We start from the raw sequence: 70,564 nt of genomic DNA on the forward strand, positions 1-70,564 counted from the left end.
CCCCCAAAAATGTTAGTCTCTATGAGCATTGTTGTTTTATAAATTCTGAAAATATACTTACATAGTGTCTTTTTCTTACATGAAAATTATAGTTATTATTGAATCAAATTTGATAAAAATTAATTTTCAATGACTAAATTTAAAATTTATCTAATGTACCGGGATTGAATTTAAGTTTTACTAAAAGTATAAAGGCTAAAATTGGACAATTACAAGTATAAGGACTAAAACTGAACAAAATTCAAAGTATAGGAACCAAGATGGTATTGTGCTAGCTCTTATATATCTTGTTAATATTTATGGTCACATTAATTAGGATTAATAGATTATATACTGTATTTTATTTTATTAATATTTATAACAATTATATTAAACTTCACTATCACTGTCAAATTTCGTGAACTACATATATATCGATAGATATATTTCGAGATATCAATTGATAGTCTATATGATATTACAAAAGTGAGCTTTGTTCGGTGGTAATTAGTATGACTTTTATCTTTAGAGGTCATAGGTTCAATCCCCACACCCACAATTGTTATATTAAGAAAAAGTCATGCGATATTATCGACTTATTTCAAGTAGTGAGAGCGACCCATACCTCGTAGGAGACAAGATCACCCATTAGTCTACCAATGATGGTTGAGGCTTCAAGAATTTTTGGGCACTCAGAAAGCCAATCAAATACCTCTTGAGTTCCAATGTCACCCATGCAAGCAAATGAAATAGTTGTAAGTAGCCCATAACCTGAGCTAACTAGAGCCACTTCCATGTATTCTTCAAATTTTGGTTTATACTTTTTGTTCAGCCATTCAGCTTCTTTGAAATAGGATTCAGCTTGCCTTTTCATCTATTCACACATAAATAAAGTTGAAACTTCTTATACATGCAAAGAAAGATAGCAAGATTAATGGTATTAATAGGAAATTATGAGAAGGATTATATTTAATTACTGCTTCCTTTGCAAAGTGGGCACGATACGATGTTCCATCCTTCGCCATCTCGTTATCAACCTCTTTGAAAAGATCGAGCATAGTTGTATAATAAACTTTCATATACTTCGGGAGTAGATTAATCATGCTTATGTCCCATCTAAAAGATTAAAGACATTGTATAATTGATTAAAGCATACTCAATTCTGTTTCAAGTATATATGGACTATGCATATAAAATTGAAAAAGAATTTTGAAGAAACTCATAGGGTAAAGAAAGTAACCTGTTGATTGCTAAAGTGAAGACTTGGAGTTCTTCAAATGTTCCATAAGCATCATAAATATCATCCATAATTGAGATCATGGCGATTACTTTAGTGAATATTTTCCTTCCCACATTGAAATGAGGTTCGAAATATACACTCAATGCCCAAAAGTAATCCTCCACAATTCTATCTCTCACAAATGGAAAGTTAGTTGGGACGTTCAATTCTTTCCACCACCTATAGTAATTTATTATTTGCATTAAGATTATTTCAAATTTTCCAATGTTGTCAACAAAGATCAACGCTAAATGTGTAAATAATTTCTTTATAGAAAAAAAAAGGAATTAACTCTGATAAATAAGTATATCGACTCTGATATTAAGTAAAATTGTATGAACATTTTCATCTCATTTTTCTTTATATTTAGTTTTCCTTAAAACAAGGATGGGTCAATCTAAAAATCAAAATTTTAATAACATGCATTTATCCTTTCTACTTTTTCATATTTCATTTGGATGACAATGAATCATTGTCATAATCTGTTGAGTTATATGTCCGAAAACTCACAGTTTGTAAGATTATATATAATATATTTGCAATAAAAATGTTATTGAATTTTTGTTCAATAAAATTGTTATAGAATATGTAACAAGCATCAAATCCAATAAACTACAAATTCAATAAAATTATTATAGAATATGTAACTAGCATCAAATCCAATAAACTAGGATTCATGGTTATTACATAAGTACTTGGACTTTATGTGGAGACATAAGAGTGGATCAAGTTCGACTAGAGAGCCAAAATGGTCTATAGTATATGGATAAGGCTGGGTACATTATTCTGGAAACAATATTAGATGTGGTGCACTTTGTATTTAGTACAAACGATGTAATCCTAAATCATTCATGTGGAGATATGCAAGTGGGCATCCTATACAAAGAGTTTGTATAATACCGGACCAAGAAATAAGTGACTCTTACTTTTTAACGTTGTTTACTATTTAAGACTGACTATTTCAAAGCAATGACCTAAGTAACTTGAATTTAATCATGAGCTAACTATCATTAGATTTGTATAAGTGAGAGTTGGCCCTATAGCACCGGCTCAATAAGGCTCCCATTTCATGGATAAGATTGGATAGATAGCTGAGGACATAGGGTGAAAGACGAAATTCTCTCCTACCTACTTTTAGCGATTGTAGAGAGGTTGTTCCCTTAAGTAATTACTGTGATTCTTGAACAAAGGGTCCCACCCTCTCATTGGCCCGAGAGAGACTCGGTTTAGTGATTTGATCACAAACCAATTGTTCATTAAAGGATCGGTGGTACTTAAAGAGCAAGATGTAATCTCGGGGGTAAAAAAACTTTTGACCCGACCGTTATTATGAACAACCTTTGAAGGGTCGACTTACTGATTATGATTAAATAAGATGGACAGAAATATATCAAAAGTGAGGGGAGTGCAACTACTGAGCTTTAGTGGAGTGACCTAGTATTTAACGAATGTTGGTTAATTAGGTTAAAGAGTTTAGCTGGTTAATCTCAGATCGTTGGAGCCCATGATCTGTAAGTCCATTAAATTTTCCTAGTAGCACATAAACGGACTAAACCTTAGAATCGTGTGATGAGTAAAATTGAAGTGCTCAAATACAAATTAAGGAAATTAGTAATTATACACGATATAATTATATATTTAATTATAAAATTAAATGAAATTGAAAAATTAAAAAATACTTATGATTTAAATATTATTTACATGAATAGGGATTCATGTTGGAAAAATGGTGTTTAATTAATTTAATATTAAATTACTTTAATTAATTAAAGTTGTTTAATTAATCATTTGAAATTAATTGTTAGAATTAATTATTAATTATTAATTATTGAATTAATATTATTATTTTTACATTTTATCTTTTTGAAGTTTGATTTCAAAATAAAAATTCAATCTTAAATTTAAAATTATAAAGTTCAATTGAAAATGGGAAAACACCCTAAGTAAGATTTTCCCACTTTAAACACTCATTTTACCATTCAAATTTAGTGGGATTTGTGTCAAACTCTTAGGAAATGAAATTGCATGTTAAAGGAGAATAGGAAAAAAAAAACAATTGAAGGTTGGAAGAGACAATGTTCTCTCTAGACTATTGACACAAAATCTGGAAAATTTCTCCAAAATTCCTTCATGATTCAACTTCATTTTGGGTTCCACCACCCAATCTAAATTCCTAGAGAATAGTATGGAAGATAAAGTGGTGGTCTACAAGGTTTTGGTGTGAATATTTAAGTTTGATTTAAGTAATTGAAGAGTTCAACAAAGGTATAATTTATGAAACCCTATTTTTTTCATATGAACATGCTTGCTAGATTGCTAAAATTGATGGAATTAGAGTGCTTAAGATCGTAATTGCTTCCGCTTCTTGCATGTTTACTCTAATGTAATCATCATACGATCAACATTGATTATTAGATGCAAGTAAGAAAAAATATTAATAATAGATTAATAATTCCTTTCAGTCAAATCATATATGAACTTAGTTGCGGTTAAGTAGCTATTTGAGTTTTAATTTTTTTGTTTTTGAAAATCAGACCTATAAACATCCAATTTCTTCCGTCTCCTTTTTTTTTTTTGTCTACTTTTTTACCAATGTTTAATTTTAAAAAACCAAATCAAGTTTTGAATACGAATACCAACCTTGACATAGATGTTTGATTTCCTCATCCCACATATTATCGAAATAAAAAAAATATATATTACCTAACAATACGAAATCAATGTTTTGAAAAATCATCCGAATAAGTATTGTACTTTTGAAGAATTTTCATGTCTAATGTTAGGTTCATGTTTTCATATCCACGTGTACTAAAAAAACCTAAATAGAAGAAAAAAACAAAAAAGAAAACTAAAATGAAATGGATTCTTGATTAACTTTTGAATGAATATTTTGTTCCTTTCATTTTTGTTTTAGAGAAGAAATCATGTACATGGTTAAACATAGACACTAATAACTATTGATGTCTTTTTTTCTTGATATTTCTATAAATAATTTGATATTTTTTCTATTTCTGAGAATTTTTCTTTAAAATAATTATTGTGTACAATGTTTTTTTTTTTTTTTAGAAAAATCAACAGTAAAAAGAAGTAAAATAATATTTGATAAATTATAATTTTAAATTAAAAAACTAGTTAAGGCTTTCAATAAATTAGTATTAAATTTGTGTTGTTTAGTTATATGTATCAAAATAGGCTCATTATTTTACTTGTTTCCATTTGGATAGTTAATTTATAACTTGTTACAATATATTTTTCTAAATTCATATGATTTGAATTTTAACTAATTTAGTTTAATCAAAATTATTTGATAAAAGTTAAGCACAACTATTATTAACAATTATATCAATTAAAATTTGAAAATAGATATGACAAAATATATTAATGTGGATGGATGTTGTTATAACATATTTATTAAAATCGTTAACAAATTAACAAAGTTTTAGAAAACCTTAAATCTAAAAGTTTTGCCAGCAAAGTTAAAATTTAGACGTGATTCTCTTATATTAATTAGTAATTTGATTTACCAAAAAAGGTAAGTGGCTAAGATTTTTCCTCAATCACTTTTTAGGATTGCAAATGCAAATCCCAAACGAGCATTAAACTATGATTGTTACCAAAACCTTTCTTCCTAATAGTTGGAATTTAGATACCATTTGCACCCGTCATGATACTTAAATAATAATAATAATAATAATAATAAATGGAAACATATTATAACGGTTCTCATCTATAAATAATACCAATAAAGTCGGTTAGAGTTATCTTGATTGATACAAAAATGGAAGCATATTATAATGGTAGGAGTACCTCAAGATTTCAATTAGCTCCTTTTGGTGAAGATTTTGTAATATGTTGAAGTCTAGTTTTGAGAATGTAAGCAAAGTGTCATTATGGGAAGGATCTTGTTGGTATATTCCCAAATACTCTCTTGCCTTGATTCTCGTAACACCTTTTCTAATAGGTAATTTCAAGGCATTGCTAACTTCAGATGCAAAATGAGGATTATTAGAGCATTCAATATATGTTTTAAGATGCGTGGTAGTAAATTCAAGAGCTTCCTCAAGCACAACTTCTTCATGTCCCTTCATATGTGATGCTTCATATAGGCTCAAAATTCCTCTTTCATCATTACCCAATGATTCTTTAAATTTTCCACTGTTGTCCATGAATTTTGAGAATATATCTGTTTAAGTTAAGACTTAAAAAAATTAATAAATAGTTCTTAAACAAATTATAATTAAAATTAAAATTTTCGAAGTCCAAATTCTTTGTAACTTTTAATTTGTCTCAAGACTCTCTTTGATACTCGTTTAAGTCTCATTTGGTAACAATTTCGTTTTTGGTTTTTTGTTTTTAAAAATTAAGTCAATAGACACTACTTTTATTTCCAAATATCTTCATTTGTTATGCATCTTTTATTAATGGTTTAAAAAACCAAGCAAAAATTTGAAAAACTAAAAAAATAGTTTTTAAAAATGTGTGTGTGTGTGTGTTTTTTTTTTTTTTTTTTTTTTTGAAATTTGACTAATTCAACGATTGTATTAGGAAAGATACAAATCATTATAAAAAATGGGAAGGAAATAAGTTTAACCTTCAAAGACAAAAAATCAAACACAATTTGGTAACCATTTATTTATTATTATTTATTTATTTATTTGTTTTTTATTTTTTCAAATCCAGACTATTTCCTTGCCATTTCTTATAATAAGTTGCGTCTTTCTTAAATAGAATGGTTGAATTCTTAGAAAAAATCTTAAAACACTCCAATAAAGCAGGCAACATAACACCGAAAATAATAATGAAAAATAGTATGCTTAAGCTTGTAGTTTAAATAAAACATAAATTTTTAAAAGAAAACAATTGTTTGTGTATAACTTACCACATGAAATTCTATAACCTTGTTGCCTGAGAAGTCGAAATAGAAGAGCAATAGTATGGAGATCTTCATCACCATCTTTATTTAATAAAGTGGAATAAGATACATATAAATGTTCTAAGATATGGTCAATCTCATTCTAGAAATGATAAGATACACCTAGTCGTTGGATCGAATCAACCAACTTCAACTTCTGCAATGGGTTTTCCACAGAAACAACCACCATCATCCGTATTTCTTCTTTCAACTTTTCAACTTGTTCTTTCGTTCCATCGTCTACTTTCTGAAATTAGAAGAATAAAAATTTAAAATTATTCAAAATACAAAAATATTGGATAAAAGTTATACACACAAAATAAATGACAACTAATTAAAATAAAATATTCAATAAAAGAAATTTTGAAATTTAGTTTTACCAATGCATCATCAGAGGTAAATGAAAGGAAATGATCAGTCCAAATGCTAGGATGAAAATTTGCAGTAGAACGCTTAGTATCAGGAATGTCATTGGTTTTCATAACTGAAGTAGGAAAATTTGAAATTATAGAAGACATTATTCCTTTTTGAAAGAGGAAAGAAAAAAGAAAAAGATGTATGTTATTCACTCGAGTATTTGAAACTATTGGTGAGACACCTTTTGATTAAAAAGGCATGTCTATTTATAGGCTGCTTTCATATCGTTTGTTGGCCCAAGATTTTTATCACATAAATTCAAAACATTGAATAAATTACCACACAATTTATTGAGGGTTGTTTTTAAATATAACTATTGATGTTGATAGATAATGATAATCTATATCAGTATCTATCATTGGTAGATTCTAAAATTTGCAAATATTTTCAACAATTTTCTCATTTGAAATAACTTTCCTTCTGTTGATGAGTTATATCTTATGTTAATTTTATCTATGAGGATTTAACCTTTGGAAAGAAATTAATATTAGAAACCCTAAAATCTTGTCCGTACCAAATAATATTTATGAAGATTTGACATTTGAAAGGAAATTAATATTTAAAACCCTACCACCTTGACGTAGGAAATAGTTGGAGAAATTGTTAGAAACAATATTCTCACCTTTCGATCCTTTAAGACTAGCACACTTTTTGAAAAGTAGTTAAATTAGTTTTTCTCGGTGGATATTGGGCGAGATCGACCAGCGTCGAGATTTTAATATTTTTTTCCAAATATTAGATAATTTATCCAAATCTTATATCAGATCTTATATATTTTCAAATTTTATCCAAACTAGGTTAGCTTTACCAAATATTATATTGTAATTTTAGGTCAATTTCTGTTTCCATGATTATATGAATTTCTAAATTTCCAAATGAATTCACCAATTATATTGTTTTAGATGGATGATTGCATTTTGATTTTTATTTTGGGAAAGATTAAATTTTGCAAGAAAAGATAAGATATGGAAAATATATAAAATCTTGATATTACTATGCTCGAGAATTTACAATCTTGGTATTAATCTGCTTGAGATTTCATATATTTTTCCATATTTTATCACTTTCTTTTTAATTTTAATCTTTCCAAAAATTTAAAAATAAAAATCAATCACGTAAAATCCACCTAAAAAATACATTTGGATAATTTGTAAATTGATTTAGAAATTAAAAATTTTGCTAAAGATTTAAAAAAATACATAAAATTATGATATAATATTTGATAAGTATTTGGTATACGATTTAAGATCACATCATATTTAGAAAAACTAGTCCCATATGTACCGAGAAAAGCCTAAAAGGGCCAAAACAATCTATAAGTTAGAAAAGTTATTTTTTTTAACTAAATCTCGGTGGTCAGTCTAGCCCGAGATGCACCGAGAAAAGTTATTTGAACAAGTTTTTCAAAAAAGGTGACAATTTCCCAAATAATAGTGATGTGGATGCGGCCAAGGATATAAATGGCATTTTCTTTACATATTTTCTTTGATGTTTTTATAAAATTAATGCATTAGAATTTTGTTGATGTGAACGTTTAAAACATTAGTTAATTTTAAAAGAGTGGTAGATCTAAAACTTAATGTTACCGGCCACAGATTTATATAAAGGGTTAAAAGTCTATCCTATAAATTTATAGATTTGTGTTTATATACATTCGTTGAACGTAACTTGAAAAAAATATCTAATATAGATTCTTGAGTTCGCAATTTGTGTGTCTAATAGATTTTTAAATTATCAAATTTAGCATTCAATAGGTCTCTTAGATATTCACAAATGTTAACAATCGATTTTATATTAGACATTAAATTTAACTTTGTGGCTAATAAATTAATACTACATGAAACTATTTTCTAAAATACATTTTTAAGGGATTTATTATAGTCAAAATTGTAAGGTTTAGGCATTATTTGTTAACTATTTTATTTCTTGTTTTTTGTTTTTAAAAAATGAAGAATATTTTCTCTCAATTTTTTGCTATAGTTTAAATTTTTCTAAAGTAAAAGAGTTGACTACTTAATTAAAATATTTCTAAAAGAAAAACAAGCTTTTTAAAAATTGCTTTTTTAAGATTGTAACATTGCTCGATTTTTTAAAGTAATGGTAAGATGTAGATGACAAAGCATGAACATTAGAGGTGAAAAGAATATTTATAGACTTAATTTTAAAAAACTTAGAAACCAAAAATCAAATAGTTATCAAATGGAGCCTTAGGGATTTATTCATAAAGAAATTCATAACTAATCAAGGGCCTAAACTTGTAATTTAAGAGGGAGGATTGGAGAAATTGCCAAAACAAAATGAGGTTTTTAAAAAATGGCCAAGGAAATGGTCAAACAACTAATTAATTTTCATTGTTTAAATATAATTTAATATGTAAAATAAAAAATAAATAGCATGCATTAAAATATAAAAATAATTAATTAACGTATGCGATATCAAATATACATAAATTTCAATTAAAAATTAATAACGATAATGCAGTTGCTTCAATCATTCATATGTTACTAAAATTTGATTTGCAATATTATTTCTCACTCAAGTCATTTTTCTTAAATGGTATCAACTCAAACTTGACTCAATTATATTATTATGTAAATGTCGACGTTGAATTTGTAAAATAATGTCTTAGTAAGCAAAATTCATATATAATAAAATTCTAATCAATTTCAAATATACTAAAAATGAAAAAAAATAATAAATTCAAAATAATATATAAACATGCATGGTAAAAATTAAAAATTTTAAATTTAAAGTTCAAAATTCAAAAAATATTTAAATATATATTAGAAATTCGAAATATAAACCTAAATATATGGAGAAGTTTAAATTTCAACATTAAAAAAAATAAAATATAATAAATAATAAACAAAAGAAAGAAAGAAATATATATAAAAAAATCATATAGGAAAGAGAGAATGTAAAAACTGGAAAGAAGAAAATGAAATAAAAATGTTTCACTTGGGTATCAAACCAAAGAACATGGAGTAGGAGTATAAAAAAGACCGAAAAATCAAAAAACAAAACCAATCCAAATCAATCCACTGGTTTGGTTTCGTTCTTTAGTATAAAATTGGATATTAATTTGTTTGTGGAGAAAACCAAAAAGTACAGGTTCAAATCGATTTTTAATTGGAAAAACCAATCAAAATCAAACCGAACCGAGAGTATATATACCCTTAAAAATAAACTCTAACATTAAGTTTTTTTTAGTTTTTTAATTATTATAGTACATATATATTTATTGTTTAGAAAAAAATAAAAGATCAGTTATGATGGAGTGTTTATATTTTTTTCTTTAGCAAAGTCCAAAAAAAACAATAAAAAAAAGTCCAATTTCAATCTATAGAAAAAAGAAATGAACACAATTTTAATTTTAAACTAGCAAAAAAGAGGTCATTCAAAACAAACTTATAAATAAAAATTAAAAATTAAAAAAAATATATATGTAAAAAATCGAGAACCGAACCGATATTAAACTGAACCTAATAAAAGTTTATTCATTGGTTTTTGTTTTATTTAATAGACATTCATTTGGATCTCTTCTTTATAAAACGGATTAGTCGGGATTGGTTTTTGGTTGATCCTGAAGTGACAAAACTGAATCAACTATCATCCTTTATTGTTTTAAAATTTCAAACCAAAGACCATGAAGTTGATATTATCCGTTATATATTAAAAATTTTAAATTTGAAAATCGAAATAATATATAAACCTAAATATAGAAAATTTAAAATTCAAAATTAAATTAAAAGATAAATATAATAAATAAAAAATAAAAGAAAGAAAAGAATATAGAAAAAATAATATAGGAAAGAGAGAAATGTAAAAACTGGAAAAATGAAAATGAAATAAAAATGTCTCACTTCATTATCAAATCAAAGACTTTGAAGTTAGAAACGTTTTAAAGCACGCTATCTACCCAACTTACCAACCAACCAATCCCTACCTTTTTAGTTGGTATTAGAAATTGATTACAATACAATAGGAACGAGATAGTGAGAAACTACTTTTCGTAGTTTATCAAATTTCATCTCATTTTTAGAAGTATTTCTCAAATCTTAGAAACAAGAAATGAAAATGGTTATCAAAGAAATCAGATTTTTAAAAAATGAGAAATAGAAACATGAAACATGAAACATAAACGTTATCAAACGAGTCCATAGTTTATGAAATATAGTCCAAATTATATTTAGAAACATTTTTAAAATTTTAGAAACAAAACTTAAATAAAAGAAGTTTCTTTATTTTTAATCAAATAAACAAACAAGTCATCCATCACCATATTATTTTAATTTATTAATATTTAGATATAAATATTCTAATTAAACAATTTATAGAAAATTTCCCAAAAGCTAGCTCATTGAAGGAACATAAAAGTTGAAGGCACGATTTGTTAGGTTTAGTGATAGATAGTGATAGACTTTTATTGGTAACTATCATGATAGACTCTAATAGATTCTTATAGATGTAAATGGAAGTCTATCATTGATTTTTTTTTCTTTTTGTTATTTCAACTTTATCAACTATATGATAGACTTGTGATTCTAGTATGATTTTTTCTTACCAAAATTTCCATATCTCTTGCTCCCTATAGCAACTAGCCCATATGTCCGACCTTTTGTATTTCAGTTAGTTGCATTATGATGGACCTTTCTCGTAAGCAATGGGGACTTCATTTATTTTCTACGGTCAGAGTTTATTTTCTTCCAACATAAGATTCAACGAAATTTTCATACGATAAGGGCAAAGACGTTAACAAAATTAAGACATCATCCTCATCATCTACCTTATTTCTACGCTATGCCATATCTATCAAAATTTTATTTAACTTGTCTAGATGATCTCAGAGGGAACGTATCTTCCTACATGCATAGATGAAAGATGATATACATATTGCTTGAGAAGCAATTTCTTAGTTTAATACTTTGTTATGTAAAGACTTTCCAACTTCAACTAAAGACTATCGACATTTTCTTCATCTATGACCTCTATGATATTTTCATCAGCCAAACACAACATGATAGTCGAATGAGACTTCTCCTGTAGAATCTGCCATTCTGTGTCATATGCGGCTACCTTCTTCGATTTATAAGATAGTAGTACCCACAATCCTTGTTGCTTCAGTAAGGATCACATCTTGATATATCAAAAATCAAAACTCTTCCTCCCAATGAATTTATCGATTTCCATATTGACGACTAACATCTTAATTTGTGTAATAGATGCATAATTTCATGTCTAAACCGTTACAGTCTGATACAAATATATTATGAAATCGACAAATAAAAAACACATAATATATGTACAAGTAAAAAATTGACACACAAATTTTTGTGGTTCACTAACAGTATGTTAGTTAAGTTCACGAGGCATAATTTCATGTTCAAACCGTTGGAGTCTGATTCAAGAGGCCATTCAAGTATCTTATTTGTTACTATGTCCACCATGCTAAGGAATGAAATGCTTATCAGCAAGGTATAACCTGTGGTACTTAAGGCCAATTGTATGTACTCCTTGAAATTTGATTTATACTTTTTGTTTAACCATTTAGCTTCTTCAGAGTACTTAAGGCCAATTCCATGTAGTCCTTGAAATTTGGTTTATACTTTTTGTTCAACCATTTAGCTTCTTCAAAGTAGGAATCAGCTACCTTTTTTTATCTGTTGAAAAACTTAATAATAAATGAGAACTCTTAGATGTATAAATAAATTGAGGCGAAGGAGATAGTGAAGGAAAAAGAAGAAACATTACTCCATCTTTTGCAATTTGAATGTGAAGTGAACTTTTATCCTTTCCTATCTCTTCTCTAAATTCCTCATAAAAATCCAACATTGCCCTATAAAAAGGTTTATGTACCGAGGGAGTATATTAGCCTTGCTTCTATCCCACCTGAAATGAGGGAAATGAGGTTACCATTTTCCTTCTAATACTGAAATGAGGTTCCAAGTATACTCCCAATGCCCAAAAATAACACTCGACAATTCTATCTCTCGCAAAGGGAAAGTCTATTGGGACATCCAGATCCTTCCACCACCTAATAAGCTATCGAATGAAAGACACATAAGGAATGGAATGGTTAGACACTAAACAATAATAACAATAATAATAAAATACAACTTTGGCCCATGTAGTCTGATATTTGTGCAAGCCAGATTTACTGTTTGTACTTCTAGTAAATATTAAATGTAATTCTTCAAAGTTGTTTTTTATCGAATTTGGGTTAATGATAATAATCATTTTCATGCCAGAAAATATAATATGTGAATATGTTTTAAAAATTTAGAGTGAAAGTATCCATGAATAACAAACAAAAGTTGAAAAAAATCAACAATAAACAAAAAGTATGGACTAAATTTAAGATTTTAAGAACGTAAAGGGACTACAATTAGATATTTGAAATTTCAGAGACTCAAGTTGAACAAACATCAAAGTACAAAGACAAAAAAAATATTTTAACCCAAAACATTGGGAAAACTTATATATTACGGAAAAAAATTTTAACCTAAGATATAAAACAAATTTGGTTCTTGTAATAATTTTGTACCATGTTTTTCTAAAAGAAAGGAAATAATCTATAGATACTAGTATATGAATGCAGCTTAATTTACCTTAATGAATTGAAGTAATACTTGTTAAAGTGCTAAGATATTTAAGTGGTTTTGATTTAAGGGCATTTAAATCAATCTTTTAGTTTTCCTTAGGGGTCGTTTCGATTAAGGTTTTATAGAGATCTGGGAATACAGAATTCCAGGGAATAAGATATTTGGGAATCAAAGATGAATGAGTTTGGTTATGTATAAGAATGAGAATACGATATTTGTGAATGTATTATACTTTTTTATGATATTATAAAGTATAAATTAGTAAAAATTAATTTTCATTTGTTAATTTATTTTTATTATGTTAAGTTATTAAATAGATTTTAAGCCATTAAAATATAACTAAATTTACTCACCCACCCTCCGGTTTAATATATTTATTATCAATTAAATTTTTTATATTGCATATTTATATTATCAATTTTTATTAAAAAAATATTTCTATTTAATTTAAATATCAATTTTGTTTCTTTTTTTTTTTTCTTTGTAATTTTGTTAAATGAAGAGTTTATTAACTAATTGTTTAATGTCAATTATAAGTCTTATATATATATAAAAGAAGTTGATATAAACTAATTGATTTTGGATCATCAAACAATGTTTTTAATTCTTAAAAAAGTAACTTTGATTGTAGATTAAATCTAGAAGTACAAGTGTACAAGATTGTTGAATTTAAAAAAATTAACTTTTTTCTTATTAGTTTATTAATTAATATTTTTAAAGGCTAATTAATAATTTTAATAAAAATTTTAAGATGTTAATATATATTATCAATAAAAAGGTATTTAAGAAAATTTAGTTATGGTTATTCATATTTATTTAAAAAAATTATGGTTTTTTATATTAATTCATAATAGTAGAATAAATTATTATATTAGCATTATTGTTAATAAAATTAAATATATATGTAAATTATAAATTTAATTTAAACATATTTATTAAAATTAAACAAAATTAACCAATATCAATAAAGACGAAAAACAAATAAAATTAAAACTTTAAAAGTAAGAGAGAGAAAAAAACTATTGAGAATGGAGAAAACCCATCTATTTGGATGGTATGAAAAATCTCCATAGATGGAAATATGAAATGTCTTGAAATAAGATATTCTCATTCCCAAGGTTAAAAAAAAACTTGTATCAAATATGGTGATAGAATCTCATTTTCCATTCTCACCTCTCATTCCCATTAACCAAATGGGCCAAAGGAGAGGGCTACCCCATATTGGAATAGACATAGAGAGAGAAAGAAATACATAGGCCGTGAGAGAGAGAAAAATAGAAGAATCCGTTCATTAGGTGTCCGTTTGCAACGGTATTTTCTAGTGTTTGGGTCCCGGTTTCAGATTTTTCTTTAGGCATTATGAAATTGAATTTTTATTTATAGAGTTGTTTATGCTTAATATTGTAAGATTTTATGTCATTTACTAGTGCTTTTCAAACTTTGAGCAAAAGAACAAGATTTGACAGTTAACAAAGTGAAAACATATTAACTTTGTCCAATAAAATCAAGACAGGGCTAAAATCTCTAAAGTAGGGAGGAAACAAGACCAATTGCCCAACCAAAACCAATTTGCTACGACAGTTCTCTAACATGAGAGAGGGTTTTAGTCTAGTGTCGTATTGTTGTGGAGTGACGCTGCAATAAAAGAACTTCACATGTCGTGCAGATTCACTATGGGGCTGCGACATCGTACTGTGTAACTGCGGTGCTGTTGCATATTTTCGTAAAAAATGTTTATTTTATGAAATCTTTTTCTACTAAGTTTACAATTTTGAAGCCAGCCAAAGGACCAGATTTTGGGTTTTATAGAGTGTGTTTCGGGATATTGTGTTGACAATATTTATTTAAGGATGTTGATGTTGTAGTTGCTCTATGAGTTATTTGTCATCTATGAAGTATGTTGACAATATAAATATAGGGCATTCATGGGTAAATATGAAATAGCATATTAGTGGCCAGTCCTACCTAAAATATCGATGACCATATTTCAATAAATTCATAAAATGGCCATCTTTTAGAACTGTATCCATATTTTAGCCACCTATTATAATTTCTCTCTCGTGTTTTTATGCAACAAATATGTCCTCTTATCTATTTATGATTTAATGCCACGTTTGCTTTTTGATAAAAATAATCAATTAATTGTAATATGAATGATGAGACCCATTTAAATAAGAATACTGATAAAAGAATTCATTACTATAAGTAATTTTGTTTAAAGAGTAGTGAATATGGCCTAACTATAAATAAAAGTTAATTTAACCAATGGGGTTTAACCAAAGGGGCTGATTGCAACTATAAAAAACCACAATGATGGATCATCTCCACCAAAGAAACAGGGTCAGTATCCTATGGAGTAATATTAATGGTGGGTCATTGTTGAGCTTGTGAATGATAGAAAAAAATAATATTTTGGAAGGTTCAAAAAACCACTAATTGAATCTGGGAAGATATTATCACCCTTGTTGCGTTTTGACACAAAAAAAATCTCTTTGATTTAACAGTTAGGATACATTTACTATAACACTAAATTGGAAAGTTTTCCTCTAGTCTCTTCTTATTTTCCTTGTTTTATGCTTTGATAGCATCTTCACGTACATAACTCTTTTTTATTAATGTACATAGCTTTTAGATCCCGAATGTGATGAGGATGCTATGATTGTGTCAACCTAATTGAGATTCCATTGCATGTACTAATCCCATCTCCTCTCTCGTATTTTGTTCGAGAAAAAAAAAATAAAAACCCATAATTTAAGGGTGGTTTATGCAATTTTTCCATTTCAAAGCTATTATATATTCCTAACAAGTTTTAAAATTAACGATATTAATAATAAAATAAATTCAAGTTTCGAAGGCAAATCTGTGTTAACAATATGGCCAACACACCTGTTTCTATTTCTATTACGACAAAGAAAAATAAATTAATATGTGGTGTGAGGCAAATGGGAATCGGATCTTTTTTTATTTCGCCTTCAAAATTTCCATACAAGATATTGAATCATAACTAGACTAACTATAGTCAACATACTAACTATAGTGCACCAAATATACTAACAAACTAACTACAGTAATGGAATATTGTTAATAGAACCAAAATAAATATTAATAAAGAGAAAAAAGAAATTAATAGAACCAAAATAAATATTAATAAAGAGAAAAAAGAAATTAATAGAACCAAAATAAATATTAATAAAGAGAAAAAAGAAATTAATAGAACCAAAATAAATATTAATAAAGAGAAAAAAGAAATGAATAAAAGGAAAATATAGCACGGTTTGATAATATTCCCATTTCTCATTTCCTATTTCTCGTTTCTTATTTTCTATTTTCTATTTCTTAATTTTTTAACAACTATAAAAAAAAATATGTTTGGTAACTATTTATATTTCATGTTTATCTTGAAAAAAAAAACAGAAACATAAACTTTTGATAATCATTTACTTGTTTTTTGTTTCTTATATTTTTTCTCCTTATATTTTCTCCTTTTTCATAGTTCTGATTTCTTCTTTTTCATAGTTTAAATATAATTTAATTAGGTAAAATAAAAAATAAATAACATGCATTAAAATATAAAAATAATTATTTAACATATACATTATCAAATATACATAAGCTCCGATTCAAAATTCGTAATGATAATGCAATTGCTTCTATTATTCATATATTACTAAAATTTGATTTTTAATATTATTTCTCACTAAAGCATTTGTCTTCAATGATGTCTTCTAAAGCTTAATTCAATTATATTATTATGTAAATGTCGATGTTGTATTTATAAAATATTGTCTTAGTAAACAAAATGCATACATGGGAAAATTCTAACAAATTTCACATGTTCTAAAAATAAAAAAAATAAATTCAAAATAATATATAAACATGCATGGAAAGAATTAAAATTTTAAATCTAAAGTTCAAAATTCAAAAAATATTTAAATATATATCAGAGATTTGAAATATAAATCTAAATATATGGAGAAGTTTAAATTTCAAAATAAAATTTAAATATAGATATAATAAATAATAAATAAAAGGAATAAAAATAAAAGAAAGAAAGAAATATAGAAAAATAATATAGGAAAGAGAGAAATGTAAAAACCGGAAAAAAGAAAACGAAATAAATATGCCTCACTTGAGTATTGAACCAAATACCATGGAGTAGGAGTATAAAAGAAAACCGAAAAATCGAAAAACCAAACCAATACACATCGATCTACTAGTTTTGTTTGGTTTTGTTAATATAAAATTTGACATATTGATTTGTATGTGGAGAAAATAAGACTACTGGTTCACATTGATTTTTTATTGGAAAAACCAATCAAAATCAAACCGAACGAGAGTATATATACCTTAAAAAAAAACTCTAACATTAGATTTCTTTTAGTGTTTTAATTATTATGGTGATGTATATTTATTGTTTAGAAAAAAAAAGGACCAATTATGATGGAGTGTTTATATTTTTTTTATTTAACAAGTTCCAATAAAAAAAAAATCCAATTTCAATCTATGGAAAAAAAGAAATGAAAGCAACATTAATTTTAAATTAGTAAAAAGGAGGTCATTCAAAACAAAGTTGTAAATAAAAATTAAATTTTGAAAGAAAAAAGAATATGTCAAATACCGAGAACTAAATTGAACCAAATAAAAACCGATTTATTGGTTTTTTTTCTTTATTAGGCATTGATTTGGATCTTTTCTTAATAATACCGATTAATTTGGATTGGTCTTTGGTTGACCCCGAAATGACAAAATCGAACAAACTTTCACCCTTTGTTTTTATTCGAATTTCAAATTAAAGACCATGAAGTTGAGATTATCTAATATATATTAAAAATTTAAACTTTGAAAATCAAAATAATATATAAACCTAAATATGGAAAAGTTTAAATTTCAAAACTACATTAAAATATAAATATAAAAAATAAAAAATAAAAGAAAGAAAGAAATATGGAAAAAATAATTTAGGAAAAAGAAAATGTAAAAACTAGAAAAAAATAAAACGAAATAAAAATGTCTCAACTTCATTATCAAACCAAAGACTTTGAAGTTAGAAAAGGTTTGAAGCACGCTACCCACCAACCTACCAACCAACCAATTCGTACATTTTTATTTCATATTAGAAATTGATTACAATAAAATAGAAATGAGGCGTGAGAAACTACTTTTTGCAGATTATCAAGATTTGAGCTAAGCTTGAAGAAGAAAAAGTTGCAATAGAAGATGAAGATCTGGAAGAGCAATTTTTCTTCCCTTTTTTGTATATGAAATCTTTTCTCCACACTTAATACCGGGTAGTGATGTATAGATATATACACTTAGGTTTTAGAATAAGGACAAAAAATAACTAACGAATCTTCTGTACAGCTGGTAGAGAATAATTATATGGCAGAGGTTGTTAGGATAGCATACACATCAACATCAGCGAGAGTATACACACCAGCGACACCAGCGAGAACATATACACCAGCGATACCAACGAGAGCATACACACCAGCGAGAGTATACACACTAGAGACATTAACGATAGCATACACACCAGCGATACCAGCGAGAGCATACACACCAAGGACACCAGCGATAGCATACACACCGGCGATCCCAGCGAGAGCATATACACCAGCGAGAGCATATACACTAGCGAGAGCATTCATATCAGCTTCTACATGGCTTCTTGTCATCTGCTGACGAGGCAATTTGTTCTTCCTTGACATCCCCCCTCAAGCGAAAGGGTAAGTCCTTTAGTCCGAGCTTGCTTCGAAGGTAGACAAATGTATCAAGGGGTAAAGGCTTAGTCAGGCAATCCGCCAATTGTTCTGCAGAGGGTACATATCTAACATGAAGTTGATCTTGAAGGATAAGGTCACGGATGAAGTGCACATCTATTTCAATATGCTTAGTTCGTGCGTGAAAGACAGGGTTGGCAGCTAAGGCACTTGCACCCATATTGTCACACCAGAGAACAGGTATACCCTTTGGAGAGAAACCAATCTCGGTTAACAGATTTTTCACCTAAATGATCTTGGTTGGAGCATGAGCAATAGCTCGACACTCGGACTTAGTACTAGAACGAGCCACTATCATTTGTTTCTAAGATGACCAAGAAATGAGAGTCGATCCAAGATAGAGGCAATAAGCAGCTGTAGATTTTCGATCATCAATACTTGAGGCCCAATCTGCATCAGAATAAGCTGTTAAATTGAGGTAAGTATCACAGTTGATGGTTAGGCCAAAGTGGAAAGTCCCTACAAGATATCTAAGCACACGTTTGACAGCTGACCAATGAATATCAGTAGGTGCTTTGAGGAATTGGCAAAGCTTATTAACAATGAAGGCAATGTACGGTCTTGTATGAATGAGGTCATTCCACGCACGAGGAGCCTGCTTAAGACCATAGAGAGCTCTATTGAGCTTGCAAACGTAATGCGGGTGAGTTTTGCTTTTAAAGATCGGGGGTTGAGAAATATAGATAGTATCCTTCAGCTTGCCGTTGAGAAAGGCATTATTGAAGTCAAATTGGCGAAGTGGCCAGTGATGAGACACTGTCAAAGTTAGTACAATTCTAACAGTAGACATCTTAACAACAGGACTGAATGTATCAAAATAGTCAAAGCCAGGGTGTTGATGAAACCCTTTGGCAACAAGACGTGCTTTATACCATTGAAAAAGGCCTTGAGCATCACGTTTAATACGATAGACCCATTTGCAACCAACAATAGTTTGATCAGATGAAGGAGGTACCAGTGACCAGGTATTTGTACGTTGCAGTGTAGCAAGTTCTTCATTCATAGCTTCTTGCCACTGCGGAACTGTAAGAGCCTGAGAGAGTGAAGTTGGTTCACTCTGAGTAAGGTCTTCAATACGTTCAGCAACCTAAGCCTTGGGTTTGAAAATACCAGCCTTCCCTCTAGTGATCATTGGATGAGTGCTAATGAGGGGTTGAATGGTAGGTTGTAGGGATTTCTGTGGAGGGGAGGGTAGAGGTGTTGTTAAGGGTGACACTGTAGGGGATTAAGAAGTAGTTGAGGGAGACAATAATAGGCTTGGATGTGGGGAAGGTGAACTTGCGGCTGGTGTAGGAAAAATGTGAGAAGATTGAGGTTGGATAGAGGGATTTGTTTCAGGTGAGGGTTGTGGAGAGGATGGATGGACAGGAGGTGAAGAGAACCATGTGGAGATTGATGGAGCTATATTTGTGAGAGTAGAGATTTGAAGGTTACCAAAGCCTGTTTGGAATGGAAATTCGTCTTCATTAAATATGACATGGAAAGAGATGATGACCTTCCCATCCTCAGTAAGACATATGTGACCTTTATGTATTGGGGAAGGGCCAAGATAGACACATTTGCTGCTGTGAAAGGCAAACTTATGGTGCTGGTATGGACAATGGTGTGGATAGCACGCACACCCAAAAACTCTTAGAGATAGCAGGTCCAATTTGCTTCTAAGTAACACTTCCATGGGACTGTGACCCTGAAAGATAGGAGAGGGAAGAGAGTTAATAAGATAAACAACAGTTTGAAAGGCATACCACCATAGGTGCAGTGGCATCTTAGCCTGTGCTAAGAGAGTAAGACTGGTTTCAACAACATGGCGATGTTTACGTTCAGCTCGACCATTTTGTGCTGAAGTGTAGGGCAGGAGACCCTTATTTCAATTCCAAGCTGATCACATAAATGTGCCACTATTATGCACTCACCCCCACCATCCATTTGCAACATGTGAATGGATTTGTTGAATTGATTAAGAACAAAGGCTTGAAAGTGTCTAAAGGCAATTGCAGTGTCACTTTTCTGTTTTAACAGATATAGCCAAGTAAATCGACTACAGTCATCAACAAACAACACATAGTATCTATATCCATCCGCAGAAAACATTGGGGCTGGCCCTCATAGATTAGTATGCACTAGTTCAAAAGGTGTGCTTGTATGGGAAAGAGAGTCAGAAAAGGGTAAGGCATGAGACTTTCCAAACTGACAAGCTTCACAAAATGACTTCTCATTATCAGTAATTTGAAAGTTACATTCACTAATTACTTTTGACAAAACTTAAGGGGATGGATGGCCAAGTCGCCTGTGGAGAAGCATTGTGGTTACTGTCCTGCTGGTTTGAAAAGCAGGATAGAGCAGTCAAGCGAGCATCTGACAATCTTGAAGTAAGAGGTGCATTATTTATAGACTGGTTGACATCCTCCAGCTGGTATAGCCCATCTTTAAGCCAGCCTTTCAGGATTGGTACTCCCGACTCGTTGTCCTTGACCACACAAAAGTTAGCATGAAATTCAACCACTATATTGTTGTCTTTGGCAAGTTTGGATACACTTACCAGGTTCTTAGCTATGGCAAGCATATAAAGAATATTTAATAATGACAGAATACCAGAACTAGTAGGTATATTTGTATGTCCATAGCGAGATATTGGAATGGATTTGCCATTTCCAACCATTACTTTGTCATTACCTGTGTAGGCAGATGAGGATTGGATGAAGCTTGGATTGCTGGTGATGTGTGAGGATGCCCCATTGTCTATATACCAGTTGGGGTGAGCAACAGACTAAGGTGAAGCTACAGCTGAATGAGTAAGAAGAACAGAGGTGTTCTGTTCTTGACTTCGATTTGGTGGGAGTTGAGTAGATTCAATACGGTTGTGAGTTTGTCTAGGGTTGTTGAACTCCTTGTTGTATATGAAGTAGCAAACATCAGTTGTATGCCTAAGTTTTCCACAAGTTTGGCAGGTTGGTCTAGTTGTGGATGCATTATTCCAACGACCACGACCCCTGTTGCGACCTCATCTACCCCTAAAATTTGGTGGTTGTGTATATCCAGAAGAGTTTCGAGGGGTGTGTGCTGAAGGATTGGACTGATTATGCACAATGTTGGCTGAGGGTGGGCTGGGTGAGAGTGAGGCATTAGCTATTCTGGTAATTCCTGTCTTGACAGTAAGTTGATACTCAAGCCTTTTCTCATATACATCAAGTCAGATTGCAGATCAGACCAACGTGTTGTTCCTTTGCTTTGGATTGCTACTACAACTGGGTTATACTCTTCATCAAGACCAGCTAGCACTTGTGAAGTTAGATCAGAAGAGGAGACGGGGGAACTTACAAGGGCAAGACCATCAGCAAAACGTTTCATCATAGCAAGGTACTCACTCATTTTCAATGTGCCTTTGTGAGTTTGCTGAAACATTCTTTTGAGGTAATCTGTTTCAGCTCTAGATTGGACTCCAATCAACTCTTGGATTCTTTCCCAGAGTTCTTTGGAAGTTTGAAAACCCATCACTTGTGTTGCTATCTCCTGGTTCATTGAGTTATAAAGCCAGCCCAAAAGGAGCTGATCCACTGCTATCCAGGCATCATAAGTTGGATTTGATTGCATTTCGACATCAGGGACTAAGACAGTGGTTGGATCTGCACTGGAGCTTTCACCGGATTGACCACTGGTTGGAACTTGAATAAAACAATTTGGGTAAGGAGTTTCCCTTGTTAGATAACCTTCCAATCTATAGCTTCTTAGAATTGGACACGTAAGATTCTGTGAAAGCAAGAAGTTCGACCTATCCATTTTGATGGATGTCACTTGATTGAGAAGTTGATTTAGGGGAAGACCTGTGATGATTCCACAACTGGCAGCTCCAGAAAAAATAGGTGAGAAAAAGTTTGTAAAAGGCTAATTTGCCATAGCTTACCTGGTTCTCTGATACCAAGTCGAGCAGCTGTATGAGCTAAGCTTGAAGAAGAAAAAGTTGCAGCAGAAGATGAAGATCTGGGAGAGAAATTTCTCTTCCCTTTTCTGTATATTTGATTTCGTATATTAAATCTTTCTCCCACACTTAATACAGGGTAGTGATGTATAGATATATACACTTAGGTTTTAGAATAAGGACAAAAATAACTAACGAATCTTCTGTACAACTGGTAGAGAATAATTATATGGCAGAGGTTGTTAGGATAGCATAAACATCAACATCAGCGAGAGTATACACACTAGCGACACCAGCGAGAGCATACATACCAGCGATACTAGCGAGAGCATACACACCAACAACACCAACGATGGCATACATACCAGCGATACCAGCGAGAGCATATACACCTGCGACACCAGCGATAGCATACACACCAGTGATACCAGCGAGAGCATATATACCAGCAAGAGCATACACACCAGCGAGAGCATATACACCAACGAGAGCATTCATATCATCTTCTACATGGCTTTTTATCATCTACTGAAAAGGCAATTTGTTCTTCCTAGACAGTCCCAACTTTAGAAACATTTCTCGATTCTTAGAAACAATAAACGAAAATGGTTATCAAACAAATCAATTTCTTAAAAAATTAGAAATAGAAACATGAAACATGAAACATGAGCGTTATCAAACGAGCCCATAGTTTATAAAATATAGTTTAAATTATAATTAGAAACATTTTTAAAATTTTTGAAATAAAAAATTAGAAAGGTTATCAAACAAACATGTTTTTATAAAAATAATAATAATAATAATAATAGGGACAAGAAAGAGTAAAGAATAACGCTGTCTAACATAACTTAAATAAACAATTTTTTTTTTTTTTTTTATCAAATAAACAAACAAGCCAGCCATCACCATATTATTTTAATTTATTAATCTTTAGATATAAATATTCTAATTAAACCATTTTTTTTTTTGTATAAGTAAAAATTAAAACTAATTAAAAATATAACAAAACTACCTTCAGCCTATAGAAAATTTCCCAAAATCTAGCACACCGAAAGTACAAAAAAAATGCTGAAGGCACGATTTTTTGACTTCAGTGATAGTCTATTTATCATGATAGACTCTAATAGACTCTTATAGATGTAAATAGAAATATATTATTGATTTTTTTTTTTTTGTTATTTCAACTTTACCAAGTACTATCTACGATAAGCATGTGGTTCTGGTTTAATATTTTATTATCAAAATTCCCATGTTTCTTGCTCCTTATAGCAACTAACCCAGATGCCTGACTTTTTGTACCTTAATCAGTTGCATTTTGATGAACCTCTCTAGTAAAGAATGGGGACTTCATTTATTTTCTAAAGTCAGAGTTTATTTTCTTCCAACATATGATTCAACAAAATTCTTATACGACAAGGACAAATACGTTAACAAAATTAAGACATCATCCTCATCATCTCATTATTTTCTACACTATGCAAATCCAACAAAATTTTATTTAATTGGTCTAGATGATCTAAAGAGGACGTATCTTCCTACATGCGTAGATGATATAGATATTGCTTCAAAAGAAATTTCTTAGTTTAAGACTTTTTCATGTAAATACTTTCCAACTTCAACCAAAGACTAGCAACAGTTTCTTCATCTATGACCTCGATGATATTGTCATCAGCCAAACATAACATGATAGTCGAATAGGCCTTCTCCTTTAGAGTCTGCCATTCTTCGTCATATGCGGCTACCTTCTTCGTCATATATTAGTTAAGTTCACGAGGCAACGGGAGAACAATTTTTTTAGCGAGAATAATACAAAACCACATCGTGAAGACACCTTTATAGTTTAGAAAGTTTATATCGCGCATTTCTCTAAACTCTAGGGTCATGAATATATATAACATAAAGATAGAAAATATGTAAATAGCTTAGATTTAAGGGACGTTGCAGCCGTAATTGATTGTTCGAATCCCTAGATAATAAATTAAAGGTATTCTAACAGTCATAAAGACTAATGTGCGTTAAATGTCTTCTAACAGTCTTCATATAGTGTTTGTTTTTTTTGAGTCTTTAAAACTCTCTTACTTTTCTTATGCACCTGAATATTCATGTTTATAATTCATGTCAGTGAATGAATATGATTAAATGGATGACTGTATGCCCCAAATGAAGTGGCTTCTTGTATGTATAGGAATGGGCATGGTTGACTTGGGACCCATGACTTTTTTCCCATGGGCTTATTCTAATTCTTTTTAGTACTCTCAAATTACTTAAGATTATTTCTTCAATCCATGTTTTTTGTGAGCTCCGATTGAAATAGATTTGATTTAAATCGCTATATAACAAAAGTAGATTTGAATCGTTAACTTAGCTTTCATGTCTAAGAATTTAATTTGAATGACGCATGTAAATTTAAAATTGGTCTCAAATTTTATATAGGCATACTTTTATTATTAATTCAAATTATGATGTGACAATTTATGATTGACCTAAATTTCTGATGCCAATTGTGCCATTACGTACCTTGGCACAAAACTACATAGTGTGGAGATTAAAGAGTTACAACCTAGACTTTGATAGGGTAACATATCCATTTTCTTAAAAAATAAATACACATGTGAGGTATACATAAAACAAGAAACCTACGTACATAAAAACACTTATGAAAAAGGAAAAAAATCTATTGGTTAAAACTTTGGAGAACAATCCTCTATTATGTGAATAAATAAATAATACTGGACTATATCATCTTAATTTTTTTTTGCAATTAACTCAAATGTTCAATCAAAATGCCACGTAACGAACCATCTTTTTCTTTTAAAAAGTTAAGGGGATTTATCGTAATGGGGGCGAGGGTCAAACTAAGAAAACGTTATAGAAGGGAAAAATGTTTGTACACAATACTTTTCGCATATTTACTCAACTCACATAAGAATATATTATAAGCTCATATGGACGAATATGGCAATAAAACTAGCTTATTTTGTATTTTGAAATGACTTCAATTCATTCATTGCTGAAAGAAAAATCTTGGCCCTTCAACCAAGTTGGGCTTTAAGTCCACTTAACAAGGCACAGGGTCAACGAGAAGAAATTTGATAAGAAATGTAGTTCCACTCTTGGCATTTGTGTATCCATCTTCATCCAAATAAAACAAGTTCATAACTCTTGAAAAAATCACAACACGCATTAGAATAGGCATTTGAACACTGATTAGAACAGGCATTGGAACATTAATTGGATGAAGATATCCTTCGTTTATGTCCTTCCATGCATCAACTGCTTGTTTATGAATTTCAACACAAGCTTCTTCCTCTGAACAACCATATTGCTCCATGTAACATTCAACAGCAGAAGCAACATGTTCCCTTTCTTGCTCAAACTGAAAAACAAAAACAAAGTAAATATAGTTTACTTGAAAAAATGTTCAATTTTTTTTGTTCATGTATAGCTTTCGAAGTATAGTAGATATTAGATAAAACTAGGGCTCCATCTTAGGTAAAGATTGTGAAGTTTGTTCATCGTTTAATATGAGATGTTCTTAACATGCACCCTTAAGATTATGTCTCTTTTAATTGGATCCACTACTCTTGTATTGAAACTTAATTTTGCCATGGACGAAATATTCATTTGGGTTTAATGGACTCTAGTACCATATTAGATAGAGTAGTTACAATGAGTAGCACTTGTAGGGCCAATATAATTAAGTGAATAATAACATTTCTTATGAATCACAAATATAGCAAGATCTATCAACTATATACTTTATTGATGATAGACTTCTATCAGTGACAGACTATATTGCTGATAAACAATGATATAGTTTATCACTAATAGATTCCAAAAGCTTGATCTAAATTTTGTTATATCTGTAACTTCTTTTGCATGTGCTATATCTACTAATACTTTAGTCTGCTTTCTATATTTACAATTGCCCCTATTGTATATACATATAATATTTCTTCTCAAAACCAGCTGAGAAGCAATCGACTATATAGCTTTTGGGAACTAATATCGTCCACGAGTCTACAAATGATTGTTGAGGCTTTAATAATTTGAGGTCCTTTAGTAAGTCAGTCAAGTACCTCGTTTGTTACTATGTCCCCCATGCCAAGGAATGAAAAATGCTTATCAGCAAGGCATAATCTGTGGTAGTTAAGGCCAATTCCATGTACTCCTTGAAATTTGGTTTATACTTTTTGTTAAACCATTTAGCTTCTTCAAAGTAGGAACCAGCTAGCTTTTTTATCTGTTGAAAAACTTAATAATAAATGTGAACTCTTAAATGTATAAATAAATTGAGGGGATGGAGATAGTGAAGGAAAAAAAAGAAACATTACTCCATCTTTTGCAATTTGAATGTGATGTGAACCTTCATCATTCCCTATATCTTCTCTAAATTCCTCATAAAAATCCAACATTGCTATATAAAAAGGTTTCATGTACTGAGGGAGTACATTAGCCAACACATAATTAATTATATTGGTTTCAAAATTCTCCAACTTGATTTTGGATATGGGCTATTCATATAGATAAATTTTGAAATATTAAAAGAGTGATTTGCATTGAAATTGAAATGAAACGACCTTTGAATTGTTGGAGTGAGGACTTGGAGTTCTTCAAATGTTCCATAGGCTTCATATATATCATCTAAAATTGAAGAAACTGCGATTACTTTGGTTAACATTTTCCTTCCAATATCGAAATAAGGTTCAAAGTAAGCTCGCAAAAGGAAAGTTTATTGAGATATCCAAATCCTTCCACCACCTACTAAGATGTCAAAGGAAAGACACATATAAAATGGAATGGTTAGACACTAAACAATAATAACCATAATAATAAAATACAACTTTGGTCTTTGTAGTCTGATATTTATGCAGGCCATATTTACTCTTGTATTTTTAATAAATCTTAAATATAATTATTCAAAGTTGGTTTTTACTTAAATTGGTTTAATGATAATTATCATTTTTATGTCAGAAAATATAATATGTGAATATGTTTTAAAATTTGAGAGTGAAAATACCCATGAATAAGAAACAAAAGTTGAAAAAAAAATCAACAATAAATAAAAGCTATGGACTGAATTTAAGATTTCATGAATGTACAGGACTCTAATTGGATATTTGAAATTACAGAGACTAAAATTGAACAACCATCAAAATACAAAGACAAAATAAATATTTTAACCCAAAAAAATGTTAAAATTTATATACTACAAAAAATAATTTTAACATAAAGTATAAAATAAATTTCGTTCCAGTAATAATTTTCTACCATGTTTTTCTAAACGAAAGGTAATAATCTATAGATACTAGTTCATGAATGCTCAGCTTAATTTACCTTAGTGAATTGAAGTAATACTTGTTAAAGTGATAATATATTTGATTTTAATTTAAGGGCATTTAAATCAATCTTTTAGTTTTTCCTAATGGCAGTTTTAATTAAGGTTTTATTGATGTTTTTGAATAAATGATTCCTAGAAATAGGATATCTCTGAAAATAAAATGTCGGGAATAAATAATGAATGTATTTGATTATGTATGAAAATGGGAATAGGATGTCTATGAATGTATTATACTTTTTTAATGCAATCATAAAGTATAAATTAATAAAAATAATTTCAATAATTAAGTTTCGTTTATTAATTTATTTTTATTATATTGAGTTATTAAATCAATTTTAAGCCATTAAAATATAACTAAATTTACTCACCCACCCTCCAATTTAATATATTTATTATCAATTAATTGTTTTTATATTGCACATTTATATTATCATTTTTTATTAAAAAAAATATGGTAGTTAATTTAAATATCTATTTCTTTTATATATAGTCTTGTTAATTGAAGAGTTAATTAACTAAATGTTTAATGTCAATGATAAGTCTTATATATATATTAAAGAAGTTGATATAAACTAATTGATTTTAAATCATCAAACAATGTTTTTAATTTTTTAAAAAATAACTATGATTGTAGATTGCCTAATTTAAAAAAAAATTAACATATTTTATTATTAGTAAATTAATTAATATCATTTAAAGACTAATTAGTAATTTTAATAAACAATTTATGATGTTAATATATATTATCAATAAAATGGGATTTAAGAAAATCTAGTTATGGTTATTCATATTTTTTTTCTTAAATATTATGGTTTTTCATATTAATTCATAATAATATAATAAATTATAATATTAGTATGATTATTAATAAAATTAATTATATATATCAGTTACAAATTGAATTTAAACATTTTTATCAAAACTAAATAAATTAACCAGTATCAATAAAAAAAATAAAATGAAAATATAAAAAAATAAGAGAGAGAAAAACCATTGAAAATGAAGAAAACCGGTCTATTTGGGTAGTTATGAAAAATCTCCATGGATAAGAATATGAAATGCCTTGAAATAAGATATTCTCACTCCAAGGTTAAAAATTTGTATCAAATATGGTGATAGAATACCATTTTCCCTTTTCACCTCTTACTCTCATGAACCAAACGGGCCAAAATAGAGGGGTTCAACATATTGGAATACATATATAGACAGAAAGAAATACATAGACGGTGAAAGAGAGAAAAACACTGTCGGAGAAGAACCCGTTCAATAGGTCTCTATTTGCTGGATATTTTCTGGTGTTTGGGTTTTGGTGTCGGATGTTTCTTTCGGTATTATGAAATTGAATTTTATTTAGAGTTGTTTATGCTTAATATTGTTAGATTTTATGTCATTTACTAGTGATTTTTAAACTTTGAGCAAAAGAACGAGATTTGAAAGTTAACAAAGTGAAAAGATATTAACTTTGTCCAATAAAATCAAGACATGGCTAAACCTCTAAGTAGGGATGAAACATGACTAGTTTGCCCAAAAAATGTGACGTTGTGGCGTTCTACAGCATTACGCAATGCTCTAACTTGAGAGGGATTTTTAGGTTAGTGTCACATTGTTGTGGAGTGGCGCCACGACGGATGAACTTCACATGCCGTGCAGATTCACTATGGGGCTACGATATGGTACTATGGCCCCGCCGCACCGTTGCCTATTTTCAGAAAAAATGTTTATTTTTTGAAATCTTTTTCTATTAAGTTTAGTATTTTGCAGCAAGTCAAAGGACAAAATTTTGGGTTTTATAGAATGTGTTCGAGATTTTGTGTTGACAGTATTTACTTAAGGATGTTGTTGTAGTTGCTCTATGAGCTGTTTGTCATCTTATTCCTTGAATTATCCTTCAAAATGTTCGAGCAATTGTTGTTCCAGATAGAGAATGAAGATAAAGATCTCGTGACAATATTGATTCTTCATAAACTTCTCTGGGAGGACAAACGTTTTGGAAATTAGAAGGAAAGAGAATAACCATTTTAAGGTTATGGAAATCAGTTTATTAAAAATAGAAAATCAGAAAACATTTAATATTTTTCTTTTATTTTCTAAAGAGAAAATAAAAGAGAAAGATGCTTTTCAGTGTTCGTTCTTGTGATAGGACAGAATGGTAAGAGTGCTATGTAGAATCAAAATTTAATATATAATTGATGGAAGGGTTTGTCTGTACCTTGATCAGAGAAAATACCGATCCTCCTAACTTTGCAATAAAAGTGGTACATGTATATCTAAGTTCGAAAATAGCAAAAGAGGGTTTGAATATTCTTGTGAATATGCTAGACGAGTAATGAGTGCAAAAAAGTAAATGTAGACAATATAGAAAGGGATGTGAAAAGAACAATTGTTTAAGAACCTAGCTTAGGTTTTGAGGTATATCCAATTGCTTACTTGATCATTAAACATATGCAAATTTACTTCTCTTATTGTTTAAGGCTTAGCCAACACATTTAGTATTACTAAATGGAGGTTCAAAACACCTAATCAATCAACATACTTAAATATAATGCATTAAGTTCTAGGAATAAAGCGAAGATGCATGACAAGTAGATAATCTTTCACTAGCTAAATAGTACGATATTCAACTGAGTTAACTTAACTTTGAATGGATGTCATACAACTCCACAAGTTAACTTAACTTTGCTATCATGCGATTAAGGATATTAACGATTACAAATTAAGACTTAATCTATAACAATAGATCATACAACTTTGACTAGTTTTTAAGACTATCTCAAAGAAACACAATCGTAAATATAAAGCAAGCTGAACATCCATAGACAATATAGAAATAATCAAATTTAGATCAAGTCCCACAAGTGTTACACCTGGGAAACCTCTAACCCAAGCTAGAACTAATCTTTTTGTTGAGAATACCACAGTGGAAAAACCAAGGGGACTCACACTCTTTATAAGATAGATGGGTTATTCCTCTCATTGTCAATTGGTTTTGAGATGGAACCTCATACTATCAAACATGGTATCAGAGCCCATAAATCCCAAACCAATAAGAAGAAATTGTGATCTATCTAAGATAAATGGATTACTCCTCTCATTGCCAATTGGTTTTGAGATGGAACCCCATACTATCAAACACTTTTAACCCATACGAGCCTTCGTCTTCAATGAATATAAATGTAGAATGCCAAAATACACTACAAGAAAATTTATTTGTACCAACACTTTTTTTTAATGACATAGCAATTTTCGTTGATAAAAGTTGATTTATAGCGACGTGTTAAAATAAATGCCACAGAACATTATTATCAGCGACGCAACTTAAAATTGTGTTACTAGAAGATTATGCAATATGTCAATTTATGCCAGTAAATATTTATAACTTTTAACAACATAGTATAGTGTTACTAGAAATGCATAAAATTTTATAAATTAAGACAAATTTTCAGCTCATTTGTTTTCCCTCCACTTTTCAAACTTTTTTTTTTTAGTTCCCTCGCTTTCCCATTTTTTTTCCCTCTCTCCCTTTTCGTTTTCCCTTCCTTGAAACTTTTTCCCCTTTCCATTTTCTCCCTCCTTGAAACCGTCTCCCTTGTTTAGCGTACGCGACCCCCCTCCAAACCCACCTCCTTTCGTTTTCGCGTGGGAACCCATTGTCTCCTGGGAGCAAACTGAACTTGTTGCTATCGAGTGCCAACCATCGCCTCTGATCATTGCAGCAGCCATGACCATCCGGTTGAAGCTCCACCGGTCATCGTTGGTCATCGCCAGCCACCGTTGATCTATTCGCGGTTCCTCCTGTCGCTCTGTTTGACTCCCAGATGTAGTCACGCCGTCGCTGTTTTCATCATGTGCTGCTGGGGATCTGTGCCTTGCTTATCTATGATATTACCAGGTCCTACTTTGATCCTTTTGTCTTCTTAAATGACTAACTTAAAATGTTAATGTTTTTAACTAAACAAAAAAACATCAAGAGTATATTCTACTTTTGATTGTGCATACGCACGAGGAACGTTGTTGCTGACTTTGCATTTTATGTCATCCTTAGTCTTATGGAATCAAAGTTGGATATGGCGGGATTTGTGTGATTGTAACAGGATGGCCAAGAGTCATTCAGCTCCATCACGAGGTCCTATTATAGAGGTGTTGTGGCATTAATTGGTTACCCATTGAATTTTGATTTGTAGAATGTGTTAGAAATTAACAAACTAGATACATTATGGATAACATATTTCTAGATATATTTCTAATTTCAAGATACATTCATTTCTAGATACATGTAATTGTTCAAGTACATGAATGGTATGTATACATGTACTTCATTTATTTTGTGTCTTTTAGGAAGTGTCTCTTGAGTACTATATAAAGAGTTCATTTCTCGGTGGTTTCCTACATGTTTCATATGTCTACGCCACATGATTGAGTATGTGATAGTGCTTGAAATCTTACTTAGTTCGATGCAATCAAGGTATAAAGAAGAAGATAATGAAGATGGTGTCGAAGGAAATAAAGAGATGCATTGATTACAAAATGTATTAATGTCTTGAGCCAAAATGTAATACAATATAGAGATGAGAAGAGAGGTGGAGGGCTAGATGTAGGCAATCTCTTGCTTCCATCAGATGTGTGTCAAGGCTGCCGGTGGTGCCATGGATGGGCGGTGGAGTAGTCTCTCTTGAGATCTATCTCCAGCAAAGCTCCGGTTGTCACTCGGAATGGGTTGAAGGAATGAAGAAATCTCAAAGAATGTCTTCTCACGCTCTCATGTATGATCACAAGGATCTGCCTTCAGGCAGAAGCTTGGATGCCTTGAATTTGGGCTTGAAGGCTCTATTTATAGACCTCAATCGCTGATAGCATTGATGGTTTATAGACCTCAATCGCTGATAGCATTGGGCTCTAAGGCTCTAAGGCTCTATTTATAGACCTCAATCACCAATAATATGCATTCATGCCCCTTTTTGCCAAAGTACCATCGCATTCCACCAACCTTATGATCACCCTTCTATCATGGTTATTACTTTGTAGCCGCAACATCCATGCGATGAATGCATGCCATCAATAGCCGCAACATCCATGCGATGAATGCATGCTATCAATAGCCGCAACATCCATGCGATGAACATATGTGATCAGCCTTGCGATGGTCTGGGCTTCATCGCATGCGATCGATTCTTGTGATAGCTACAAAAATAGACATTTTGACGTAGAATAATGCATAATATTGGGTTAGTCGAGATTTTCAATGATGGTCGACGCAAGCTCATTTTTCACATAAATTCTTAGTATTATCACCGCATATTTTGCTTGTTAGCCCTCATAATTCTAAATAAAAGGCTACAATAGCTTGTATTTCTACCAGCTATCAGTTTGCGATCGCTTAAGTGCGGTTGGTTGACGACTTCCTCATCAAGTTGCTCGAGTGGTTTGAGGGTTTGAAGGATATCGCCATAAACCTCGCTTTCATCTCTTTTTCTGACCTCGCTTGCAATGGAGAGGTCTTGAGGGTTTTGGCCGTGTGATGAGGAGGATTGCGAAAGGGCAGGGGCTGAGACGATTAACGTAGTAGCAAATGGATGGGCAGAAGCCACCGTAGCTGGTGGCACGTATGTAGGATGGGGCAGTTGGGAAGGCAATAGGTTGCAACGAAGTCGTCGGTGAGACAACTTCGAATGTGGAACCTGGGTTGGATGAATGGGTTGAGGTAGGGGTACCCTTGTTGCTTGCCAATTGGAAAGGTGATTGTCGGAATCTAAAGAGAATGATGGTCGAAAAGGGATATACTAATTCGTCGGAGGTTAGAGGGCTCGAATGGTTTGAGAATGGTGAAGGTGAAACGTTTGAATAATAGGGGGGAGTTGTTAAATAGATGAGGAAGGAGAAGATAGGGGTTTGTGCAAACCCTAACCATCACTTGATGCCACATTAAATAAGGTGACAGTTTTTTACGTCTTTTCAGTCTTCAGAGGGGACGTACGATTTCTTTACCTGTGATGGGCTGATATTGTAATAGCGAAGAATTGGGCTTTTCCAAATGCTCAACTGATTGCGTGTTTTTTTTTAGCCCATCGCATCACTCTGTCGCACCAGTCCATTACAATTAAAATGATGCAATCAAAAGAATGGAATGAAGTACGAAGTTGAAAAAGAGTTGATAGTCATATAAAGTAGTAAACATGCAGAAAGTAAAATAAATTCCGAAAGAAAACAAAAGGATACACAAAATGATATACTTTGTCCATGATGAATGTATGCCGCTTGTCATCGCAGGGACTATGTGTTTCTTCTCTATTCTTGCTTACCCAAGTCAATGGAGGTTTTCTAACGCTATAAATCCCCTCCATGATACAACTTTACTCTTTGTCCATTCACTTTAAATGTGTTGGTCCCATCTTTGTTGGTCAATTCCACCGCTCCATGTAGGAATACTTCCTTGATTGTGAAAGGCCCGGATCAACGCGACTTCAGTTTTCCACGAAAGAGACGCAACCTGGAGTTAAACAACAATACCCTTTGACCTGCTTTGAGGTTTTTCTCATAAAGACGCTTATCATTCCATCGCTTGGTGCGTTCTTTGTAAATTTTGGAAGTCTCATAGCTTGTAATCTACACTCGTCCAGCTCTAGTAGTTGAAGTTTTCTCTCTTTTCCTGCAGCCTTAAGATTAAAGTTGAGTTTCTTAACTGCCCACATCGCCTTATATTCCAGTTCCAACGGTAGATGACAGGCCTTTCCAAACACCAATGCATATGGTGACATGCCTACGGGTGTCTTATAAGCAGTCTGATATGCCCACAAGGCATCATCTAGTTTCATGGCCCAATTCTTCCGCGATGGGTTCACCACCTTCTCTAAGATTGACTTGACTTCTCTGTTAGAAACCTCTACTTGCCCATTTGTTTGAGGGTGATACGCGGTGACGATCTTATAGTGGACATTATATTTGATCAATAGTTTAATAACAATGCGATTCACAAAGTGGGTCCCTTCTCGCTTATTATGGCCCGTGGAGTGCCAAAACGAGTAAAAATGGTTTCCTGTAAGAACTTAGAGACTGTTATCGCATCGTTTGCAACACATGAAACAACTTCAATCCATTTGGATACATAGTTGACAGCCAAAAAAATGTATTTATGACCATTTGACGATGGAAATGGTCCCATGAAATCTATTCCCCAGACGTCGAATAGCTCCACCTCCAGAATGATATTCATTGGCATCACATTTTTTTTAAATGCTTTCAGTGCGTTGGCACTTGTTGCATTCCATAGAGTATTCTCGTGCATCTTTAAACAGAGTGGGCAAGTAATACCCACATTGCAAAACTTTCGTTGTCGTACGCTGTCCGCCAAAATGCCCTCCATAAATTGATTCATGACTGATAACTTGTACAAGTTATTTATGCCACCTTATCTAGATATTGCGGCCAAAAGTTAGTAATTATGCACCAATTGTACGAAAATTAGCCTAGTATTGCAATAATTATAAATGTTTGCGATTACACCCACTAACACCAAAAAGATGGAAGACAAACCAAACTTTACTCTGTTTTGTAGGAGACCAAGTCACCGCTTGCACTCAAGACTAATCAATGCATCGCTGTCACATTGCACCCGTCAATCAATAATGAAGAGACGATTACTGCAATGGCAACGCAAAGCGACAATCGATCCGTGGGCCGTGCTTCAACCGCATGCGATAATAAAAACAGACACCACATGCGAACCTATAATCGGAATATGCAGCTGAGCAATGCAAGAGCAGAGGATTGAGACATGTGTACAACTAGCGGTTGTGCAGAATTGACAGTCTGATTGCATAATAGAAGGAATAATATCCCTCCATCTTCACAATTACCATAACCATGAGTGGGGATCATAAGGCCAGAGTCAAAGATCTACACCTATAAATACCCCATTGATTTTAGAGAAAAGGTATGATACCTTATACGGGGCTAAGTGCTGCTAGATTGTAGAGAAAAGGCTGAGCTGAATGCTTGAGTGAAGAAATTCGTGAAGAAGACGAGATAAGGCCGAGAGGTGAATCTCAGATCCAACCTACCAAACACCCGATTGGAAGCTCTGTGCAAAAATCCCTGTTACCAGTAGAGCAAGCCTGAGAGGGAAGCTCTTCCTACCATCAAATCCATCCTATCCGGCAAGCAGATCTCCATTGAATCAGTGCCAAGACATTGATCGATGTGCAGAAAGGAGAGTTGACCATCTGTGTCGATGATCGAGAAGTAATATTCAACGTACTCAATGCGTTGAAGTACCCAGGAGTTATAGAGAATTGCCAATATATTGAAGATTTTGCGGGAGAATAGTGGCACGGACCTCTGCAGGAAATGGAGGAGGAAGACTTTGAAATCGGTGCAATGTTGGAGGAGGATTGCGCTACAATTCATGCGGAATCTAAATTTGAACCGCTCAAGTTATTTGAACGAACATCGCAGTGCATTAAGCCAACTTTAGAAGAGCCACTTGTGTTGGAGTTAAAGCTGTTGCCGGTGCACATAAAGTATGCTTACTTAGTGAGTAACGATACATTACCAGTTATCATTTTTTCATCATTGAGTAAGGAGAAAGAAGATGCTCTCATACGGATCCTAAGAAATAATGCAAAAGCCTTAGGATGGACCTTAGCAGACATTCGAGGAATCAGTCCCTCGTATTGCATGCACAAGATTCGTTTGGAAGAAGGAAAGAACGGATCAGTAGAAAGGCAACACCGCTTGAACCCTGCCATGAAGGAGGTTGTAAAGAAGGAAATAGTAAAATGGCTGGATGCTGGTGTCATCTACCCGATATCTGATAGTAGTTGGGTGAACTCAGTACAATGTGTGCCAGAGAAAGGGGGGATGATAGTTATCACTAATGACAAGAATGAATTGGTTCCCACAAGTGCAACTATGGGGTGGAGAATCTGCATGGATTATCGCAAGCTAAATTTGGCCACTAAATAGGACCACTTTCCACTCCCGTTCATTGATCAGATGTTAGATAGACTTGTGGGGAATGAGTTTTTCTGTTTTCTTGATGACTATTCAGGGTATAACCAAATAGCAATTGTGCCGGAGAACCAAGACAACCTTCACGTGCGCATTTGGTACGTTCGCATTCCGACGCATGCCATTTGGACTCTGTAATGCACTAGACACTTTCTAACGATGCATGATGGCAATATTTTTAGATTACTTGGAGGATTTAGTCGAGGTATTCATGGATGATTTCTCAGTCTTCGGCAGTAATTATGACTCCTGTTTGACTAACCTCGAAAAAGTCTTGAAGAGATGCTTGGCAACAAATCTTGTTCTAAACTGGGAGAAATGCCACTTCATCTGGAGGAAGGAATAGTTCTGGGTCACAAAATCTCCACGGCAGGATTGGAAGTCGATCAGGCAAAAATCGACACAATCTCCAAATTACCCCCATCTATGAATGTAAAGACACTTAGGAGCTTTCTGGGACACGCGTGATTTTATAGAAGATTTATTCACAACTTCTCCCAGATCACAAGACCCTTAAGTGCACTACAAGAGCTGACCGCAAATATAATTTTGATGATGACTGCACCAAAGCATTTAACACCTTGAAAGAGGCACTAATCTCCGTACCAATTTTGATTGCGCCCGATTGGACGCAACCATTTGCATTAATATGTGATGCTAGCGAATATGCTGTGGGCACAGTTTTGAGTCAGTGCTGGGAAAAGGTGTTGCACCCTATTTATTATGCGAGCAAAACACTGAACGACACACGGGAGAACTATACAACAACAGAAAAAGAAATGCTCGCAGTAGTATTTGCACTAGAAAAGTTCCGACAATACTTAATCGGAACAAAGGTGGTGGTATATACGGATCATTCTACAATTAAATATCTAATGATGAAGAAGGATGCAAAACCGAGGTTGTTATGGTGGGTGTTGCTCCTGCAAGAGTTTGACCTAGAAATCAAAGACCGGAAGGGCACCGAGAACCAAGTCGCAGATCATTTGTAAAGATTGGAAAATTGCGAGGTTCAAGGGACACAAAAAGATATTGAGGAAAGATTCCCCGATGAGTTGCTAATGGCAGTAGACATTAATGTTCCCTGGTATGCAGACATAGTAAGCTTCCTACTTTGCGGTCAACTACCGGATGATTATACATACCAGCAGAAGAAGAAGCTAAGACATGACGCAAAATTTTATTTCTGGGCAATCCATTCCTCTATCGACAAGGACTTCATCATATAATACGTCGATGTGTTCCTGAGCATGAAGCCAAGCACATTTTAGAGCTCTATCATGAGTCCCCATATGGAGGACATTTCGGGGGGCAAAGGATGGCAGCAAAAGTCTTGCAGTGTGGCTACTTTTGGCCAACACTATTTAAAGATGCCTATGCCCAGGTTGTGTCAAAGGACAAGGAATATGTCTAAATGAAATGAAATGTCATTGACGTCAATCTTAGAAGTTGAATTATTTGCTGTTTGGGGAATTGACTTCATGGGCCCGTTTCCACCATTCGAAGGTCATCAATATATTTTGGTTGCGGTTGATTATGTATGAAAATGGGTTGAGGCCATCGCATGTGCCAAGAATGACGCAGCCACTGTGGCGAAGTTTCTGAAGAAAAACATTTTTGCTCGATATGGGACGCCACGGGCCTTAATCAACGATGAGGGCTCTCACTTTATCAATCGCATAATTACTAACCTGTTGACTAAATTCAACGTCAGCCATCGAGTTGCAACTGCTTATCACCCACAGACTAATGGGCAGGCAGAGATTTCTAACAGAGAGATCAAAACTATCTTCGAGAAGGTAGTTAATACTGCCAGGAGGGATTGGTCACCCAAGCTTGATGAGGCATTATGGGCTTACAGGACTGCCTACAAAACACCAATTGGCACGTCCCTGTACGCCCTGGTCTTCAGAAAAGTTTGTCATCTGCCGCTTGAGTTGGAACATAAGGCGATGTGGGCATGCAAGAAGCTAATGTTTTATTTAGCAAGTGCGGGGAAAATCCGGAAGCTACAATAATGGCGACGGGATGTCTATGAAAATGCTAAGATATATAAGGAGAAAACAAAGAAATGGCACGATGACCGCATCAATGACCGGACATTCACCGAAGGTCAACAGGTATTATTATTTAATGCATGTTTGCGACTGTTCCCAGGAAAGTTAAGGTCTCGCTGGTCGAGGCCATTCAAAATCAAGACAATCTTTCCTCACGGCGTAGTGGAATTAACAAGTTTAGAAGGGAGCAGTGCATTCAAAGTCAATGGTCAGCGGATCAAACCCTACTATGGAGGCGACTTCGATGGACGCATGGATACCATTGACTTGGGCAAGCAGTATTAAACCACTTGCAGGGAAAGCGATTGCGGTAACTCTAAGAACTTCTTTCAATCAACCTTCCTATCTATGTTTACTTGCTTTCTTTGCCGCTTTCTTTTACCGTTTTCTTACTTCCGTAATTAATGTGTAGTAGGATTAGTCTTTTATGTTTTGGCAATTTAATTTTGCATATGTTTCCGTACTTTAAATATAGTAGCACTGGTTGTATAATTTTGTGAATGATGGGATGAATTACCGTAGGGTCTTTTCGACTTGCATTTTTGATGAATTATGAAGAGAGGAAAATAAACCAGTATGTATGAGAGGATGGGTGTAGTAAGTGAAACCAAGAGAGGTTATGCGTCTAGTACACCCAAATACATTATGATGAGGGGTGTGTTGCGCATGTATATGTCCTTTGCCTAGCCTTAGTTAAATGCACTATGTTGAGGTATCCTCCATAAATGTGTTTAGGTAAGGGGTGTGCTGCGAGGATGTATGTATGTTGCCCGTCCTCGGAAAAAATGTATCTGTGTTTATTGGAAGCATGGTGTGAATTTTAAATCATGCACCTTTCTAAGACAAATTTGTAAGTTAATCAAATTCTTTGACTCTTGTACAGGCAATAGAAATTTTTTTGTAATGCATTCATTTGTAATATATTTGTATACTTTGTTAATAGTCAATACAATCAGAGTATATATTCGCTCTAGTTTTTGCCTGTGCCTCATTTTTTATCTTCCTTTGTTAATTTTTGTTACATTCTTTGTCTTTTATTTTTACGATCTTCATTGCGTTGTTATGATTTATTATATGTTTACACTTAGAATCATTTCCCATACTTAGTAAATTCTGACTAACACTTAGTTAAATCTTAGTTTAGCAGTACTTTACCTTTTATCTTTCAAAGTTCTGCTCAAACCTTCTTTTTGAAATTTTCTTTTAAGTGTTTATCTAGTATATCCAAACAACGCAATGAGGACCTTGCTCATCTTTAAATTTGGTGGTGAGGAAGGTCTAAGCAGATAATATCAAGAATATGCAGTATTTAAGAAAATGCGTTTATTTTTCCATTTTCATAAAAAAAAAAAAAAAAAGGTGTAAGCCAAACTCCAATGTCAGCGCAAGAGAAAATTTCAAAACTGTTCCCAACTTGATAAGAGTTTAGTTGTGAAAGGAGCCTGCTCGTAATTGGATGTTTGTATGAAACCCGTAGGAGTAAGCCAAAACGAAGGTGGGCTTCCAAGAACAATGTAGTATAAACAAGAGAAAAATAAAAAGAGTGCAAGGGAAAACTCCTCTGATTATCATGAGTTAAAGTTGAAACTCGCACACAACCGCAGTTGGATGTTCGCATGACACCCGTGGGGACATGCCAAAACAAAGAGTGTAACCATTATCAACTGTCTCTAAGTGAATAAATGATGCAAAGTTTTGCACACCGCATATAGATACATCAAGTTGTTTTGATAAAGAAGAGATAAACATTCTATTTTGAAAACTAAAAAAGTGTCTTTGAGTAGAATTTTGTAATATAGAAGAATAAAATAGGGCTTGATACGAATTAGCAAGGATAGAAGGAAAGCGCGATGTCAAGTAATGTGCCTAAGTGTAACATTCGGAGCAACCAATCATCGCAGAAATATACGATAGGAATGGAGCATGATTGCCTTAGTAGAAGATATGCTTGAGGACAAGCATATATCTAAATTTGGGGGTGTGATAACTTGTAGAAGTACAAATTATTTATGTCACCTTATCTAGATATTGCGTTCAAAAGTTAGTAATTATGCACCAATTGTATGAAAATTAGCCTAGTATTGCAATAATTATAAATGTTTGCGATTACACCGACTAACACCAAAAAGATGGAAGACAAGCTGAACTTTACTCTGTTTTGTAGGAGACCAAGTCACCGCTTGCGCTCAAGGCTCACGAGAGACTAATCAATGCATCTTTGTCACATTGCGCCCGTCAATCAACAATGAAGAGACGATTACCGCAATGGTAGCACAATGCGACAGTCGATCCGAGGGTTGTGTTTCAACCGCATGCAGTAATAAAAACAAACACCACATGTGAACCTAGGATTGAAAGTTGCAGTCGAGCAATGCAAGAGCGGAGGATTGAGACATGTGTACAATTAACGGTTGTGCAGAATTAACAGTCTGATTGCATATTAGAAGGAATAATATCCCTCCATCTTCACAATTCCATAGCCATGAGTGGGGACCACTAGGCCAGAGTCAAAGATCTACACCTATAAATACCCCATTGATTTCAGAGAAAAGGTATGCTACTTGATACGGGGCTAAGTGCTGCTAGATTGTAGAGAAAAGGCTGAGCTGAATGCTTGAGTGAAGAAATTCGTGAAGAAGACGAGATAAGGCCGAGAGGTGAATCTCAGATCCAACCTGCCAAACACCCGATCTGAAGTTCTGTGCAAAGATCCCAGCTATTGGTAGAGCAAGCCTGAGAGGGAAGCTCTTCCTACCATTAAATCCATCCTATCCGGCAAGCAAGTCTTCATCGAATCAGTGCCAAGACATTGACACTTGTTTGTATTTGTTCTATCTCCCTTTCATTGTGTATTTCATGTTTTCTTTATCCCTTTATTCACACACCATGTATCAAACGCTTAGTAGAAATATTAAATGTTTCAATACATTCCATTTACCATTCTCTGTCTATTTCCGTTCACCCACTAATCACTTTCTTTATGATGTCTCTTAATCCCCTGATGGCAATATGAATCACTAAGAACTTAATCTGTATTAAAGATATAAAATACATTTAGCTAAAGCATGCTAGACGACATCTTCACTTGTGAGAGCAGAAGTGAAGATGTCATTCTGATCTATCGAGAGAAGGTTAGGAGAATGCATTAATTAAAGCGAGTAGTACTTCCAAACATGGAAGCAACCTTGCGTTCATTACATTAGTCTCTATTTCATCACAGACATGTGAGAGCACGACCGATCACTGAGAGGTGTACGCCAAGAGAATAACGGAACAATATTTGCATCTTCAATCCAATTAAGAACTTGTGTTGTTTGTATTATTTGTCTTTCTCTTTCTATTCTGTTTATAAGACTTGTCGCCGCATCTCATGTCTTTGCATAACTTTCACAGCCAACCTTAATCCCAGTATCTTGTACATGAAGTCTGTATCTTGTATCATCTAGCTTAGTTTTACTGTATTTTTATGTTTTTTTCACATCTTTACTGCTTTCCTTTATTTTATTGCAATTTATACACTTATACAAACTCATTTTTAAAGATTGAAAATTTGGTCGCATATATAATGAACGTACCGCAATAACCTAAACCAGTCCCCGTGTTCGACCTCGGATCACACCGAGAAACTTGCTGTGGAATTACACTTGGTTCCATCGTAAGGAAACTTGTGACAACGCATGACATACTACATGAACATCCATAATTAACGCATAATTAGAAGTAGTATCGCATCATTGTGAGCAAATTATATCATCAACCCAAATGCGTTACAATGACATTGAAACAAAATACTATGGAAAGCAGTTTTTGGAACACAAAGCCTCAATATCTGGTCTGGCCCCCTTTTGTAGAGATTTGGATCGTCCAAGTAGTAAAATTTGCATCCATGTATGAGCATTTTCTTTTGATGGGATGTGTAGTTTTTATGGAATTGTTTGCAGACCAAGAAGTTGACAATATCCGTATACTAGGGTAGAAATTCTTCAATCTTAAGCAGCTGCTCATCAGGAAATGAGGCGTTCAGCACTGATTGGATGCGATCCACTTCTGGATTTTCTAATCGTGAAAGATGTTCAACGACCTTGTTCTCTATTCCCTTTCGGTCGATTATTTCCATATCAAATTCTTAGACTAAGAGAACCCATCGGATTAGTCTAGGCTTCACATCTTTTTTTGTCATCAAATATCTTATCGCGAAGTGGTCTGTGTGGACTATCACTTTTGACCCCAACAAATAGGGTCTAATTTTCCAATAGCAAAAATCACTGATAACTTGTAGAAATACAAGTTATTTATACTGCTTATCTAGATATTGCGGCCAAAAGAGAATAGATATGCACCAATTGTATGAAAATTAGCTTAGAAATACAATAATTCTGAATTATCACAATTACACCCACTAACATCATTAAGATGGAAGAAGAGGAGATTTCTACTCTGTTTTGCAGGAAACCAAGTCACCGCTTGCGATTAAGGCTCAAGACAAACTGACCAATGCATCTCTGACACATTGCGCACGTCAATCAACAATGAAAAGACGATTAACGTAATGACGATGCAATGCGACAGTTGATCTAGAGCTGAATTTCAACCGCATGTGGTAATGAAAACAACACCGCATGCGAACGCTCGATCGAAAGATGTAGCTGAGCAACGCAAATGTGGAGGATTGTGCCACGCGTACACCTAATGTTTGTGTAGAATCTGACGGTCGGATTACACAACAGAAGGAATAATATCCCTCCATCTTTGAAAGTTCCATAACAACAAGTGGGGACTATAAGGTCGGAGTCAAAGATCATCACCTATAAATACCTCATAGAATTCATAGAAAAAAGAGGTTACTTGATACGGGGCTAATTGCTGCAATTATATTGAGAAAAAGGCTGAGCTGAGTGTTAAACTGAAGAAATCCGAGAAGAAGAAGAGACAAGGCCGAGAGGTGAGTCTCAGTGTTAATCTGGCAGATCCCCACCGCGAAGCTCTATACTTAGATCCCTACTACCGGTTGAGCAAGCCTGAGAGGGAAGCTCATCCTTCCATACAATCCATCCATTTCGGCAAGCAAATCTCCATCCAAATCGGTGCCAAGACGTTGGCGCTTGTTTGATTTGTTTCTATCTCTTTTCATCATTGTATCTCATCTTTTCTATCTCTTCATTCACACACCATGTATCAGACGCTAAACAGATATGTTGAATGTCTTTATCGTTTTCATTACCACTTCTCTGTCTATTTTCGTTCCTCCATCGTTTTCTTCATGAAGTGTTCTTAATCCCCGGGTAGTCAATATGAATTAAACGAATACTTAATCTGTGTTAGAGAGATAATTGCGTTTAGCTAAGGCATGCTAGACGACATCTTCACCTGTGAGAGCAGAAGTGAGGATGTCATTCTGATCTATCGAGAGAAGGTCAGAAGAATGCGTTAACTAGAGCGAGTAGTACTTCCAGAAATTGTAGCAACCTTGTGTTCATTACGTTCGTCTCTGTTTGACCACAGACATGTGGGAACACGGCTGATCACTGAAAGGTGTACGCTAAGGGAAACACGAAACCGTACTTATGACTTTAACACAATTAAGGAACTTGCGATGTTTATATTAGTTATCTTTCTCTTTTTGCTTCGTACATAAGACTTTCCATCGCATCACATGATCTGTGTATAATCTTCACAGCCAGCCCTTCCCTCAGTATTTTGTATCATGCCGCCTGTATCTTGTACCATCTTAGCTTAGGTTTACTGCATTTTATTTTATTATCACATTTTACTGCTTTCCTTTACTTTATCACAACTTTATATACTTGTACACAAATACTTTTATTAAATTGGAAAACCTAGTCGCATGTGTCATAAACATAACGCAATAACCTCAAACAGTCCCTGTGTTCGACCTCGGATCACACCGAGAAACTTGCGATGGAATTATACTTGGTTCCAACGCAAGAAAACTTGTGACAACGCACAACATACTATAAGAGCATCCATTAATAACACATATCTAGAAGTAGTATTGCATGAATTGAGTTCATTAATGCATGCATCATTAATAAGGAAGTAATTTTACCGTTACAATCACCACTAAAAGTTCCTTCTCGGTAGTGGTGGAATTTTCCTGCATGGAGTGTAGCGTTTTGCTAGCAGATGCGATGGGGTGTAAAATTGTCTTTACTTTTTGTGCCAAGACTACCCACATTGCCTACCCACTGGCGTCGCACATCAGTTCGAATGGCCTTGCCCAATCAAGTGCGACCAGAATTGGTGTTGTAGTCAAAGTGTCTTTCAATGTTTTGAATGCAGTGAGACAGTGTGAATCAAAATCAAAGGGTCTATCAGCTTCAAACAATGTATTCAAAGGTCGAGCGATTTTGGAAAAATCCTTCACAAACCTTCTGTAAAACCCCACGTGCCCTAGGAAACTCCTCAAAGCTTTCACATCCGTTGGAGGTGGATATTTTTCTGCAGTTTCAATCTTTGCTTTGTCCACCTCTAACCCATTCCTTGAAACATTGTGCCCTAGCACAATTCTTTCCTTGACCATAAAGTGAAACTTTTCCTAGTTTAACACCAGATTAGTTTCTTCACATCTTTGCAGTATTTTCTCCAGGTTTTGCAGAAAGATTTCATATGTTTGTCCATAGACTGAGAAGTCATCCATAAAGATTTCAACCAAGTCTTCAAGGTACTCGAAGAAGATCTCCATCATACTCCTAGGTGCATTGCACAATCCAAAAGGCATGCGAAAAAAGGCGAATGTTCCATATGGACATGTGAACGTTGTCTTTTCTTCATCCTCTAGTGCGATCATAATTTTGTTATAGCATGCGTACCCATCAAGGAAGAAAAAATAATTATTCCTCGCTAATCTATCAAGCATTTGGTCAATGAAGGGTAGGGGAAATGATCTTTCTTTGTCGCTGCATTGAGTTTCCTGAAATCCATACAAATCCGCCAACACGTGACGGTCCTCATGGGGATCAATTCGTTGTTTGCGTTAGGAACAACTGTCATCACACCCTTTTTAGGAACGTATTGCACGGGGCTGACCCAAGTGCTATTTGGGATGAGGTAAATAATATCAGCATCTAACCATTTGATGATTTATTTTTTGACAACCTCTTTCATCACAGGGTTCAGTATGCATTGAGGTTCTATTAAGCCCTTCTGATTTTCTTCAGGCCGGATTAGATGCATGCAATACGTTGGGCTAATACCTCTAAACTGGATTAGATTATTTATCATGCGATAAAAGGGTGTGTGGATGCGATGATTATGCAAGTTTTCCTAACAATCGAATATAAGCCTTCTTAGGGTCCTGGCAAGTCCAGGGTCGAACGCAGGGATTACTCAGACACATATGCGATAGACTCTATCTCTGATCTTATCGCTATTTTAAGTTTAAGAAGTTGAATGGTGATTGACTTTGATTTCTTAAGGCGATAGAATTAAATGCAAAATGATAGAAGAGTGGTGTTGTAACAAATATGCGATAAAGAGTTGAAAAGCGGTTTTGCTAACATTTCTTAAGATATTCTACAAGTCATGCGATCATGCTATACACAAATTTTAAGCACTACATTTCTCAATGCATATGGACACATTTTCTATGTCTAGGATGCATGCGATGTGTAGGGAATGCAGCAGATAGAACTAATTTCTAAGTCTCCTCTATTCTTGCTTATGAGATCTAATTTAACTTTTTCAAGCCTAGATTTTATGTCTTTAGACTACTCTTTCAAGTACTCAAAGTGATGAATGAAGCATGGATAAGACAAGATGATCGCATGAAGTGCATAACTTAAGTCATGCTAGCTAAATACTTCTCGACCCATTTACAAATTTAGCTACTCATGTATTGCGTGAAAAGAATGAACATATATTGAAATGTAATTTCCATTCTTGCAAATAAAATGGTCAAGTACAAAACAATAGATGATGTAAGTGTTAAGCCATGCAAGTAGTGTCTTGCTTCCTCTGGCATTTACACGACTTTTAGCACTCCAATTCTTTTATAATTTGTAAACTCTTGCTCTCACAAGGGTTTTGTGTGGGTTGGGGTCTCTCTTCCGGGTTGTTTCAGCAGTCTTTCCACCTCCCGAAATTAATTCGCATCTAGTTTGGTAGCATTGAATGGTATTTATAGAAATCCCAAAAAAAAAAAATACAGTTCTTCATCTCACTAAAGATTGCATGCATGAGCAGCATTAATTTCCGTACCCTGTTGCACCATCTGATAGTCATCGGAGGTTCAATCGATTTGCAACGGTATGGTCTTCAATGGTCGCCAATTGAATTTTTGATTTGACCGCTATCGGCTTTACGTCCTATCACGTTTTATCACATTAGGTCACCGCCTTTATGTAAGTTCAGCATGCATTCATCTTTGAAGTACCATTGGATCACCAACTCAGGAGATCGTGCTATCGCCTTGTTCCTGCACAAAAATACAAGATTAACTTAGTTTAATTGCTTTTATGCGATGAGAGTTAGCGATCGCGATTTTGCTTTTAGTTTGGTGCATTCAATCGTAATATTTCCTATTTACTATCGCCTTCTCTCATTTTTTTTAATAATTCGAGTTTTAATAACTTGTATTTCTACAAGTTATCACCAATAATTGAAGTTTCCTCGCTTCTCCCACAATCTTCAATTCAAAATTGACCTTTTTTGTAGCTTAGAATGCTTTGTGTTCAAGCTTCAACAGTAAGTGGCATGGTTTGCCAAAGATGAAAGCATATAGGGACATCCTTATGTGAGTTTTATATGCGGTGTGATATGCCTATAACGAATCATCGAGTCTTTGAGCCCAATCTTTTCATGTCAGATTAACCACTTTCTCCAAAACTGTTTTGATTTCTCTATTTGATACCTCTGCCTGACCATTGGTATGGGGGTGGTATATTGTTGCCATTTTATGATGCACGTTATTTTTTACTAGAATCTTGCTAATGATGCGATTGATAAAATTTGTACCTTCTCGCTTATAATGGCACGTGGAGTGCCAAAGCGAGTGAAGATATTTTTCTGCAAGAATTTTAATACTGTGATCGCATCGTTCGAAGCACAAGAAATCGCCTCCACCAATTTTGATATATAGTCAACAACTAGTAGGATGTAGTTGTGGACATTAAACGATGGAAATGGTCCATGAAATCAATTCCTTAGACGTCAAATAGTTCCACTTCTAAGATGATATTCATTGGCATTTTATTTTTTTTTTATAAATGTTCCCAGTGCGCTGCACCTATTGCATTTTATGACATAGTCGCGTGCATCCTTGAATAAGGTAATGGTATCCACTTTACAAGACCTTTGCAGCAGTGCACTAACTTCCAGAGTGTCCACCATAAGGCGATTCATGGCATTGATAGAGAATGCGATGAAATGCCGTCTCAGGAACACATTGTCTCAGGATATGGTCAGGTCCCCAGTTATATAGGTTGGGCTAATCCCAATAATAGGATTTACAATCATGCATAAGCCTTTTCTTTTGTTGAGAGGTATAATCTTCTAGGAATTCCTTGCAAACAAGAAAGTTAACAATGTTCGCATTGCATGGAAATTATTCATCAATTTTGAACAACAGTTGGTCAGGGAATGAGGCGTTCACAGAAGCTTGTACTCGATCATTTTCATGATGTTCAAGCCTTGATAAATGATCAGCGACCTTGTTCTCTGTCCCTTTTTTATCCACAGTCTCTATGTTAAACTCTTGTAGTAAAAGGACCCATCTGATCCACCTTAGTTTTGCATCCTTATTGGTCATCAAATATTTAACAGTAGAGTGATCTGTGTGTATGATGACCTTCGATCCTAGCAAATAAGATCGAAACTTCTCCACGACAAAAACCAGCACCAGCAACTCTTTTTCAGTGGTCGTATGATTCTCTTGGGCACTGTAAAGGGTTTTACATGCATATGCGTTAGGATGAAGAATCCTTTCCATGCATTGGGCTAATGCTGCTCTCATCGCATATCTATTGGCATCACACATGAGTTCAAATGGTTTTGTCCAATCTGGAGAAATTAGTACAAGAGCTAAGACTAGTGCTTTCTTCAACTTTTCAAATGCATTCAAACAATTGTTGTCAAAATCAAAAGGTTGATCCACCTCCAGTAGAATATTTAGTGACCAAGCAATTTTTTAGAAGTGCTTGAGAAATCTGCGATAAAAATCGGCATGCCCTAAAAATTTTCTCAAAGTCTTCACATTCGTTGGGGGAGGCAGTTTCTCAATGGCCTCAATCTTAGCTCGATCAACTTCTAGGCCAGTTTTAGAAACCTTGTGGCCAAGAGCAATTCCTTCGGTCACCATGAAAGTGAAGGATCTCAAGTTTCATGAGCGTGTTAAGATCGCTCCGATCTCACCGTGACCGAAATACAAAACGATATACATTCAACACATACAGTTATGCATATAAACTTAATTATTGGCATGCTCAGAATACAATAATTAGCAAGGAAAAAGGTTCATACCAGATGAAGACTCTCTTCGTATGTCTGAACCTTAAGCAGAGGAAAGCCTCCCACCAATCTACCAGTACCTGACGAGTATGTCGACTGCAGCAGCATGATCCGAACGAACACGAACAATACAGTGAGGACGATACCACCACAAGAGAAACCTGGGTATTATCGGAGTCAAAAACCCAAAGAGTGGGCTCTGGTGAGTTTGGTAGAGGACGGAGGAGAACACGTCATGTAGACGATAAGCAAGTGGGAGAAGAAGCTCTGCTATCGTATAGCGAAAATGCTTATCATATAGTAAAGCTATACGATCGTTTAGGAAAGATATATACGATCGTTTTGAGAACGCGTGAGGTAGACAATCGTTTAGACGAACGATCTTATATCGTATAGGCTCTTGCGATCGCTTTCACGGATTCTTTTGGGCGCAGGCGATACGAATGCATGATTGAATTATGAAATGAAAACGATTTTCTTTGTTTTAATCTGTCGGTTACCATAACCTTCGCAACCCCACTTTCCACACTCGAATGTCGATCAATCGGTTAATTATCAAATAATTAATCAATTAATTTAATTGATAAATATAATCATATTATATTTATATCCTATAGTTTGATATCACATGTCTACTATAGTATTTTCTCCTCTACTTGATATAAATCATATTTATATCTAATTTCCTCCAAATTAATGTATCTCATATATTTAGCCAATTATATCGTATATAATTAACTAGTCCAATTATATCATATATAATTGAACTTCCTCTTGTCAATTTGAACATTTCAAATTAACCCAAACATTGGTTCTCGACTTTATCCAAGCTACCCAGGTGACTTAATGGACCTGTGGCTCGAAGCTCCAATGGTACGTGAATATCTGACTAAACTCTTTAGCCACGAGATCCACCATCCGTTAACTATTAGTGATTCCACTAAAGACCAACACCTAAACTATTCTTAGCACAAATATATTTATGTGTCCATCGGATATAACCAATCATGTGTACGATGACCCTTCACAGATGCTCATAAGTATAGTTGGGCAAATTTACCATTTTGCCCCTATAGTTACATCTCAGTCCTTAAGTACCACTGATTCCTCTAATGAACAATACAACATAGTCTAACTATGTGTGAACACCTCTCGGGCAAAGAGAAGGTGTGTGGCGCCACATCGTTCAAGCCCCAGAATCAACCCTTAAGGGAGCCATCTATTTACTTACCCCTACCTCGGAGAAGGAGTGAATTCCATCTTGTGTAGCGAGTTTCCAGCTCCCAAATCAGACGAATCCCCAAAATGGTAGGTTTGAATTGGTGACCTTGCCACTCATACCCATACAAATCAAAGGACTGCCCTTAATGGCAGGAGTTCCCTACTCACTCAGGATCGAGGTCATGTTACCTATGGTCATCCTAGTGAAGTGAAGTCTCTGTAATGAACGGTGTTATATAACGGGACATTAACACTTCGTGGTTAGGTCTTATACAAACTCTTTGTATAGGACGCCCCCGCTCGCATGTCCCTAACACGAATGATTAGGATCAGACCATCTGTGACAAGTCACAACACTTGTGACCATTCCATAAAGTGAGTCGCGTCCGTAGCGTTACCAGGATAAGGTTTCCCTTCTTTATCCATTTACTATAGACCATTTTGGTTATCACTCAAGACATGATCCACTTATATGTCACCACATTCATGCTTGAGTCACATACAGATAACTAGGGATTTTATGTTTATTGGCTTGTGGTTAAGCAAATAAAACAAATAACCGAGCAAAATAACAAGATGTGAAGTAAATATCATATATTAACAACACAAGTGTTCGTATATACTATTTACAAACTATAGGACACGAGATTTAGGGCATTAACCGCAACAAAAATGGCATTTTTCCCAATTCAAAACCAAATTTGTGTCTCCACACCTTTTTAAGAGTTTCTCTAGATTCTCCATGCATCTTCATATGTCTTTCCGTAGACTTAAAAATCATCCATAAATATCTCTACAAAATCTTTGAGATAATCCGAGAAGATGGCCATTATGCACCTTTGAAATGTACTAGGTGCATTGCACAATCCAAATGGCATGCGATAAAAAGCGAATGTCCCATATGGGCATGTAAACGTTATCTTTCCTTGATCTTCTGGCACAATCATAATTTTGTCGTACCCCGCGTAGCTGTCTATAAAGCAAAATTAGTCAATTCCCCGCTAGTCTATCCAACATTTGGTCAATGAGAGGCAAGGGGAAGTGTTCCTTTTTTGTCGCAGTGTTGAGTTTCTGGTAATCCATGCAAATTCTCCAGCTGGTAACTGTACGCGTTGGTATTAGTTCATTTTTTTTCATTGGGAATGACTGTCATTCCCCCTTTCTTTGGCACACATTGCATTGGGCTGACCTATGTGCTATCTGAGATAGGGTAGATAATTCTAGCATTCAGTCATTTGAAGATTTGCTTTTTGATCGCTTTCTTCATCGAAGGGTTCAACCTGTATTGAGCTTCAACTGAGCCCTTATGACCCTCTTCCAATCTAATTTTGTTCATGCAATATGATGGGCTTATTCCCTTAATATCAGTAAGGGTCCATCCTATGGCTTTCCTGTGCTTTTTTAACACCTTAAGAAGGCCTGCTTCTTTTTCCTTGGTCAATGTGAATGATATGATGACTGCCAAGGTTTTATTTTTTTCCCAGGAAAGCATACTTCAGATGGGCTGGTAACACCTTCAGTTCCAAGGCTGAAGAAGTTTTATTCAATCATTTTTCTTCCTCTATATTAAGTGGTTCATAAGTTTTCTGTATCACGGTCATTGCCTTACATTTTTGGAGGAATGGTTGCGTTGCTAACTTGTGTTAGAGCCACCATCTCATATATTTCCCTATGCTCCTTTTCTTGGATATAATATCATTTAAGAACTTGGAATTAGTGGGCATTCACTCTATTGCCACAACGAAAGGGATGTTGATGTGCAACTATTTTAATATGCCCAAGAAGTGTTGATATTGGTTTTCATCGCTTTTCTTCTTTTTCAGCCTCTGTGGAAATGGAGGTGACTGCTCATCCTATGGTGTTAATGCTGTAGGATACTGTGCTTATTTCTCCTGGTTCTTATTCTTTTTTATGAACACTTTCCTCAGACGTGTGATCTTTGTGTTGTTGGATTTTAGATTCTTCATGCGGTTTTCTTATTATATTCTCTTTCGTTATGCATCCACTCTGTAATGTCACCGCCCGACATTATTCCTTGCCTTTGTCTCTCTTATGGTGTGGAATTTTTGTGGTGTTGGGATGTAAACACCCGAACTTAGGTTCCCTAGATAAGCACGTTTAGCAAAAGGAATGTTATATTACATATTTATTAAATAGAGATTCATGTTGTTTATAGGAATTATGAAGGAAGGAAAAAAAATATCAAATGAAGAAACTCAATCATTAGTCTGTTGGAGGCACTAAGTGTGGAGTGACGTGGCAATTAATTCTTTGAACTCAGGAAGTGGCAGGAAGATTAAAAACGGAAGTGAAACTTCAACAACATGGTTTTGGCAATTGACAAGAGTAAATTTAGTGAATTCGATGCCATTTGAAAGCTGGGAGAATCTAGTTTTGAAGGTTGTTCTACTGGAGAAAGATTGCAAGAGGAGAAGAACAAAAGTGGATAATTTGTAGAAGAGGCAGAACAACGAATTAATCAGGGCTTGAGTTGAAGTTTGGATGTTCCAGGCCAAACTATAACGAATTATGGGCTGAAATTTTAAGGTAAGGATGTAATCAAATCTAAACAAGTTTGTAGAAGGAAGCTTCTTGAAAAGAGCTCTGGATTTTGAGTTATGAATTTTTGAATTTATAATAGGGAATTGGTGCATAAGTAGACAGCTGCTTGGAGGAACAAGCAAGCCGTTCATCAGGGAGAATTATAGCGTTATTTGGGCCTGAGGATCTCGTTTATAAACGAAATCTCGCTGATTTTGTAAGGAGAATCTCGCTCAAGGGGGAAATCTGGCTAGGAATTGAGGTGAGTATCGCTAAGAATTTCACAGGAAAAGCTTGATCTCGCTGGTATCGCTCTAGGGGATCTCGCTAGCATCGCTCAGGGGGATCTCGCTAGCATCGCTCACGAGGATCTCGCTGTGTCACACCCCGCCCCAGACCACCCTCTTAGCCTAGAGAAGGGCGTGACTATAGCAGTTATCAACCCTTTGGCTGACACTTACTGCCTAATAACTCTTACGGAATAACTCTGATACCAAAATATAACTTATATACAGTGGAATGTCTTTAGGCCAAAAATTTGTTAATTTAGAAACATAACATATTTAGAGTCATTACAACAATAGATTCACAAGTCCCAAAACTCAAAAACCCTAGTCCCTATATGAGCAACAATAACATGTGTACAATATTAATAGTAACCACCTAAACCGACGAGTTAGAAATCTCTTATTCCTTAAGTGGCAGAGCAGATGCAGAGCTATCTTCAGAGGATTTGACCGCTACCTGTGGGGGGGAAAAAGAAAACATTTGAAAATGGGGTGAGCTTACGCCCAGTGAGTGACTTAAGAGAGATAATTGATTCTCATGCAAATCTCAATAAAGAGTTTAACTGAAATATAAGCTTCTACAGTACTTGTACTGTAGTATAAATATTTTCCAAGCATAAAACATATAAAGCTATTTTAATCATAAAACAGTAAAACTATTTCTTAGTTGAGAATAACTCTTACTGTCGATAAAACAATCCCAACACCAACTACTAGTCAAGAGAGATCCCTTTTGCTCAATCTCTAACTCTGTCTACGTGAAGGTGGCCATACTAAGTACTGTCATACCTTAGGTAATTTTGCACATATACCTTCTCAAACGTCCTTCAGTATCTGGTTGGTTTGGTACCTTCTCAAACGTCCTTCAATACCAATAGACACCTTTTCAAATGTCCTTTAGTATCTAGTTGGGCGGATACCTTCTCAAATGTCTTTCGGTATCACGTTTTAAGTAAAACTAGTCATAAATGACTTTCTCTTTAAAGCATGTAAAGTATAAAACATAAAAAAACATGGATTTAAAGGTATTAATGCATGCTGAGTATATTTAACACATATAAATCACTTTTCAACAATTTCTCACACATGCATGCGTTTAAAACATAACTCATAGTTTGCTTGGAAATCACTTTGTAAAACTAGTTGGCATGAGAATATTCTTCTTTAAAACAAACATTCTGTAACATGTTGTAATCAAACATTTAAGCAAATGTTTTAGTCAAAATGTTGTAGCCACTCACCTTGATTGCTTAGGAGCTTTTCACTCTAGTAGCTCCCTTTTCTACCTCGGGTTCCCTTTTCACCCCTAGAATCAAGATTCAACTTACAGCTTAGATTACTCATAGTTTTGAACCGTATTTTGAGATACTTCCTTCTACAAACATGTTCTTAAATGTCTCATGAAGTTTACCCTAAAATTTAAGCTTAGAAATCTTCGTGGTTTGGCTGAAATCACAGATCTTCAAGACTGGCCCAAGCTGATCTGACAGCCTGACCCTTCTATCTTCTTCTCAGTTTCCAACCTAATCCCTTCAGGCTTTTCCTTCAACAGCCATACCCTAAAAACTATACTTTTAGAGCTTTCAGGTGGCTTTGAAATCAGTCCAAACTCACAAGTAAATTGGGAGAACTCCTCGTCCCAATTTGATGTGTCCTCTTCAGACTTCACTGTCCAATGCGTCGTCTATGACTAACGCATGGATTTGGCTCCAATGCAAGGTTTGCTCAACTCTCCCACTCTTTTTACGATATTTCTGAATTGTGATCTAAAAATGAAGTCTCATGGCTCTATTTATAGGCATCCAAACCTTCTCCGGAGTTGACACCACCTACTTGGCTGCATGGCCAAGTGTCTTCTTCTCATCCCATCAATGCAATGCTGTGGTCATCGCAAGCTAAGTATCTTCATCCCACCTTGCCAACGCATGAGCCTCCAATCTAATGCCACCACCTCACATTCTTAAGGCTTAAGGCTTTCCTCCTAAGAAGACACATGGTTTTGATGATGTTATCCTGATGTTTTCATCCTTGTATGCAACCAATGGGATGTTTTAATCCATGTATTCTGATGTTTTGATGATGTTATAGCTTCTTCCATGTTATGGTTCCGCCATAATACCTTTACCAATGGGATTTTTTTATTCCTTAAGACTTGTTATTTTCTGTCAAGAATTTCCACTGGTTCCTCTTCATAGGACAAATTTTCTCTCAACTATACCAGTTGCTCAGGCAAAACATGGGTAGGATCTGACACATACTTTCTAAGCATTACCACATGAAACACATCATGAATATGAGATAATTCTGGAGGTAAATCCAATCTTATGCCATTGGGCCAACTCTTTCTATTATCTCATAGGGTCCAATATATCTTGGGCTTAATTTTCCTTTCCTACCGAATCTGAGTATTCCTTTCACTGGAGATAACTTCATAAATACTTTATCACCAACTTCAAATTCTAATTCTCTTCTCTGCTTATCAGCATAATTCTTTTGCCTATCTTGAACCATCTTAAGATTATCTCTTATAATTTTAACACTGTTTCATGTCTGTTGCACAAGTTCTAGACCTAGTAATTTCCTCTCACCGACTTCATTCCAACATATCGGAGTTCTACATAGCCTTCCGTATAGTGCCTCATACAGTGCCATCTTGATACCTGAATGGTAATTTTTGTTATACGCAAATTTGATTAACGACAGATGCGTATCCTAATTGCCCTTAAATTGCAATACACATGCTCTCAGCATGTCCTTTAATGTCTGGATTGTCCGTTCAAACTGACCATCCGTCTGTGGATGAAAAGCAGTACTAAAATATAACTTGGTTCCCATAGCTTTCTGTAAACTAGGCCAAAACTTTGATGTAAATCTGGAGTCTTAATCTGATATAATTGAAACTGGAGTTCCAAACTGAATCACAACTCGATCAACATACAGCTTAGCTAATTGATCTAGGGTTAAGTAACTTTAACAGGTCAAAACTTAGCTATTTCTGTCAATTTATCCACAATTACCCATATACCATCATAGTTCACTGGTGTCTTAGGTAATCCAAACAGGAAATCCATCGTAATATGCTCCCATTTCCACTCTAGTACTGGGAGTGGATTAAGTAATCCTGCTGGCCTCTGTCTTTCTGATATAACTTGTTGACATATTAGGCATTTATCAACATACTCCGCTATTTCTCTTTTCATACGAGGCCACTAGTAGATCTGTTTAATGTTCTGTACATCTTTGTACTGCCTAGATGCATAACATAGGCCGAACTATGTGCTTCCTCTAGAATAGCTTGTTTAAGTGATAAGTCCTTAGGTATGCATATCCTACCTTCTTTCAATAGCACTTTGTCAGCTCTTAATTGGTAGTCCGTCCTCAATCCTTTATCTACATCTTCAACTAACTTCTGAAGATCATAATCCTTTAATTGCTCATGTAGAATATCTTCTACGAGCGTAGGACGCACTTGAAATGAAGCTAGTAATCTTCCTTTTTTACCGATTGATAATGCTGCCCTAGCATTATACAACTCATAAATCAGTGTACCCTTCACTAAATTGATACTAGCTCTAGTTGATCTAGTTTTTCGACTTAAAGCATCAGCTACTACATTTTCTTTACCTGGGTGATAGTCAATGGTACAGTCATAGTCTTTGATCAACTTGAGCCATCTTCTTTGTCTCAAGTTCAGTTCCTTCTGATCAAAGATATGCTTTAGACTTTTATGATCCGTAAGTATATGACATTGCTCACCAAACAAGTAATGTCTCCACAACTTTAGAGCTAACACAACTACCGCTAACTCCGAACCATGTGTAGGGTAGTTATGTTTATGCTTCTTTAACTGTCGAGAAGCATAAGCTACTACCTTTCCCTCTTGCATCAGAACACATCCTAACCCTTGTTGGGATGCATCACAATAGACCTCAAACTCTTTACCTGGTGCAGGTAGAGTTAATACTGGTGCTAACACTAACCTCTGTTTCAATACTTGAAAACTATGATCGCATTCTGGTGACCACTTAAAGTTCGCATCTTTTCTGGTCAGATTTATCAATGGAAGAGCTATCTTAGAAAAATCCTCCACGAATCTCCTATAATAACCTGTTAAACCTAAAAAACTACGTATTTCAGTTACATTCAGGGGTCGTTCCCAATTAACTATTGCTTCTATCTTTTTGGAATCAATGCTAACTCCATCAGCTGAAACTATATGCCCAAAGAATACGACTTGATTTAACCAAAAATCACACTTACTAAATTTGGCATATAACTCCTTTTCTCTTAGAATTTGTAACACCATTCTCAGATGTTCTTTGTACTTCTCTGCACTACTTGAATACACTAGTATTTCATCTATGAAAACTATCACAAACTGATCCAGATAATGATGAAATATCCTATTCATCAAGTCCATAAATACCGTAGGAGAATTTGTCAATCCAGACGACATTACTAGGAACTCAAAATGTCAATATCTAGTTCTGAATGCAGTTTTTGGAATATCAGTGTCTTTCACCTTCAACTGGTGATAACCTGATCTGAAATCTATCTTAGAGAACACCGTGGCTCCCTTTAAATGATCGAAGAGATCATCTATACGAGGCAATGGGTACTTAATTTTAATGGTCACCTTATTCAACTGTCTATAGTCTATGCATAATCTAAGAGTACCGTCTTTCATCTTAACAAACAAGACTGGCGCTCCCCAAGGAGACACATTGGGTCTAATGTACCCTTTATGCACAAGTTCCTGTAACTGAACTTTTAGTTCCTTCAGTTTTGTTGGTGCCATCCTATATGGTGCCTGGGATATAACTGCTGTACCCGGAACTAACTCGATAGTAAACTCTATTTCCCTGTCAGGTGGTAAACCTGGCAACTCATCAGGGAACACATCTAAGAATTCTTGTACCACAGGTACATTCTAAGGTTTCAGTTTCTTATCCTGTGAAACTGCTACATAGGCTAAATAGGCTTCACATCCTTTACTCAACAATTTCCCAGCCTTTATTGCTGATATTAAGCTTCCTGGAAGTATTCTTTTACTTCCTACCAGGGTTATTTCTTTTTCGCCTGGTTTCCTATTGGCATAGTGGCATAGTGTTATTCATACCTCAGATAACATCAAACTCTAGTAATTCGAATGGAATCAAATCAACCCATAAACTCTGATTTCCAAGAATTACTTCACAATTCTTGTAATACTCATGTACAACTAGAGTATCTCCTACAGGCGTAGAGATAAACAAATCCTCATTCATACACTCAGGCACTTTATCTATATGTAATGCACACATGCTAATATGAATGAGTGCGTAGCACCAGGATCAAATAATGCATAAGCGAATTGATTACATAAAGTTATCGTACTAGTTACGACATTTGGAGCCTCTTCCGCTTCCTGGTGTGTTATAACATATACTCTACCCTGCTGCTGCTGCTGTTTGGGTCGTCCAGTTACCCCTTTCTGCTTAGCTACACTGGATCCCTCACCTCTAGTTCCGGTCGCTCTAGGCTGGGTAATTCCTCTTTGCTTGTTCTGTGCTCCATGACCTAGTTGAGGACAATCTCTTTTGAAATGCCCAGCTTGTCCGCACTGGAAGCACACATTCCTATTGCCATAACATACTCCTGTATGAGGCCCTCCACAGTTTACACAAAGAGGTTTCCTCTCTGTACTAGCTACTGACTCGCTAGCACGACCTGATACTGATTTACCACTCTGTCCAGCTGTAGGTCTTGACCTCTTTTGACTTGAACTTTGTTGGCTTATGCCTAAAAAATTCCTCATACCCGGCTGTCCAGAGTCCGGGGGTCTTAAACTCTTACTCAGCATTTCTCCAGGCATTCTAAACTATCTTTCACTTGGCTGGAGTACATCTTCCCTCGCTACACTCTCCTCTACTCGATAGCGATCTTAACTAACTGAGTGAAATTCACCCAATTGGATGTAGAGGTAACGAGTGTACGTATTTTTCTTCTTAGGCCATTCTCAAATCTTCTACACCTCTTCTTCTCTTCCGCGATGATTGGGAGGGCGTATTGAGATAACTCAGTAAATCTTTGTTCATACTCAACAACCATCATCACTCCCTGAGTTAGCCTAAGGAATTCCTCCCTCTTTACTTCTTTAAAAGAACTAGGGTAGTATTTATCTTCAAATACTTGTCTGAACTCAAACCAAGTCATAGTTTCTGAACTATTCCTTCTAGCCTCTATCACTTTCCACCACTTTCCAGCCCCTTTTTGCAGCAAGAATGCCGCTAACTCGACCTTAGGGTCCTCAGGGCACCTCATAACATTAAAACATTTCTCAATCAAATCTAACCAGATCTCAGCATCTACTGTATTTGTGGCTCCATCGAACATCGTGGTTTCTAAAGCTTTTAGCCTCTCGATGCCGAATTTCTTTTTTGGATTGTTTTGAATCGATCCTACACTCGCCGACAATCTTCGAGTGATTCTATCAAATACTTGATCATCCATTTGGGGTTCTACACCTACCCTTGGTGTACTCGACTCGTTTGCAGAAGTTGCTTCCTGATCTAGGTCCCGTCCAACTTCAGGACCTCCGCTGGTAGGGTCAACATTCCTCTCCTCAGTCAGCCTGCTCAGCCTGCCACATTTTCTCAGCATCTTTGCCTAATTATTAAGTACACATGTTAGAGACTTATCTATGGGACTTAATCTAATGCACAAACTCTCTCTTTCACCCAATACCTTATGCTTTAATACTAAATTAGCTTAAACCTTTCCCAAGTTTACGTATACCTTTGCTTTGATACCAAGCTGTCACACCCCGCCTCAGACCACCCTCTTAGCCTAGAGAAGGGTGCAGCAGTTATCAACCCTTTGGCTGACACTTACTGCCTAATAACTCTTGCGGAATAACTCTGATACCAAAATATAACTTATATACAGCGAAATGTCTTTAGGCCAAAAATTTGTTAATTTAGAAACATAACATATTTAGAGTCATTACAACAATAGATTAATAAGTCCCAAAACCCAAAAACCCTAGTCCTTATATGAGCAACAATAACATGTGTACAATATTAACAGTAACCACCTAAACCGATGAGTTACAAATCTCTTATTCCTTAAGTGGCAGAGCAGATGCAGAGCTATCTTCAGAGGATTTGACCGCTACCTGTGGAGGGGAAAAAGAAAACATTTGAAAACGAGGTGAGCTTGCGCCCAGTGAGTGACTTAAGAAAGATAATTGATTCTCATGCAAAATCTCAATAAAGAGTTTAACTGAAATATAAGCTTCTACAATACTTGTACTGCAGTATAAACATTTTCCAAGCATAGAACATATAAAGCTGTTTTAATCATAAAATAGTAAAACTAATGCTCAGTTGAGGATAACCCTACTGTGGGTAAAAACAATCCCAACACCAACTACTAGTCAAGAGAGAACTCTTTTGCTCAATCTCTGACTCTACCTACGTGCACGTGGCCATATTAAGTACCGTCATACCTTTGGTACTTCTGCTCAGATACCTTCTCAAACGTCCTTCAGTATCTGGTTAGTTTGGTACCTTCTTAAATGTCCTTTAGTACCAATAGATACCTTCTCAAATGTTCTTCAGTATCTAGTTGGGCGGATACCTTCTCAAATGTCCTTCGGTATAGCGTTTTAAGTAAAACTAGTCATAAATGACTTTCTCTTTAAAGCATGTAAAGTATAACACATATAAAAACATGGCTTTAAAGGTACTAACGCATGCTGAGTATATTTAACACATATATATCACTTTTCAACAATTTCTCACACATGCATGCGTTTAAAACATAACTCATCGTTTGCTTGGAAATCACTTTGTAAAACTAGTTGGCATGAGAATATTCTTCTTTAAAACATACTTTCTATAACATGTTGTAATCAAACATTTAAGAAAATGTATTAGTCAAAACGTTTTAGCCACTCACCTTGATTGCTAAGGAGCTTTTCACTCTAGTAGCTCCCTTTTCTACCTCAGGCTCCCGTTTCACCCCCAGAATCCAGATTCAACTTGCAGCTTAGATTAGTCATAGTTCTGAACCTTATTTTGAGATACTTTCTTGTACAAACATGTTCTAAAATGTCTCAGGAAATGTACCCTAAACTTTGAGTTTAGAAATTCTCGTGGTTTGGCCGGAATCACAGAATCTTCAAGACTGGCTCAAGCTGATCCGACAGCCTGACCCTTCTGCCTTCTTCTCTGTTTCCAGCCCGATCCCTTCAAGCTTTTCTTATGGCAGCCCTACCCTGAAACCTAGAGTTTTAGAGCTTTTAGGTGGCTTTGGAATCACTCCAAATGCACGAGTAAATTGGGAGAACTTCTCATCCCAATTTTATGTATCCTCTTTAGACTTCACTGTCCAATGCATCCTCTATGACTAATGCATGGATTTGGCTCCAATGCGAGGTTTGTTCAACTCTCCTACTCTTTTTACGATATTTCTGAATTGTGAACTAAAAATGAAGTCTCATGGCTCTATTTATAGGCATCCAAACCTCTCCGGAGTTCACACCACCTACTTGGCTGCATGGCCAAGTGTCTCCTTCTCAACCCATCAACGCAATGTTGTGGTCATCGCAAGCTAAGTGTCTTCTTCCCACCTTGCCAATGCATGAGCCTCCAATCTGATGCCACCACCTCACATTCTTAAGGCTTAAGGCTTTCATCCTAAGAAGACACATGGTTTTGATGATGTTATCCTGATGATTTCATCCTTGTATGCGTCAAACTCTTGGTTGCTCAACGCCTAGTCCATAAGCAACACATAGACTCTACTCAACGAATAGAAAGCCAATTCACTATTATGACAATTCAACTTAGCCATCGCAAGGAGGTAACCATCACCAACGCATAGGGTGACCGTCCATTCTTGATGCATGGCTCACTCGCACAGCTTGGTTGGCATGGGCGCATGGTGCTGGCCACTAACGCATAGGCGCGGTGCATAGGCTGGTCACTCGACGCATGGGCGTGCAACATGTGTCGGCCATCGCTCGCTCACTCGCATGGGCTGCGTGCTTGGCTGCATGGCAGGGCACCTCGACGCATGGCATGGCTGCTCGACAGGGTGCTCACGGTGTGGCTGCTCGACAGTGCGCTCATTGCACGGCCGTAGCCTCGATGTATGCGTCCAGCCAGAGCTGCTCGACGCATGGCCTTGACGCTGGCCGAGACTGCTCGACGCATGGCCTGGGTGCTGGCCGAGGCTGCTCGATGCATGGCTGTCTTTCTATACATGCCCCGCCCACCCGTGTGCCTTCCAACGCATCATCTTCTTTTTCCTTCTTTAGCCGCATGCCTTCACCAACAACTCTTCCAACGCATCAACACCACTTTAACACGAAAAATTCTATATTTAGCCACATTTCCAAAATTTTTCCCAAAAGTTAACCTTCCAAATTTCCGCTTTTCTTATAATTTCCACTCTTTTCTCTACCATTTCACCCTAGTTTCCACATCAACCTATTCATCACACTAATCTCAATAGGGAATATACTTAAGTAGAGAAATTAGGATTGGGGGTTCACACGCTGACCTCGCTCAGGGGGATCTCGCCAATAGAGCTATCTGTATTGATGGAAGTTCCTTTAATAAATGAATTATTTGAGATATTTTAATAGGAATTCTAAGTAGTTTAATCGGGAATTATATCTTTTCAGGCCAAGAACAGCTTGGGGAAGTGTATAAACCAATAAGAGCCTGACGAACAGTGAGTGACTCAGTAAATTTAAGGTTTCCAATACTCATGCATATATGATCAAGTAAAGCACAGTGACATTAATGATGTATTTAAATTTCCTCAAGCAACAAATGGTTGGAGAATAACTTAATGCATGTTTCCCGATTTGTATGTGTGTAACACAGGCCAAGGTATGTTGTGTAACCATTACAAAATCTGTGTCTGATTTTGATATATGGTTCCGAGAGGAAGACTATGAGAGAATGAGTTTTGTTGTAAATGAGTTGCAATGGAAGAATTCTTGTGTAAATACTAGGCAATGGAACTTAATTTGGTGTTACATTACAGATTTGATACCGAAGGACGTTGAGCAGGTATCTAACCAATTAGGTATCGAAGGACATTTGAGAAGGTACCTGGCCAATTTGATACCAAAGGACATTTGAGAAGGTATCTGGCCAATTTGATACCAAAGGACATATAAGAAGGTATCATAGTCGCTCGATACTGAAGGAAAAATTTGAGAAGGTATCTGAGCGGAAGTACCTAAAATATGATGGTACTTAGTGTAGCCACGTGCACGTAGGCAGTTATGAATGAGAAACAGAAGTATGGGTTTCTTGGTTGGTAATAAAGGTTTGGGAGCTAGAGCGTTTAGGCTCGTTTTCAACTAGGGAATAATAATGTTAATGATGTATGAGAATGGTTTACAGCTACATATAGAGACAAATGCTTGAGTTTATCCGTTGGTATATTTACATGTTTATAGTGATGCTATGCTTGTTGCTTTACGATTCTATAGTCACTCACTTAGCTTTTAGCTCACAAAATTTTTGTGTTTTCTCTTTTTAGGTAGCGGTCAGTTTCCTCAAGATTGATCCTGTTGCTGCTTGTCACAAAAGACTTGGCTTATTAAAAGACTTAGGTTGATAATTCGTTTATGTACACATGTTTTGTAAAGGACTAGGGTTTCTGTAGAAATGTTTGGGCCACCTGTGAATATTTTTCTATAAAAGTGACGTCTTGGCTGTATGCTTGTAATTATGTAATCTGCGTAAGAACTTAAGGGAAAGGTTAGCTGTTTGCATATATTACTAATTAAATGAATAGGTTGGTATCTAGATTAGAAGGCTTGGGTGGTGAGTGCGGGCAGTAGGGCTAGTAGCTACCATGGTCATATCCTGTTCTAGAATAAAAGGGTAGTTTGGGAGGGGGCGTGACATATTGGTATCAGAGCATAAGATTTTGGGAATGAGAGGGAAGTTTATGCATAAGTCTAAGTCCCTAAGTGTGAGTCCCTAACATGTGTACATTGTATTAGGTAAAATGCCGAGAAAACGTGGTAGACCGAGTAAGTAGATAGGTGGCAAGAACATTGACCCTACCAATAGGGGCCCGGAGATTGGGGAGAACCCACCGGGTGGCAAAAAGAAGGTGAATGATCTAGTGGCTCAAGAGACAATGTCCAAGGGAGAGTCTAGTACTCAAGCAACGGAAGATTCGCAGCTAGAAGATGCAGTGTTTGACAAGATAGTGCAGAGGTTAGCACCCAGTGTGGGCTCTGCACGAGCCGACCCAGAAAAGAAATATGGTATTGAGAGATTTAAAGCCCTAGGGGCTGTGATATTTAAAGGTACAACAGATCCAGTTGAAGCTGAGTTGTGGCTGTATGTAGTTGAAAAATGTTTCAATGTTATGAGTTATCCAGAGGACAGGAAAGTGGGATTAGCCACCTTTCTACTACAAAAAGAAGCAGAGAAATGGGGGAAAGTGATATCCGCCAGACGAGTCAGTACAGATGTGATGTTATGGCATGAGTTTAGGAAGGCCTTTGAAGATAAGTATTACCCTAGCTCATTTTGAGATTTAAAAAGGGATGTGTTCCTTAGATTAACATAGGAAACGATGTCGGTGGTACAATATGAGCAGAAATTTACTAAGTTATCACAGTATGCCCTGCCGATTATTGCTAAGGAAAGAGATAGATGCAGGAAATTTGAAAAAGGTTTCAGGAAGGAAATCAGAACTCCGGTGATGTCTACGACTAATTGGCTAGATTTTAACTAGTTAGTAGAAATAGCAATACAAGTTGAGCGAAGTTTAGTAGATGTTGAGCAGTTGCCAAGAGGCAGTGAGGCCGTAGTAGGGCCTAGAGACAGAGGATTCAGATCTCCGGTGGCAACCCAGACTGGAGGAAGCCATTTCAAGTGAACTAGTTGGTAGGGATCCAAGAAAAGGAAAATGAAAAATTCGGCCGGTGCAATTAGCCAATCAGAGATGCCATGAGCTGGTGAGTCGGTAGCCAGCATAGACACGAGATCGACATGCCCTAGTTGTGACAAGAGGCATTCTGGGGCATGCTATAGTGACAAAGGTGCATGTTTCCAATGCGAACAAACAGGGCATTTCAAGAGGGACTGTCCCCAGATGAACAGGGACGTTCTAACAGCACAACAGCCGACCTTCCAGACAGTTAACCAACCAAAGAGTGTCGAAAATCAGGGCGAAGGGTCAAGTGGTACCAAATAGGAGAATGTTGTAGGTCGACCCCAGCAGCAAGGGTGAGTGTATGCCGTGACACACCAGGAGGCAGCGGAGTCTCCAAATGTTGTGATCGGTAATGTTATGTTATGTGGGCAGTCTGCTTATGTTTTATTTGATCCTGGTGCCACACATTCATTTATGTCTAGCATGCATGCAATTAGTATAGATAGGTTGGTTAAACCTATGCCTGAAGAGTTATTTATCTGTAATTGATAGATGCTATAATCATTATGAGATTCTGATCAATGGTCAGAACTTCTATGCTGATTTACTTCCTTTAGAAGTGTTGGAGTTTGATGCTATCATGGGAATATATTTTCTAAGTAAGTATCATGCTTCAGTAGACTGTTACAAGAAGGAGGTATTGCTCAGAAAATCAAATGGCCAAGATGCAATGCTAACAGGAAGCAAACGATTGGTCATGGGGAATTTGATATTGACAATGAAAGCTCGGAAGCTATTGAGCAAGGGATGTAAAGCCTATCTGACTCATGTGATGGTTGCTCAAGGGAAAAAGCTGAACACAGAAGATGTCCTAGTAGTAAATGAATTTTGGGATGTATTTCCTGAAGAACCATCGAGATTACCACCCGATAGGGAGGTGGAGTTCACTATTGACTTAGTTCCAGGAACAACTTCTATATCGCAGGCACCGTATAGAATGGCGCCGATTGAGTTGAAAGAATTAAAAGTTCAGTTGCAAGAGTTAATTGACAAGGGATACATTCGACCTAGTGTATCTCCTTGGGGAGCTCCGATATTATTTGTGAGGAAGAAAGACGGTACACTTAGATTGTGTATCGACTATAGGCAGCTGAATAAGGTAACGATTAAGAATAAATACCCATTACCACGCATTGATGGTTTGTTTGATCAGCTAAGAGGAGCCATGGTGTTTTTGAAGATAAACCTGAGATCGGGTTATCATCAACTGAAAATGAGGGAAGTCGATATCCCTAAAACCGCATTTAGAATGAGATATGGACATTATGAATTCCAGGTAATGCCTTTTAGATTGACAAATGCCCCTGCGGTATTCATGGATCTCATGAACAGGATATTTCATCCCTACTTGGACCAGCTCGTGATAGTATTCATTGATGATATACTGGTGTATTCTGGTAGTAGGGAGGATCATATTATCCACCTAAAGATAGTATTGCAGACGTTGCGAGATAGGAAGTTGTATTCTAAATTCAGTAAATGCGATTTTTGGTTAGATTGGGTAGTATTTCTTGGGCATGTTGTTTCAGCAGAGGCCATTAGTGTAGATATTCAAAAGATGGAAACAATAGTTAATTGGGAACGATCCACAACCGTTTCAGAAATACGCAGTTTTCTAGGGTTGGCAGGCTTTTATTGGAGGTTTGTGGAGGGTTTCTCTAAGATAGCCCTTCCATTGACGAACCTAACCAAGAAAGGCATGAGGTTTGAATGCTCGTTGGAGTGTGAACATATTTTCCAGGAGCTGAAATGGAAACTAGTATCAGCACCAATGCTTACTTTGCCTATTCCAGGTAAGGAATTTGAGATTTATTGCGATGCATCCCGACAAGGATTGGGATGTGTGCTGATGCAGGATGGGAAGGTGATTGCATATGCCTCTCGTCAACTTAAGAAACACAAGGGCATTTATCCCACAGATGATCTGGAATTGGCAGCAGTTGTTTTAGCTCTGAAGTTGTGGAGACATTATCTATTTGGAAAGTGCTCCAGGATATTTATAGATCACAAAAGCTTAAAATATATCATTGATCAGAAGGAGTTGAATATAAGAAAACGAAGATGCATTGAATTGATTAAAGATTACGATTGTTCCATCGAATATCACCCTGGTAAAGCTAATGTTGTAGCAGATGCACTGAATAGAAAATCCTCGGGACCCAAGGCCCTTATTGGTACAATAAGAGGAATGCTATTACAAGAGTTCAGGAATTCCAGAACCACCTTATCAGTGAAACCGTCAGGATGGTTGATAGCTACTTTTCAGATAAGGCCGTCCTTAGTAGAAAACCTTAAGCGGGATCAGTTGAATGACCCTGATTTGTAGAAGATTGCTAATGATGTGAGTAAGGGCATCAGGGTTGACTTCCAACAGGGAGCAGACAGTGTGCTAGAAAAGGAGAGGAGAATGTGTGTGCCTAACAAGCTACAGCTTAAACAATCCATTTTAGAGGAAGCACATAGTTCTGCTTATGCCATGCATCCAGGTAGCACCAAGATGTATAGAACTTTGAAGAAATCTTACTGGTGGCTTGGGATGAAGAGAGACATAGCAAAATATGTGGACTGATGTATAGTCTCTCAGCAAGTAAAACCTGAGAGACAAAGACCAGCAGGATTACTCAATCCACTTCCAGTGCCTGAGTGGAAGTGGGAGCATGTGACAATGGACTTCCTTTTTGGTTTGCCTAAGACACCCTCAAGATTTGATGGCATTTGGGTAATAGTCGATAGACTAACTAAGACAGCCAAGTTCATACCGGTAAAAGTTACTTTTACACTAGACCTTTTAGCTAAGATTTATGTGGATAGGATAATCAGTCAATATGGAGCCCCAGTGTCGATAGTGTTGGATCGGGATTCGAGGTTCACTTCAAAATTTTAGCCTAGTTTACAAAAGGCTATGGGCACTAAATTGCATTTCAGTACGGCTCTTCATCCACAAACAGATGGACAGTCGGAAAGAACTATACAGACACTGGAAGATATGTTAAGAGCTTATGTACTACAATTCAAAGGAAGTTGGGATACACACTTATTGTTGATTGAATTTGCCTACAACAATAGCTACCATTCTAGTATTGGAATGGCTCCCTATGATGCATTGTACGACCGACCTTGCAGGACTCCAGTATGCTGGAACAAAGTCGGAGAACTACAATTACTGGGTCCAGAATTAGTTCAATAAACAATAGAGAATGTGAAACTTATCAGGGATAATCTTAAGGCGACTCGCGATAGACAGAAGAGCTACGTCGATAAACGAAGAAGAGAACTAGAATTTGAAGTCAGAGAACGGGTATTATTCTGGCTATCCCCATGGAAAGGAATTCTCCGGTTTGGGAGAAAAGGGAAGTTAAGTCCACGATATATTGGACCATATGAAATTGTGGAACGAGTTGGTCCAGCATCTTACAGGTTGCAACCTCGAGAATTTGCAGAAGAGGCAGAACCACGGATTAATCAGGGCTCGAGGTGAAGTTTAGAAGTTCTAGGCTAAACTATAAAGAATTTTGGGCTGAAATTTTATGGTGAGGAACTAACTCAAATCTAAACAAGTTTGTAGAAGAAATTTTATTGTAAAGAGCTATGAATTTTAAGTTATGAATTTTTGAAATTATAACAGGGAATTGGTACATAAGCAGACAACTGCTTGTGAGGAACATGCAAGCCGTTCATCAGGAAGAATTATAGCGAGATTTGGGCATGAGGACCTCGTTTATAAAGGAAATCTCACTGATTTTGTAAGGAGGATCTCGCTCTAGGGGGAAATCTCGCTAGAAATTTAGGTGAGTATCGCTAAGAATTTCACAGGAAAACCTTGATCTCGCTCTAGAGGATCTCGCTGGTATCACGCTCTTGAGGATCTCGCTGACCTTGCTCAGGGGGATCTTGCTAGTAGAGTTGTCTGTATTGATGGAAGTTCCTTTAATAAATGAATTATTTGAGATATTTTACTAGGAATTCTAAGTAGTTTAATCGGGAATTATATCTTTTCAAGCCAAGAACAGCTAGGGGAAACGTATAAACCAATAAGAGCCTAACGAACAGTGAGTGATTCAGTAAAGTTAAGGTTTCCAATACTCATGCATATATGATCAAGTAAAGCACAGTGACATTAATGATGTATTTAAATTTCCTCAAGCAACAAATGGTTGGAGAATAACTTAATGCATGTTTCCCGACTTGTATGTGTGTAACAGAGGCCAAGGTATGTTGTGTAACCATTACAAAAGCGTTTCTGATTTTGATATATGGTTCCTAGAGGAAGACTATGAGAGAATTAGTTTAGTTGTAAATGAGTGGCAATGGAACAACTCTTGTGTAAATACTAGGCAATGGAACTTAATTTGGAATTACAAGATACACATTTGATACCGAAGGACGTTGAAAAGGTATCTAATCAATTAGGTACCGAAAGACATTTGAGAAGGTACCTAGCCAATTTGATACCGAAGGACATTTGAGATGGTATCTGGCCAATTTGATACCGAAAGACATATGAGAAGGTATCATAGTAGCTCGATACTGAAGGAAAAATTTGAGAAGGTATCTGAGCAGAAGTACCTAAAATATGATGGTACTTAGTGTGGCCACGTGCATGTAGGCAATTATGAATGAGAAATCAAAGTATGGGTTTCATGGTTGGTAATAAAGGTTTGGGAGCTAGAGCATTTAGGCTTGTTCTCAACTAGGGAATAATAATGTTTAATGATGCCTGAGAATGGTTTACAGCTACATATAGAGACAACTGCTTGAGTTTACACATTGGTATATTTACATGTTTATAGTGATGCTACGTTTT

General features: G+C 35.1%; 2 protein-coding genes and 1 long non-coding RNA gene across 3 annotated transcripts in view; 2 read left to right on the top strand and 1 right to left on the bottom strand.

Moving 5' to 3' along the window:
* LOC150032482 ((+)-gamma-cadinene synthase-like) overlaps positions 1–6,752 on the bottom strand; it is a 7,858-nt gene extending 1,106 nt beyond the window's left edge. The window contains exons 1-6 of the mRNA XM_090306672.1: positions 6,551–6,752; positions 6,138–6,417; positions 5,066–5,441; positions 1,220–1,438; positions 957–1,095; positions 605–853 (exon numbers count right to left, since the gene is read on the bottom strand). Of these exons, the coding sequence (XP_090162798.1) occupies positions 605–853; positions 957–1,095; positions 1,220–1,438; positions 5,066–5,424 (966 nt within the window). The 5' untranslated portion in view covers positions 5,425–5,441; positions 6,138–6,417; positions 6,551–6,752. The remainder of the gene's footprint in view (positions 1–604; positions 854–956; positions 1,096–1,219; positions 1,439–5,065; positions 5,442–6,137; positions 6,418–6,550) is intronic.
* Positions 6,753–31,776: 25,024 nt separating this feature from the next.
* Positions 31,777–42,223, top strand: LOC150032483 (uncharacterized). The gene is made up of 2 exons (XR_016524385.1): positions 31,777–39,596; positions 41,451–42,223. It is a non-coding gene; the product is annotated as an uncharacterized LOC150032483 (long non-coding RNA).
* Positions 42,224–65,397: 23,174 nt separating this feature from the next.
* LOC150032484 (uncharacterized) lies at positions 65,398–69,238 on the top strand. Its single transcript, XM_090306923.1, has 5 exons — positions 65,398–65,523; positions 66,290–67,036; positions 67,616–68,007; positions 68,119–68,259; positions 68,974–69,238. Exons 1-5 carry the CDS (start codon positions 65,398–65,400, stop codon positions 69,236–69,238), a joined length of 1,671 nt encoding a protein of 556 aa, XP_090163049.1.
* The last annotated feature ends 1,326 nt before the right edge of the window (positions 69,239–70,564 follow it).

The sequence above is a fragment of the Benincasa hispida genome, chromosome 11 (genome assembly GCF_027475165.1).
Source record: "Benincasa hispida cultivar pf3 chromosome 11, pf3_genome.v1.1, whole genome shotgun sequence".
Taxonomy (NCBI): Eukaryota; Viridiplantae; Streptophyta; class Magnoliopsida; order Cucurbitales; family Cucurbitaceae; genus Benincasa; species Benincasa hispida.

What these genes read in the sequence shown, in the direction of transcription:
- LOC150032484 (XM_090306923.1), top strand. Translation starts at nt 65,398, where the DNA reads ATGTCGGTGGTACAATATGAGCAGAAATTTACTAAGTTATCACAGTAT. An exon ending in GGAAGGAAATCAGAACTCCG is followed by an intron (nt 65,524 to 66,289) that starts GTGATGTCTACG and finishes ATCAATGGTCAG; the next exon opens with AACTTCTATGCTGATTTACT. An exon ending in TCAGTGAAACCGTCAGGATG is followed by an intron (nt 68,008 to 68,118) that starts GTTGATAGCTAC and finishes TAAGGGCATCAG; the next exon opens with GGTTGACTTCCAACAGGGAG.